The sequence below is a fragment of the Chelonoidis abingdonii genome, chromosome 14 (assembly GCF_003597395.2).
Source record: "Chelonoidis abingdonii isolate Lonesome George chromosome 14, CheloAbing_2.0, whole genome shotgun sequence".
Lineage (NCBI taxonomy): Eukaryota > Metazoa > Chordata > Testudines > Testudinidae > Chelonoidis > Chelonoidis abingdonii.
Window position 1 is genome coordinate 38527558 of NC_133782.1, and position 54360 is coordinate 38581917.

At 49.7% G+C, this 54360-nt stretch overlaps 1 protein-coding gene and 2 pseudogenes across 1 annotated transcript; 1 reads left to right on the top strand and 2 right to left on the bottom strand.

The window, feature by feature from the left end:
* Nucleotides 1-3267: 3267 nt before the first annotated feature.
* LOC116830410 (duodenase-1-like) lies at nt 3268-13099 on the top strand. The gene is made up of 5 exons (XM_075072110.1): nt 3268-3274; nt 6312-6459; nt 7005-7140; nt 7527-7722; nt 12909-13099. Exons 1-5 carry the CDS (start codon nt 3268-3270, stop codon nt 13097-13099), a joined length of 678 nt encoding a protein of 225 aa, XP_074928211.1.
* Nucleotides 13100-22659: 9560 nt separating this feature from the next.
* LOC116830413 (olfactory receptor 10G2-like) lies at nt 22660-33019 on the bottom strand (annotated as a pseudogene).
* A 20011-nt stretch (nt 33020-53030) lies between these two features.
* LOC116830409 (olfactory receptor 10G6-like) overlaps nt 53031-54360 on the bottom strand; it is a 6163-nt pseudogene continuing 4833 nt past the window's right edge.

Genomic DNA, 54360 nt, shown 5'->3' on the forward strand with positions numbered 1-54360 from the left:
AAAAAATTGTTGCATTGTGTTCTGTTGCTTGCTAATTTGTGTAGTCTTGGTTAAGTTAGATCATAAATAAGATTTTGCTGTGTTCTGTATAATTGTGGTTAAGTCTGTCTCCCCCCAAGCTCCCCAGTCACTTGTTGCAGTCTCTCTGCTGTTTAAACTTGCAGCCTGTCTGCTCTCTGTATCTCCCTGAGTTTAAATCTCCCTCTGCAGCACCTCTGCCTCCGGTCTCTACTCCACCATGTGCTCCTCTTCCCCCATCCCCCAACCTCATTCCTCTACCACTGCCTTTCTCTCTCTCTCTTTTTTTAATCTCTTTCCCCACGTGTTCACCCCACTCCTACTGCTGCCAAACCTCAATTGTATTACTGAAGTCTAGCATAAAACCCCATTGGTTACCCTTTTTCTCTCTGACACACCTCACATTTTACATTTACACCACTGTGACACATTTTTACCTAGAGTTGTTGGTTATTTAACACATTTTACCCATAACTGTTAGTTGGTTATATGCTGCTGTGACACACCCTTTACATAGAAATTGTTAGCTACCTGTTACGTTTATACTTCAGTGTTAATTGGTTACCAACTGTATTGAACCGCACTATTGAAACCCCCTATACTATTTACTAAAAGAAAACCCTCTCCAATTGTCTACCTTAACAAACCCCATACCCCTCACTATTGAATTTTCCCTGTTTTTGCATTTTCTTAATAAAGTTTATTTTGCACCCCACCAATGCAGTAGTTGTCCCCCAAGATCCCCTACCTTCTGGCAGGGTCACAAACTATCCCTATACAAAGCAAAGAGGGAAGGATAGTATGAGGCCAATATGGCTCCAACAGAAACTCTTTAATGTCATGAAAATTCATAAAGGGGAAATTTGAAAAATTGCTAAGGGGGAGTCCAAAAGACTAGGACTAGCATGTAGGACCAAAATTGGGAAGTCTAGGGCCCAAACTGAGTTTCACCTCTCCAGGGACCTAGCAAGGGACAGGTGAGAGGTTCCCAGAGGACTGGAGAAGGGAAAATATAGTACTTATCTTTCAAAAGAAGAACAAAGAGAATGCAAGGAATTGTAGACCAGTCAACCTAACATTCATACCTGGAAAGATTCTGGATCAAATTATTAAACAATCATTTAAGAAGCCCTTAGAGGATAATAGGGTTACAAGGAATAGCCAACATGGATTTGTCAAGAGGAAATCATGCAAATCAACCCAATGTCCTTCTTTAACATGGTTACTGGCTTGGAGGATGGGGGGGACACAGTAGACAAGATACATATTGATTTTAGTCAGGCTTTTGACACAATGTCACCAAACATTCTCATGAATAAATGAGGGAATCACTATAAGGTGCTGGGAGAAACTTTCAAAAGACTGTCCTCAAAAACTATCATTGGCTGTGTGTCAAACTGGGAGATTGATTCCAGTGAGGTCCCGTAGGGGTCAGTCTGGGTCTGGTACTTTGCAATCTTTTCATTAATGGCTTGGATGATGAAGTGCAGATGACACCAACCTGAGAGGGGCTGCAAACACTTTGGAGAACAACATTAGGTTTTGAAACATACTTGACAAATTAGAGATTTGGTCTGGAATCACCAACATGAAATTCAATACAGACATGTGCAAAGTACTTCACTTAGGAAGGAAAAATCAAGTGCATAGCTACAAAATGGAGAATAACTGGCTAGGTGGTAAAACTGCAAAAAGGATCTGGCAGGTATCAGACATTGAATATGAGTGAACAATGTGCTGCAGGTGTGAAAAGTGTTAGTCTTATTCTGGGGTGTCTTAATAGGAGTGTTGTATGTAAGACACGGAGGTAATTGTCCCACTCTACTTGGCACTGATGAGTAAATCCCGATGTGCAGAAAGAGTAGCAAATATGGCAGGCGACCAGCTTGGCTTAACAGAGAAATCTTTGGTGAGTTTAAACACCAAAAGGAAGCTTCCAGGAAGTGGAAACTTGGACAGATGACTAGGGAGGAGTATAAAAATATTGCTCGAGCATGCAGGGGTGTAATCAGGAAGGCCAAAGCACAAGTGGAGTTGCATCTTGCAAGGGATATGAAGGGTAACAAGGAGGGTTTCTACAGGTATGTCAGCAACAAGAAGAAGGTCAGGGAAAGTGTGGTGCCCTTATTGAATGGGGGAGGCAACCTAGTGACGAATGATGTAGAAAAAGCTGAAGTACTCAATGCTTTTTTTGCCTCGGTCTTCACAGTAAAGGTCAGCTCCCAAACTGCTGCACTGGGCAGCACAGTATGGAGAGGAGGTGAGCAGCCCTCAGTGGGGAAAGAACAGGTTAAGGACTATTTAGAAAATCTGGACAGGCTCAAGTACATAGGGGCAGATGCGCTGCATCTGAGGATGCTGAGGGAGTTCGCTGATATGATTGCAGAGCTATTGACCATTAATTTTGAAAACTTGTGGCGATCGGGGGAGGCCCTGGATGATTGGAAAAAGGCAAAAATAGTGCCTATATTTTAAAAAGGGAAGAAGGAGAATCCAGGAAACTACAGACCTCACCTCAGCCCCTGAAAAAATCATGGAGCAGGTCCTCAAGGAATCCATTTTGAAGCACTTGGAGGAGAGGAAGGTGATCAGGAACAGTCAACATTGATTCACCAAGGCCTAGTCATACCTGACCAACCAGATTTCCTTCTATGATGAGATAACTGGCTCTGTGTATATGGGGAAAGCAGTGGACATGATATATCTTGACTTTAGCAAAGTTTTTGATATGGTCTCCAACAGTATTCTTGCTAGAAAGTTAAAAAAAATGTGGATTGGATTAATGGACTATAAGGTGAATAGAAAGCTGGCTAGATCATTGGGCTCAACAGGTAGTGATCAATGGCTCTGTCAGGGTTCCCTCCCCGCTCTGAACTCTGGGGTACAGATGTGGGGACCCACATGAAAGATCCTCTAAGTTTATATTCCACCATCTTAGGTTAAAAACTTCCCCAAGGCACAAATTCCTTGTCCTTGGACAGTATTGCTGCCACCACCAAGTGATTTAAACAAGCATTCAGGGAGGGTCCACTTGGAGCCCTATTCTGCCCCCCCACCGCCCATATCCTCCCAAGCCCCTTCTTCCACTTTTCTGGGAGGCTTGAGAATAATCTACCAACCAAATAGGTAAACAAGGTGAGCACAGACCAGATCCTGGAGTTTTTTGGACACTAAAAACCAATCAGGTTCTTAAAAGCAGAACTTTATTATGAAGAAAAAAAGTAAAAGAAGCACCTTTGTAAAATCACAATGGAAGGTAATTTTACAGGATGACAAACAGATTTAAAACACAGAGGATTCCCCTCTAGACTCAACTTCAAAGTGACAAAACAGGAATAAACCTCCCTCTTAGCATAGGGAAATTTCACAAGCTAAAAGAAAAGATAATCGAATGCATTTCCTTGCTATTACTTACAATTTCTGTTATTTTAGATGTATCATTTCAGTAGGAGCTGGATTAGCTGCTTGGTCCCTCTCTTTGTCTCTCAAAGGAACGCACAGAGAGCACAAACAAAACCTTCCCCCGCCCCAGATTTGAAATGATCTTCTTTCCCCATTGGTCCTTCTGGTCAGGTGCCAACTAGGTTAATTGAACTGATTAACCCCTTACAGGTAAGTGATTCTGTACCTCTGGCCAAGAGGGATTTTACATTACTGCATACATAAAGGTTGTTATCCTTCTCTTTATATTTATGATAGGCTGAATGTCTAGTTGGCAGCTGGTATCAAGCAGAGTGTCCCAGGGGTTGGTCCTGGGCTGGTTTTGTTCAACATCTTCATTAATGATCTGGATGATGGGATGGATTGAACCCTCAGCAAGTTTGCGGATGAGACTAAGCGTGGGGGAGAGGTACATAAGCCGGAAAGGAGGAATATGGTCCAGAGTGAGCTAGGCAAATTGAAGGATTGGGCCAAAAGAAATCTGATGAGGTTCAACAAGGACAAGTGCATGCACTGTTACAGGCTGGGGACTGATTGGCAGAAAAGGACCTATGGATTGCAGGGGATGAGAAGCTGGATATGAGTCAACAGTGTGCCCTTGTTGGCAAGAAGGCTACCAGCATTTTGGGCTGCATTAGTAGGAACATTGCCAGCAGATCGACGGAAGTGATTATTCCCCTCTATTCGGCACTGGAGAGGCCACATCTGGAGTACTGTGTCCAGTTTTGGGCCCCACACTACAGAAAGGATGTGGACAAATTGGAGAAAGTACAGTGGAGAGTATGGAAATGATTGAGAGGCTGGGGCACATGACTTATGAGGTGAGGCTGTGGGAATTGAGCCTATTTAGTCTGCAGAAGAGAAGACTGAAGCGGGATTCAATAGTAGCCTTCAACTACCTGAAAGCTGATTCCAAAGAGGATGGAGCTGAACTGTTCTCAGTGGTGGCAGATGCCAGAATAAGGAGTAATGGTCTCAAGTTGCAGTGGGGGAGATCTAGATTAGAAATTAGGAAACCCTTTCACTAGGAGGGTGGTGAAGCACGGGAATGGGTTACCTAGGGAGGTGGTGGAATCTCCTTCCTTAGAGGTTTTTAAGGCCCACTTTGACAAATTCCTGGCTGTAATGATTTTGTTGGGGTTGGTCCTGCTTTGAGCGGGGGGTTGGACTAGATACCTCCTGAGGTCTCTTCCAACCCTGATATCCTATGATTCTGTGATTCTACTGTGTTGGGTTCTGGGTGCCACACTTTAGGAGAGATGTAGAGAAACTGGACAGGGTCCGGAGGACAGCCACAGAAATAATCAAAGGTTTAGAAAACCTGACCTAGGAGGAAAGGTGAAAAAAGCACAGTATGTTTAGTCTAGAGAAGAGAAGGCTAAGGGGAACCTGAAAATAGTTTTCCAGTATGTTAAGGGCTGTTCTAAGAAGTATGGGAGTCAATTGTTCTCCGTGTCCGCTGACGGGAGTACAACAAGTAATGGGTTTCATCTGCAGCAAGGGAGATTGTGGTTAGTAATAGGAAAAAAACTTTCTAATCCTAAATGGAGTTAATCTCTGGAATAGAATCCCATGGGAGGTTGTGGAATCCCCATCACTGAAGGTTTTTAGGTCCAGGTTGGACAAACACCTGTCAGGGATGGTCTAGGTTGACATGGTCCTGCCTACAAGAAGGGAATGGACCAGGTGACCTCTCAAGGTCCCTTCCAGGATAATATTTCTATGATTCTACGCTATGAAATGTCTTTTGAGATGAAATCCCCTGAGCTTTGTTCCCCTCTGCTGCCGCTATCTAGAGATCAGCTAGCCAGGGCCAGGCAGTTATGAAAAATTACACCGAGAAAACAAAGCTAGTCTTGAAAGTTTTCTAAGACCCAGGAGAAGAAGAAAATGACTCAACCCATTGGGATTGGAGAAATAACACATTTTCTGACAAAGATAGAGACATTTAATAGTTTTGCTGGTGCAGGCCAGAAGCTGTGCAGTGGGGGGTGGGCAGTATGCGACAACAAATCCCCCTCCCCCAGCTTTGCTATTTAGTTTATCTGAACCATGCTCACATGGACTGAGCATGCTGGATAGCACTGCTGAAACCTGCTGTCCTCATTCTGTACCCCCACTATGGGCAGGCCTGGGTCATCTCTGCCGGTGACCCTCAATCCCGACCTGCAGACCCACCATCCCAGTCCTGGACTCAGGCCCTCAGACAGCTCCATTTGTGCTCCCTAATGTCTGACTCAGAACTGTTTCCGTTCATGACACGACCGTGCATGGGGACGCACCTTTCACTGCCAGGGGAATGGGGAGATGTCCCTGCTCAGATGCTCGGCTTGTCAGTCAGGCCTCAGAGCTGACAGCCTGCTACAGATGGGAGGGTTTTACTCTCCAGGTCATGGCCATTGGGCATACAAAAAACCCATGGTAGCAATTCACTCAGAGGCAGAGTGAATTGATCCATAGGACAGACCAGAGAGGACACAGCCCCAGCTGTGCAGAGCCCGAGTTGATGAATGTCTGCAGATGTTGGGGTCCCGTCCCTTCTCCCTGCCATGTGGCTGGGTGTACATGCCCCACAACAGCCTAGCACCCACCTACGCATGGGGAACCTGAGCCTGAGGTTTTTTGTTCCCACCCAGCTGGGGCTGCAACCGCTCTGGGACCAGGCAAATGGGAAGTCCAGCCTGGGGGAGAGTTGAGCAGGGAGCAGAGTTCCAGGCATAGGGATCCCCCAAAGAGAGCATCACAGGATGTGGGATGAGGTTGTGGGGATTCCCCTTTGGGATGGGGAGCTCGGTCCCAGACTGGTCCAAGGAGATGATGTGGCTCTTTTTATGAACCTGGTCTCTCCCCAGGTGAGATCATTGGGGGCTGGGAAGCCAAGCTCCACTCCAGACCCTACATGGCCCATCTGGCTATACAACGCAAAGAGATAACCTATATCTGCCGAGGATTCCTGGTGTTGGAGAACTTCGTGCTGACAGCCACTCACTGCAATGGAGAGTAAGTGCCTCTGTTCTGGGGATGTCGGGGCAGGTCGGGCCTGAGCGGGTGATGGGGGAGTTGGAAGCTCTGGCACCATCGTGGGTTGCAGGGAAGGAGCAGTTAGCAGGACAAGCTGGGAGAGCAGATCCCAGGAGTCTGATCTGCTCAGGGAGCATCGGCGTGTTTCTAGGGGCCTCTGAAAAGCATGGTCCACATCCAATGTTGGGTAAATCAATGGGGCTACGGCCATTGACACCAGTTGGGGTCTGACCCATTGCCCAGATGGGACAGAGAGGGACTCAGACCCAGGACGGCTCTGCAGGGCTCCGGACATGGAGGAGCTGGGCATAGATCCGTCTGGATCTCGCTGGGAGGGGTCACCTGGCTAGAGGGGAGCTGAGTCCCAGGGGACAAGGGGAAGAAGGAGTCTGAGATCACTGCCTGAGCAACCCAGGCTGCCCTGTCCCCACAAGATCAGTACTTATGTCAGACCAACATGTGCTCATCCTCCACCTCAGTGCACTCCTGGCTCAATGCCCATGTATTGCTCTTGGCTTTTACAGCAAGATCATTGTGTCCCTGGGAGCCCATAATATTAAACAACAGGAACAGAGTCAACAGAACATCCCTGTGCGCTGCCGGATCCCCCATCCAAAATACAACAGAAAGACCCATAAGAATGACATCATATTGCTGCAGGTACCACCCCCATCCCATCATCCCACCCCCAGTGACCTCACACTGCTGCAGGTACCGCCCCCATTCCATCACTCCACCCCCTGTAACCAGGCACCGCCCCATCCTATCACCCTTCCCTCCAGTGATCTCACACTCCTGCAGGTACCCCCATCCCATCACCCCACCCCCACTGACCCCACACTGCTGCAGATACCACCCCCATCCCATCACCTGCCCCCAGTGACCTCACATTGCTGCAGGTACTGCCCCCATCCCATCACCCCACCCCCAGTGTCTCCATGGACATACATTGGCTGTAGTTTCTCTCTCCTGGGATTCTCTCTCTACACGTTATCAGCGCTGACCTTCATATTGATCCTGGTGCTTGTGTCCTCTTTCGTTTGTAGCTGAAGCACAAGGCAGAGCTCAATGAACAGGTCAGGCTCATCCCTCTCCCCCTGGCTCATCAGCGAGTGCAACCAGGGACCGTGTGCAGCGTCGCCGGCTGGGGCCGCACAAACGCACTCAGTGAGGTTCTCCCCAGGACGCTCCAGGAGGTGGATTTGAAGGTGCTGGACGATGAGGCCTGTCTAAAGTATCCTGGTGGGATATATCGTAACTATAACACCCGCACGATGATGTGTGTGGGGGACCCAAAGGAGCACAAAGCCTCTTTCAAGGTGAAACTCCCAAGCGCCCTTGATAAATCATTATTAACGAGGTTCCTGGTGTTGCAGTTGGGCCCACAAGCTAAGATCAGAGATCAGGTCCTGCTGGGCTAAGTGCTGTTCAGATCAATGGGAAAATATCTGATCTTCTCGCTGGGGCAGGGGGTGGACGGCATAGACCATTTGATAGCAGGGGGGTGTCACTAAAGTGTCCATCAGTGTTTGAAGAACAGAGGGAAATGCCTCACTGAGCTTTTCTCCATCTGTGGCTTGTTTTGTTTCACAGGGTGACTCTGCGGGCCCCTTGGTGTGTGGGGAAACAGCCCAGGGCGTCGTCTCTTGGGGGCCTGACAATGGGAGCCCCCCAAGGGTCTATGCAAAAGTCTCCACCTTCATCCCCTGGTTAAAGGCAATGATGAGGAGGCTGCAGCCCTGAGCCAAGCCGGGAATAGCTGTGGGGGCTGGAGCGATGTCGCTTCTGTCCTTTGGTGATGCTTTGCAGATCGGCTGAGCCCCCCCGCACCCGGATGCCCAGCCCATGAGCATCAAGGCACTGGGCCTAGGGGAGTTAGGAGCCAGGTTCAAGACCAGCTCCCATCGGCTCCCTTGGCAATCCCAACCCAGATCCTTAGGCTGCCTCTTCGTTAGGGAAACACCTGGGTTATTTCCCCTGGGGTAACAGACACTAGCCAAACCCTGGGGCTCTAATGCTTGTCAGCTGATCGAGTGACCGTTTATGGGGAATCTTCATTATTATCTGACCTGCTAACTCCTGTGAAAGCTGCAGCCTGCCCTGGCCTCAATGGACCTATCCCACGGGTTAGTTCATCGGGCTGGCCACTATCCGTTCCAAACACACCAGTTCCCAGCGCTGGCGAGGCCAGTGGGATGGGAATGCAGAGAATGCTGCACTGAACTGATTGCAGATCAATCCTCAGTGCTGATTGCCTCCTTCCCACCTTCTCTGCCCCACCCTGCTGCATGGCCTGCTGCATTTCGCTCCCTGCTCCATTGCCAGCAATGAATAAAAATGAAGTTACAAAAAAAAATAGTGTTTCAGGCACTGAGTGATAACCCGAGCTGTGAAACCCAGAGCAGCTGCTGCATCTGCCAAGGCCAGACAGGAGTTAACCCCACAGGGGAAGGCTGGGCTTGTGGTTAATATGCTAAGCTGGGACTTGGACACATCACATTTTTGACACTGAGTGCACGTCCCCTCCCCTTTTGTCCACTTGATCCTTCCTGACTAGCTGGTAATCATGGAAATTTAACTGTCCAGTCATGGGAATCATCCCACTAAGTTCCAGTCACACCTGCTACACCAAATTGATGCTCCTGGAGGAGCAATTCCAATTCCTCATGTTTGTTCCCCAAACTGATGTTCCACAAACCCCGCACCCTCCACAGCACCAATATAGAGAGTAATCAGACCCCATCTCAGCCTGTGTTTTAGGCTAATCCAGCCCAGCTCTGTCACTCTCCTCTCATCAGACATGCTCTGCGGTCCCCTGAGTGCCCTCAGGGGGAAGCCATGGCCAGCACATCCCTCAGCCCGTGCAGCCCCCGTTGGCCTGGAGCGGCGAACCGCGGCCGGTGGGAGCCACAATCAGCCAAACCTGCTGCAGATGCGGCAGGTAAACAAACCAGCCCAGCCCACCAGGGTGTTTACCCTGGAAAGCTGCATGCCTAAGGTTGCCAACCCCTGGTCTAAACAGACAAACTCCCCCTAGACTCACCCTGTGAGCCAGCCAATCAGGGACAATTGAGCAGGCGATTGGACTAGATACCTCCTGAGGTTCCTTCCAACCCCAATATTCTGTGATTCTATGACAAGCCCCTAGTCTCAAAATAACAGAACCATGCCCTGGATTAACCCTTTGTCTCTGGTGTTTTAGGGAAAAGCTGCCCTCTGCTGGGCAGAGAGACAATAGAAAGGAGTAACTTTATTAACTTCATTTTCCGTCCTCTTCCTTTGAAATGCTCCCCCCTCCTGGACAGAGACACACATGGATGTGAATCCCCCTGTGGTTGTCACTGTGGCTCTATTTTGTGTCTCTGTGTTAACAGTTCCCTTTTCACTGGGTTTAACACTCGGAGATGCCTCCCCCTGGACAATGGGGTTATCCCCAGAGTGGGCTTCCTGGGAATTGGCATGGCCAGCTATGTACACAGACACACTGCCACTAGCCTGTGGCAATCAGAGATCAGGCTTGGTTTAATCCTCAGGGTCTAATGCTCCTCCGAGGAAGGGGGCTATTTTCTGCCACTGGTGAGCTTTCTTTCTTATGTATCTCAATTTCTTTTTCTTATGCCTGTATTGTCTCCCTGGGGAATGCTTTCCCGTCGGCTAGTCTTGTGGGGAAAGGAAGCTATTTTTGATATAAAACCACCAGATTCAGGCAATGAGGGAAGGTGAAAAGGGGGAAATTCTATAATTTTCCAGGTGTTTCTTCAAGGTTCTTCCTTAAATTACTGACCCCTCTTCCCTTCCCTTTATTCTATCCCCATAGCTTCTGTTCTAGCCCATTCCAATATATTCTCTTTGATTCCATTCTGTTCTTATTACCCCTCGCCCGGTCTGTCCTACTTTCCTTTCTTCTCCACTCATAGCCTCTCTTCTAGTCTAATTTCTCCTTGTCACCTCTCTTCCTGCCCCTTCTCAGCCAGGGCTGTGTGAGGGGCTCACAGTACAGATGCACAGTCCTGTCTACCAAGTGGCTGCTGTTCCGGTATGGGGTGACCAGATGTCCCGATTTTATAGAGACAATCCTGATATTTGGGGCTTTTTCTTATACTGGCTCCTATTACCCCTCACCCAGGAACGGCGCCAGGGTTTCTGACGCCCTAGGTGGACGGCCATTTCGCCGCCCCTCACAGGTCCGGTGGACCTACCGCAGTCATGCCGGCGGACAGTCAGCTGCTGGAAAGGCTCCGGTGGAGCTGCCGCAGGCATGACTGCGGTAGGTCTGCCGGAGCCTTTAGACCAGCGCACCGTCCACCGAAATGACTGCGGCAGCTCCACCAGAGCCTTTCCAGCAGCAGACCATCCGCCGGCATGACTGTGGTAGGTCCACCAGACCCGCGTGCTGTGCCCCCAGCAAAATAGCACCCCCCAAAAATTCTGGCGCCCAAACCATTGCCTAGGTCACCTAAATGGTAGGACCGGCCCTGCCCTCACCCCCTGTCCTGATTTTTCACACTTGCTGTCTTGTTAACCTATTCAAGTACAAGAAGCTGCTTTTAGTTTTGGTTTCCAGGCTCATGGTGAAATTCGCCCGGGTGTCTCTGCGACTTCAGGACCGGAGCGCGGCGAACGGCGGCTGGCCCATGGGAGCTGGTGGTACCAGCGCACACCGGATTTGGTGCATGTGTAGGAGCAGTTGAGCTGGATGGGTTCTCTTTCAAGGGCAGCGACCTGGGACCGCTCCTGGGTCACCATGTATTGGGCCAAGGCACCTGTGGGGAGAAGGTTGAGTTTAGTCCACATTTTCTTACTCAGCAATAACAGGAAAATACATTAAGCTCTGTACTGACAAAGGAGAAAACAAGCAAATGAAAATCCACCCTTCCCCCTTTGCTGTTCTATCTGTCTGTCCATCCACTCTTCCCTCTCTGCTGTTCTATCTGTCTGTCCATCCATCCTTCCCTCTCTGCTGTTCTGTCTGTCTGTCCATCCACCCTTCCCTCTGTGCTGTCCTGTCCGTCCATCCATCCACCCTTTCCTCTGTGCTGTTCTGTCCATGCATCCATTCACCCTTCCCTTTCTGCTGTTCTGTCTGTCCGTCCATCCACCCTTCCCTCTGTGCTGTTCTGTCTGTCTGTCCATCCACCCTTCCTTCTGTGCTGTTTTGTCCATCCGTCCATCCACCCTTCCCTTTGTGCTGTTCTATCCATCCGTCCATCCACCCTTCCCTCTGTGCTGTTCTGTCTGTCCATCCATCCACTCTTCCTTCTGTGCTGTTCTGTCTGTCCATCCATCCACCCTTCCCTCTGTGCTGTTCTGTCCATCCGTCCATCCATCCTTCCCTCGGTGCTGTTCTGTCTGTCCTTCCATCCACCCTTCCCTCTGTGCTGTTCTGTCTGTCCATCCATCCATTCTTCCCTCTGTGCTGTCTGACCATCCATCCACCCACCCACCTTCCCTCTATGTTTTCTGTTCTTCTTTCCTTCCCTCTTCACTCTTGTGGTAAATGAAGGGGTGGGGGTAGCACCCTTGCGTAATTCCAACCAGTCAGTTAGCGATAGAATCCTCCTTTGCAGCTCTACCCAGTTGCCTTACCTGTAAAGGGTTAAAAGATGCTTAAAATGAGTTGGCATCTGACCAGGGGAACCAGTAGGGAAGCTTTACCCTTTCAAACTGGGACAAACTGCACGGGGTGAGGGTCTTTGCAGCAAATATGTTGTAAGCGGGGCCAGGTATGAAAATCATTAACACTCATACCTAGACTTTCTCCTTTGGAACTACAGGAATGTAAGTAACACTAGAAATGTTTAGACAGACACGATCAGGGGTAGCACTTTTTATTTTGGGTTGTGGATTCCTCTGTGCTAACCCCCAGGTGCTTTTGTTTGCTTTGTAAACTTTAAGCTTGACCCCAAGAAAGCCATTTTTGGTGCTTACCCTTGAAGTTGTTCATTTAATATCTAGCAATAACCTAATTTATCAAACATGTTTTCTTCCTTTTTTTCAATACAATTTACCTTTTTTAAGAACATGATTGGGTTTCTGTGTCTTAGGAGTAAAGATTTGTGCATCTGTTAATCAGCTGATACAACAACTGAGCTTCCCCTTTCTTTTGTTTTCTTTCTCGGCTGCCCTGAGGGAGGGGTGGAAAAGCTGAGGGGCCTCAGGAAAAACTTCCCAAGAGAGTTTTTTCCGGATTGAGAAAAGGCAGTTTTCACTTGGGTGGTGGCAGCATTACCAGCCTGGAGTGGCCAGTATTAATTTGTAGAGTCTTTGCAGGCCCCCGCCATTTGCACTCGTAGTGCCAGAGTGGGGAATCGGCCTTGACAACTCTGTCCATCCTTCCCTCTGCGCCCTCTGCCCACCTTTCCCTCGGTGTTGTCTGCCTGTCCATCCACCCACCTCCCTTCTGCACCATCTGCCCTTCCTTCTCGCAGCACTATCCTTCGGGGCACCCATCACCTTCCCCAACAGCCTGGAAATCCCAACCAATGGCCCCCTGCTCATTGCAGACCCTGAACACCTGGGGCCAGCACCAGCAGCCCAGCAGCCAGGCTCATTGTCAGGGACTTTGCTGCAGAAGGAAGCAGCAGCAGCTGCAGATGACTTTGAGGAGGGGAAACTGTGACACAGCTCTGCCTGAAGGGGTGGCTTTCAGGCTGGAAGGAAATCGGTACATTTCCGGGGTGGGGGGGAGGGGAGCAGGGAATGGATTTTTCGTCGTGTACTGGGCCAGATCCTCCACTAGTGTAAATTAATTGGCTTCCATCAGGGTCCTTGGCCCACTTCCCCAGCCGGACCAAAGTGGCCATAGTTCCACTGGAGACATGGGCAGATCCAGAACTGATGTAGATCAGTGGAGCTGCATTTACACCTGGGGCAGGTGGTCCCATTTCTCCCTGCTAAGGCTCGGTCCCTATAATTCATGGATTTCCCACACACGTTATGCTCTCTTGGTTTAAGGAATATCAATGTAATGCACACACACCGACATCAGAGTAGCCATACGGATGGTTATAAGCAGCAGGCCCGTGAGGGTGCAAGGCGAAAAATCAACCTGTCTCACTGTCAGGCAAAGAAATGTAACAAGAATAACAACACAAAAAAGATGAGGGGAAGTGAATGCAAACAGAATTTCAGTGACTCGCAGATTGATACAGCTGTAGGTGGTTAGACTGGAATAGTCACTAAGGGGCAGCAGAGGGTAAGGAATATAGAGAAGGGGCCTGGTTTTACCCTCAGATTTACCCTGAGACAGAGGCAGCTCTAGGCACCAGCAAAGCAAGCAGGTGCTTGGGGCAGCCCATTTGCAGGGGCGGCAGAGATCCAGCCTGGGAGCTGAGAACCAACAGGGGGCCCTGGGAGCTGTAGTTCCTTGGTTAGCTCCCTGCCTACAGAGCCAGCCCTGGAGCAGGGAAAGAACTACATTTCCAGCACCCTTGGCCGCTAGCAACAGGAAAGGGAGGGGAGGGAGTATGGTAGCTGAAACCTCATGCTGCAGCTTGCTGTGAATGGAGAGCTCACTGCTAGAGCGGTGTGGCACTGTGAATGGGGAACAAGTGTGCCTGAGAGTAGAAGGCTTTGCACCAGATATCCCCTTCAGAAGACATCCTCAGACTGGATAGGGATACTGGTGTGACCTCACCTTGCAGCCCCAAAGAAGGAAATGGGGGGACTAAATGGACAGTGCATCCCTCTATCTGAAGCCCCGCAAGGGAGGTACGTGGATCCCAATAGAATTTAAAATGAAAAGTAAGGAGGGGAGGCTCTACTAGAGACTTCAACAGCTTTAGATACAGTACCAGGCATGTAGGAGGATTTCCACTTCTGAGCCATGGAAGCAGAAATTGACTTTTCCTTTCCAGATTTAGCGAATATTCAGAAAGGAATCTAGCACCTGCCTTCCAGATTTGACACCTCAAAATTCAAGAGTGCTCAAGCTCAATTTGAGCAGCTGTTACTTCATTTCTCCCAAATCACATATATTGATCCACTGTAACTTGCTGTAGAAAAAGTAGGATAAAATTGAGCAAGAAATGCTTCCCAGTGGTATTAGGACTGGAATTGCTATTTTAATAGCCATTGCCTTTTTTGTTTGTTTATTTGTTTAAAAGGAAACAGGATATTGCATTGGCAATTCCCCATAGAAAGACAGAGTGGAACAAAAGAATAATAATAAAGGCACCTCAACTTTTCCTCATTCATGAGGACAGTCATAATATGCATCCAGATATACTCCAATCACACCAGCTGTAAATTGTTCCACTTTATTGCAGCTCTGTAACCATATGGAGAACAAATCCAGTCTGCGTCCTGTGCACATCCAAATCCCTGCTGAACGACCTGCCTGGGAGCGAGTTACCAGTGACTCAGGGCTGTGGCGAAGGAGGGTGCAGTGGTGGGGGGAAGAGCCAGGGCTGGGGCAGCAGAGGTACGGGTGAGGGGCAGAGCCCAGGGCTGGGGCAGTAGGGGGTGTATGGGTGAGGGGGAACAGGGGAGCCCGGCTGGGGCAGCATGGATGCGGGGGGGAGAGCCCAGGACAGGGTGGAAAGGGGGTGCGGTGGGGGGAGAACCCAGGGCTGGGGTGGCAGGAGGAGCAGGTGAGGGAGGAGAGCCCAGGGCATGGAGGAATCTGTTGGTCCCCTAGTGTCCCATCTCCAAAACAGGCTAGTGCCATACTGTGATTATTTCAGCAAGCACCGAAGGACCTAATATAGGATAGGTCCATCAATGGCTATTACCAGGATGGGCAAGGATGGTGTCCCTAGCCTCTGTTTGCCAGAAGCTGGGAATGGGCGACAGGGGATGGATCACTGGATGATTCCCTGTTCTGTTCATTCCCTCTGGGGCACCTGACATTGGCCACTGTCGGTAGATAGGATACTGGGCCAGGTGGACCATTGGTCTGACCCACTAAGGCCGTTATGCTCTTATGTTCTTATGCCTCTATAGGGAGCCTGATGGGTGCTTTAAAAACAGATAGTGACAAAGGCTCCCTACCCCCAAGAGATTACCTGTGCAGCCCAGAAAGGCAGACCAGAAGTGGGAGGGAAAACAGTCACACAGAAAGCAGAAAGGACATGTCCAAGTTCATACAGCCACTAGTGGCAGAGTCAAGGAGTCACCCTGAGACTGTTGATCCTTTAGGGAAGGGACTAGACTGTCTGTTTGGGCGCCTACACCCCCTCGGTGCTACTGCCAATAATGATAAAACCCTTCTACTATCTGCACTGAAGCGCTGTCCACCAGGCCAAGTTGTTTTTCTATGTTCTTGCAGAGAAAGGCAGGATGAGAAACAATAGCTGGGCATTACAGCCAGACAAATGTGAAATAAGTAGGCTTGGCAGAATTCAGTTTTAATAAATCCTATCCATGGTTATTTTTAAGCATTTTTTAAATTATTTTATCTATTTGTACAAAATTAGTAGTGGAAGGATCAACATCACATGAAAATATAAAAGGTCAATATCCTTAAATTAAACTATAGTAAGTTCTCAGGCAGAATTTTCCTTAGTTTTGCCTATTGGTACATTTCAGTTTTTATGGATAGAAATATTTTTTCATCGGTTTATGCGTGTGCATGGGGAAATTAACGTTTACCAACAGTTACCAATAAAAATCTGATCTTTCCAAGCTCAGAAATAAGACCTACAGTTTTGGTTTTTTTAACAGTGAGGGCGATTAACTACTGGAGTCAACTGTCAAGGGAAGTGATCGGTTTCCCATCTCTTGAAATCTTCAGATTCAGATTGGAGGCTCTTCAGGAAGATGTTTTAGCCATGAACGATTTCTTGAGATGAATACAGGGGCTACTGAGAGAAATTCTCCAGCCTGTGTGATACGGGCGATGAGACCAGATGATCTAAGGGTCCCTTCTGGCCTTAAACTCCCTGTTTCAGCAGGCGTCAGTCCCTATAAAAACAACAAGGAGTCTGGTGTTACCTTAAAGATTAACAGATTTATTTGGGCATAAACTTTCATGTGTAAAAACCCCACTTCTTCAGATGCATGGACTCCTCATTGGTTTTGTGGATTCAGACTAACACGCCTCCCCTCTGATAGTCAGTCCCTATAGTTCATCGTATAAAACTAAGCTGGGGGGAAGGAATTGCATCCTGGTGTTCAGCTTTGTCCAGAGCGGGTGGGGTGCTAATAGCAACCTCATGGTTAAAACACAAGGCCAGAGCCTGGGAAATCTAAGACGTGAGTCTCACTGTTATTAGTGGCCTGCTTTCTGGAGGCACAGCCTGGCTCCTGTCAGCAGTGTCCTTGTTCTCATTTAGCATCACCCCTCCCATTTTCTTTTATATGGGAGGCGCTGAGAGTATGGTGATAAGTAACAGCATAAATCCCTAAGGCAGTGGCTCTCCACCTTTCCAAACTACTGTCCCCCTTTCAGGAGTCTGATTTGTCTTGTGTACCCCCACGTTTCACCTCACTTAAAAACGACTTGCAGACATACAAACACGTGTTGCTGAAAAATGGCCGACTTTCTCATTGCAATATAAGCAGCGTTCTGACAGTTCAGTTGATGTACCCCCTGGAAGACCTCTGCGTTCCTTAGGGGGATGCGTACCTCTGGCTGAGAGCCACTGCCCCAAGGAAATAACCCAGATAGCTGCAGCAATAGTAAAAATGGACCATCTGTCGCCTCTCATAAGGTTCTTATTTTGTGTGAGACACTTTTTCCTTCTACACAGGACAGTTTTGTCTTTACAAAAAGTAGATAAGAACTTAAGAACGGCCAGACTGGGCCAGAACAAAGGTCCATCTTGCCAGTGTCCTGTCTTCCAACAGCAGCCAATGCCAGGTGCCCCGGAGGGAATGACTAGAACAGGTAATTTAGAATTAAGGGCCCAGAATAGACAAGGGCCGGATGACCAGTGGCTGGAAATCCATCATAGCACCATTGGAGTCAATGGGCCAGACCTGTAGCTGGGTGAATTGGTGTCGTTACGATAAACTCAGTGGTGCCAGATCTCCAGCTGGTGTAAATCAGAGTAGCCAAAATACAAATGCTGAGCCTCTGGCCTGCTGATGGCTGTGAAGCAGACAGATCCGCAAACCTGCCCAGCTGTAACTAGAGTTTTAAGGAGCTGTGCAGTGTGTTTTCCTGTTGCTTAGTCAAAATGTAGCCATGTAATTTCTGCTTCCCATTGCGGCTCATTAAAAAACTTGCAGTTCCTCTCTGCCATGACTTTTTAGTTGTTGCCTTTGCACCTTGCTTGCAAAGTGTGTAATCCCCAGGGCTGATTAGGGAGAGCTTTGAATTAAGGCCCCCACAGGGCTTGTTGGCTGCAGCATGAGAGGTTGGCAAACAGCAAGTGTATGTTTGGCAAGAGAAGGGAATTGTAGCTAAAGGAAACCTGGCTGTGTGCAGAGGAGGGCTAAGCCAAGGCCAAAAGTCCCTGGAGAACAATTATGTTATAAGAAGCAGAAACACATGTCTAATGCCAGATCCCCACCTGGGGTAAATCAGCCCGAGGCCGGTCGAGTTCAATGAGACTGGACTGATATATTCTGGCTAACGAAATGGACCCGTGGTCCATGGAGAATTTCTCAGCAACAGTCCCTGACAAATGGATGCTAAAGACAAGTACAGAGTGGCACATCACAGTTAAACACCCTGTGATGCAGATGGCTCATGGGTGGCCTGGAAATGGGATACGGGGCCTTCCCCTTCTTGGGGGCACCAGCTCCAATCCAGTCCTAGAGCAGGGGGATGGGCTGGCTCAGGTGGTGGTGGTGGGGGCAATGGGATATGGGGCTTCTCCCCTCTGGGGGCAGCTGGCTCTGATCTGGCCCAAGGTCAAAGGGACTGGCTGGTTCAAGGGGTTAGGAATAGGGTATGGAACCTTTCTCCATTAAGAGGTGCCACCCCAGCTCCAATCTGGCTCCAAGCCAGCAAATATGGGAATGGCATATGGGGCACTGGCTCCAGTCCACTAATGGCTGAGAGTCATTAGTGCGAAGGGGCTATTTGATTGGCTCAGTAAAAGTATCTGGCAGTGGCCCACCCCACTCCCAGGGCACATACCAAGTAGAAACACTGAGACGTCGGGCACCAGCTCCCAGCCCTGTTGTATTGCTTGTTGGAGATGGCAGGTGTCAAATGGGGAAGTGACTCTGAACTCCCTTCTCGCTCCCTGCTGGGGAACGGCTCTAAGTCCCAGTGTGCTGCAGGGAGCGAGGTGGAAGATTCAGCAGGGGGCGCTGTCCCCTCGCAGTCGGTGCTCACCTCAATGCCCCAGTGTGGTGCTAGGGGGTCATGATGCATCGGGAATTTCCGTCTCGGGTTAAGCTTGAAACCAACCGTTGGCTACTAGTGGCCTTGTCACTTTCCTTACAGCTGGTGTCCAACCCAAACTCAGACTCAGTTCGTCTCATTCTGCCTTCTTCTGTTCACTTTTTTGGTTTGAACTTGGTACAGGGCTCTTCTTCCTCTACTATAATGCACGATTACAGTGCACTGTAAAACAGCCACAGCGTCCCACCCCAGAGGTGGCTACCTTTCAGCAGTCATTGAGGCACCTCACAGGTGGGTTATTTAGCTAACATTTTCCAAGCAGTTTGAAGCCTTTATGTAGTGGGGTGGTCGCCCCGCTCCCTCCTTAAAGGGCCAGAACAGGAGAGGGCTGTGATTAGGGAAGCAGCCTCAGCTGGGGCCACGCCCCAAACAGAACACAGCTGGCCTGTATAAAAGGGTTGTAAGACAGGCGCTCTGAGACTCTCGCTCTGCCTTTAGACGGAGAAGGGCCTGGCTTCTGGGGAACGAACCTAAGGTGGAGCAGGGCTGGGGGAAGGCAACAGGAGCTGAGGAGCTCAGGCCTGGAAACACCCCCAGGCTGCCGGCCTAGTGTAAGGCCAAAAGGTACTGGGGTTGCAAAGGGCAGCCCATGAGTAGGCAGAGGGAGCAGGCCTGAACCCTCCTTGCCAGTGATGAGTGGCAATCATACTGCAGTCTGCCCCAGTGAACAGAGGCTAGATGGGGACTGGCAGTAGCCAGGACTGAGGCAAGGTGAGGATAGGGGGATGGGGGTTCCCTGGGAGGGGAGAGCCACCGAGACTGTGGAGGAACTGCAAGGGGCAGCACCCCAGTGGACAGGGGCACCGGGGTCCGGGAGGGACTCAGGGGCCCAACGAGGCAAGACAGGGGCCTGCAGAGGGCGCTCCAAGACTGTGAAAGAGCTAATTCCCAGGATGACAGCAGGAGGCGCCGCAGTGGTGAGTCCTCACCCCGTTACACTTTGGGTGAAAAATCCTCAGGATTGGCAATCAATCCAGCTACAATTAATCATTACAAAGGATCAGGCAACAACAGCAAATACTGTTTAAAGCACTGCACTGGCTTTCTATTGAAAAAAAGGATCAGTTTTTATTAACACTCAGCATCCAATAAATATAAGACAGGATTCCACAAGGAAAAAATGGGCTGCAGTCAATATTATAACTAGTTTCCAATACTCTTTATAAGAGTGAGATGAAATAAGGTAACTCGATCGATAGATTAGAGATTGTTTGCAGTGTTGTAGCCATGGTGGTCCCAGGATCTGAGCAAGAAAAAGTGGGTCAGAGAACACATTTCATTGGGACAACTCCTGTTGGTGGAGGGGCCAAGGTTTCAAGCTGGACAGAGCTCTTGCCCAGTTCTGGAGGAGGGAACTTGACTGTCACAGCTAAATACAAAGATCTTTGGCCCAGATCCTCCCATTGATTTCAATGATCTGGAGTTTTATTCTTGCTATTTTCCAGATGTAAGCAGAATCAGGATGAGCTCTACCCTGACATCCGGTGATGACTTATGGCAAGTGTGGAAAAGAATTTCAGGGGCTGATCTTGTTTGCATAGGCACACCCACCCCACCTAGCATAGCCCACAGCAGCCTAAAATGGTTACTTTGACAGCTGTGGGATCCCCAATCTCTGTGTTATTGGGGCCGGAGGAATAAAGTGTTGTTACCCTGATTATGTGAATGGAGGACTATGAACTGGTTTTATGACAGAGGATCTCACCATCAACTAAGTAGCACTTGCTAGACAAGGGAAATAGATTCCAAAACCCAGTGAATTGAGAGAGGCTGGGGACTGGTATGTGTATTTGTTGGTATGGGCCCCTTTTGAGGACCTGGAACACCAATTGCACCTCCTTTTCTCTCCACTGTTGAATAGCAGAGCTAATTTTGATTTTATTAGAAATCTAGCTAAAAGCTGCTGAAAGCTGAATTCACTTTAGGCCAATGGTGCACCAGCACTAGGACTCTCCTACTACAAGCTGAAATCAGTAAGAGCTGAAATCACTAAAAGAGCTAAACTTATTTAGCTGAATCCTCTGTTAACTAGTGGGGGAGCCTGAGGATATATCGCTAAGCAGCTGGCAGAGCGGAGCTGTTTACAGGATGGTTGGAGCAGACCACGGAATGTGGAGCAGAGCTGAGCAGTTTGTAGGACGGTTGGACCAGCCCACGGAACAGCAAGTGGAGTGGTTTGCAAGGACAGCTGGAGTGGCTCACAGGTCGGCTGGTGGAATGGAACTGTTCATGGTGAAAGCAGCAGCAGAACTCCACGGAGAGGCAGGGCAGTTGGCCTCGGACCACGTAAGCTGCCCATTAACACCCTGTGTTCCCCCGCACATTTCCACTCAGGCTGGGGTTGTAAAACTCTGCAGATAAACTTTTGAACTCTGGGGCAGCACTGACCAGGGACAAAGACTTTTGGGATGTTGAACTTTGGGGTGATTGGACTTAAGAGCCTAAGGGGAAAAGCACACTGCCAAACTTACTTGGTGGATCTTTTGCTCATGGTTTATGTTATGAATCCTGTTTGTGGTGTTTCCTCAATATGATGCCACATTGTTTCCCTCCTTTATTAAAAGGATTTTGCTACACTCAGGCTGCGTGCTTGCGAGTGGGGAAGTACTGCCTCCTAGAAGCAGCCGGGGGGTGGAATGTAATTGTCCCAGGTCACTGGGTGGGGGCTCGAGCCAGTTTTGCATTGTGTTATTGAAATGGAACCCCTGGACACTGAACCTGGCCCTTGTTGCTGCCAACTCAGAGGGGCAGAAAGGTTACACAGATACAAGTGAAATAACTAAAAGAATCAAACCCGGAGGCAGATAACACAGCTGCAGCAATAGTTAAAATGGTCAGATTGTCAATTCTCTTCAGGTCATATGTTGTAGAAGATACTTTATCATAAGGGGTTCCCATGTGTTCTAGGAGACCACTTGCAATGGAGCGGTCACTTAACATCTCTGCAGGCATAGGACAAAGGACATTTAATAGGCACCATATTATGTTACAAAATTGTTGTAATGAGCAAAAAGACTAGGGTCTCTGTTCGTTGGGATTCTCTCCAAGGCCAGTTCCACTTGGCTGATCCAGCTTTGGGAGAGCACTTCATCCAGTTCCCTGAAGAAACTCCCTTCTACTCCAGATCTCATCACTCAGGTCCCTTTATTTGGCACACAGCAAAGCTACGCTGAGTTGATCTGACTAACCTCACCCCATTGATGATGTGTCTGATCAACTCGCAAACCTGTCATGAATTTAGCCCCCCAACAAACCCAAGAGAGGCAGGAAAATGACATTAAATGAACAAAAAGTAGATTAATGCAGAATTCAGTGCAGCCACTCGCCCTGCACTGGGCAGCCTTCATTCTGCAATAACAGAGATTTGGGGTAGTTAATTTCTATGGCTGTGTCAATCCCAGCAGAGTGCTAGACACTAGACTAGTTCATCTCCGCGTACATTCGATGCAGCAGGGTGGACTGGCTGGATGGGTCAGTCAATGGTTTGAACTGTCTTGCTTTCTCCGAGGAGTTATGGCTCCAAAAAACAGCTGGTGGGGAGCCCCAGGGCTGTGATTGTAGCAGGCGATTAGATCCTCACTGGTTACACTGATGTTACAGGGAAACTCAGCTGAATCCTGCACTTGGAGAGTTCAGGAACTTGAGGCACCTCCTCATTGACTCCCTCACCTCAAAAAACTGCCACCATCAAGCTCAGACTGTGAACAATAGTCTAGGTCCTGACCGGAGAGCTTTTGCTAGCCTCAACCTACCAAAATGGCCAGATAGAAGAGAAATATTGGCTGGGGTACCATAAGGGTCTAAGAGGACCCTGCACCCACGGGAGGTGGGCATCTTGTGCCCTTAGGTTCCTTTGCAAGTCTCCAGGATTTGGGTCTGTCTTATGCATGCAGAGAAAGTGTTTGTCCACAAACTACTTTCCTCAAGGCCTTTCTCATCTCCTTGTTCCTCAGGGTGTATATAAAGGGGTTCAGCAGAGGGGTGACTACAGTATAGAATACAGCCACCGCCCCGTCGGATACTTGACTGGTAGAGGGATGCAGGTATATGAAGACTGGGGGCCCATAGTACAGGAGCACCAGGGTGAGGTGGGCGCTGCAGGTAGAGAGTGCCCACTGCTTCCCTTGGACCGTGCAGATCTTCAGGATGGCAGAAGCTATGTAGGCATAAGAAACGCAGATGAGCAGGAAGCAGCTGGCCCCCACTGCCTCAATGTTGGCCAGAATGACGACTTGGTTGGCGGCTGTGTCGGCGCAGGCCAGCTTCAGCATTGCGGGGATGTCGCAGACAAAGTATTCTACCTGGTTGGGGCCGCAGTAGGGCAGGCGAAAGGTGAGGAAGGCCTGGATGGCGGCATGGATTGAGCCGGTTAGCCAGGTGCCAGCTGCCAGCCACAGGCAGGTCTTTCTGTGTGTTAGAGATACACCCCCGGTGCAACGCCACAATGAATTATTAACGCTTCTACTATCCTGCCTAGAGGCGTGTCCCCAGCGCAAGTTGCTGTTATCTAATGTTCTTGCAGAAAAGGCAGGATGAAACATGCTTGGGCCTTTCACGCCAGACAAATTGAAATAGTGCTGAGATTGAGTTTTAAATAAATCCTATCCATGTATTTTTAGCATTTTTATTATTTTATCTATCTGTACAACAATCTCAGTTAGTGAAGGATTAACATACATGAAAATAAAAAGTCAACGTCCTATAAATTACACATAGTAAGTTCTCATGCAGATTCTTCACTTAGTTTAGCCTTTGGTACATTCAGTTAGTTTAGGATAGTAAAATATTTTCATCGGATTAGCTGGTGTGACATGGGAACATCTAACGTATTACACATATACCAATGAAAATTCTGAACTCTTTCCAAGCTCAAAAATAAGAGCCATACAGTTTTGTTCTTAACGTGGCCGATTAACTAACTGAGTCAAGGTCAAGAAGTGATCGGTAATTCCCATCTCTTGAAATCCTATCGATCAGATTAGAGGCTCTTCAGGAGATCTGTTTTAACCTGACGACTTCTTGAGAATAGAATACAGTGCGTACTAGAGAAATTCTCCAGCCTGGTGATAACGCTGCGATGAGACAGATATCTAAGTCCCTTCTGCCTTAAACTCCCTGTATTCAGAGCGTCAAATCCCTATCAAAACAACAGGAGTTGGTTTACCTTAAGTTAACGATTATTCTTGGCATAAACTTGCATGTGTAAAAACCCCACTTCTTTCAGACTGAACTGGACTTCCTCATGGTTGTGGTTCGACTAACGCTCCCCTGAATTACTAGTCACCATATTAGTATCACGTATAAAACTAAGCTGGGAGGGACAGGAAATTGCATCCTGGTGTTTCAGCTTTGTGCCAGACGGTGGGGGCAATACAACTCATGGTTAAACACAAGGCAGAGCTGGGAAGAATCTAAGACGTGAGTATCTTCACTGTTAATTAGGGCCTGCTTCTGGAGGCCACAGCCTGGCTCCTGATCAGCAGTGTCCTTTCGTTCTCATTAGCATCACCCTCCATTTTTATAGGAGAGCGCTGAGATACTAGGTGATAAATAAACAGCATAAATCCCTATCAGTGCTCTCCACCTTTTCCAAGACTATGTCCCCCTTTCATGAGTTGATTTGTCTTTGTACCCACGTTTCACTTACTTTAAAAACGACTTAGCGAATACAACCGTGTTGCTGAAAATGGACCGACTTTCTCATTGAATATAAGCCAGCGTTCTTGACAGTCTTCGTTGATACCACCTGGAAGACCTCTGCGTTCTGGATGGACCTCTGCTTGAGATGCCATCCCCACTAGAACAACCCAGAAGCTGCACATAGTAAATGGCATCTGTCGCCTCTATGTCTTATTTTGTGAGTTAGAGACAACTGTCCTTCTAACAGGACAGTTTGCTTAGTACAAAAAGTAGATAGCAACTAGAATGGCAACTAGGCCAGCACAAAGTCCATCTGCATGGTCCTGTCTACTTCCAAAGCATCATGCCATGCCCGGAGAATGACAGTGACACGTTAATTAGAATTAGGGCCCAGAAGAGGACAAGGGCCGTGACCAGTGGCTGGAAATCGATCATAGGCCACCTATTGGAGTTCAATCGTCACCTGTAGCTGGTGAATTGGTGCGTTACATATAAACTCAGTGTGCCAGATCTAAGCTGTTGTAAAATCAGAAGTTAGCACAAACAATGCAGCCCTGGCCTGTGATGTGTGAGACATGACAGATCGCAAACCTTGCGTAGCTTAACTAGAGTTATTACTAGAGCTGTGACAGTGCTGTATCCTAGTTGCTATGCCAATATGGTAGCCATGTATGTGCTTCCCATTGCTGTCCTCATTATAAAAACTTACATTCCTCCTGCGCCATGACTTTTCGTGTTGCTGCACCTTCTTGCACAAGTGTGTATTCCAGGGCTATTGGAGAGCTGAATTAAGCCCCCACAGGCTTGTTGTCTGCAGCATTGAGAGGTTGGCAAAACACGAGAGATGTATTTGTTGGCAGAAGGAGAGTTGTTGTAGCTAAAGGAGAACCTGGCTTGCTGGCAGTAGGAGCTAAAGCCAGTGCCAAAAAACCCTGGAGGAACAATATGTTTAAGAAGCAGAAACACATGTCATGCCAGATCCCCACCTGGGGTAAATCAGTCCCGAGCCGGTCGAGTTCAATGAGACTGGACTGATGTAGTATCTGGCTAACGAAATGGCCCCGGGTCTCATGTAGAATTTCTCAGCAACGTCCCTGACCAAATGGATCTAAAACAGTACAGGTGGGCACATCCACAGTTAAACACCCTTGATGCAGATGGCTCATGGGTGCTGGAATGGACTACGGCGCCTTCTCCCCTTCTGGGGGCACCAGCTCCATCCAGTCCTAGAGCAGGGGATGGGCTGGCTCAGTGGTGGTGTGTGTGGGGCAATGGAATATGGGCTTTCCCCTCTGCGGGAGCAGCTGCGCTCTGATCTGTGCCCAGGTCAAAGGATGGCTGTTTCAACGGGGTTAGGAATGAGGTTGAACCCTGCCATCTTCAAGAGTGCCACCCCACTCCAATCTGGCTCCAAGCCGCAATCATGGAATGGCATATGGGCTCACTGCTACCAGTCCACTTAATGGCTGAGAATCTTATGCGAAGGGCTTATTTGATTAGGCTCACGTTAAGTATCTGGGCACGTAGGCCCGCCCACTCCCAGGGCATACCAAGTAGAAACACTGAGGACTCCGGCACAGCTCCCAGTCCCTTTGTATTGCTGTTGGAGATGCAGGTATCAAATTGAGGAAGTGCTCTGACACTCCCTTCTCGCTCCCTGTGGGACGGCTCTAAGATCCCAGTGTGCTGCAGGACGCCGTGAGTGGTAAGATTCGCAGGGCGCTGTCCCCCGTCAGTCGGTGCTCACTCAATTGTCCCCGCTGTGGTGTGAAGGGTCAATGATGCATCGGGAATTCCGTCTCGTGTTAGCTTAGAACAACCGTTGGCTAACTATGGCCTGTTCACTTTTCCTTACACTCTGGTGTCCACACCAAACCAGACTCAGTTCGTCTCATTCTGCCTTCTTCTCGTTCACTTTTTTGGTTATGAACTTGTACCAGGCTCTTCTTCCTCTTACTATAATCCACTTACGTGCCACTGTAAAACAGAAAAAACACACAGCGCCACCCCAGAGGTGACGCTACTTTCAGCAGTCATTGTCACCTCACAGGTGGGCTTATGAGCTAACATTTTCAAGCAGTTTTGAAGCCTTTATTAGTGGGGTAGGCGCCCGCTCCCTCCTTAAAGGCCAGAACAGGAGAGGCTGGCATTAGGGAAGCAGCCTCAGGCTGGAGCCGCACACCCCAAACAGACCACTGCGCCTGTATAAAAGGCTTGTAGAAGGCGCCTCTGAGCACTCTCGCTCTTCGCCTTTAGACGAGAAGGGCCTTGTGCTTCCTGGGGAACGAAGCCTACAGGTGGAGCAGAGCTGGGGAAGGCAACAGGAGTGAGGCTCTGCCTGAACAACACCCCCGGCGCGAGTCCATAGTGTAAGGCCAAAAGACTGGGGTTGCGGGGGGGTGAACGACCCATGTAGCTAGGAGCGGAGCATGCCTAGAACCCTCCTGCCTGATGATGTGGCCATATCTGACTGCAGTCTGCCCAGTGACAACAGGTAATGGGGACTTGGCATAGCCAGGACCTGAGGGCAAAGGTGGGATGAGGGGCAGGGGGTTCCCTGGGGAGCGAGGCACCGAGCATTATGGAGGAACTGGCGAGGGCAGCACCCCTGGAAGGGGCACCGGGGGTCCGGGAGGACTCGGGAGCCAACGAGCAACAGGGGCCTGCAGCGGGCGCCTCCAAGACTGTGAATAGAGCTATTCCGTGATGACAGCAGGAGCGGCGCGCCAGTTGGTATCCTCACCCCGTACACTTTGGGAAAATCTCGAATGGCAATCCAAGTCCAGCTAACAATTAATTCACAAAGGATCAGGCAAACAACAGCAAATACTGTTAAAGCACTGCCACTGGCTTTCTATTGGAAAAAAGAGATCGTTTTTTATTACACCTCCAGCATCACATAATTATAGAGACAGGATTCCACAAGGAAAAAATGGGCTGCAGTCAATATCTTAACTATAGTTATCCATACTCTTTATAAGAGTGAGATGAATAAGTAATATCGATCGATAGATTAGAGATTGTTTTGCCAGTGTTGTAGCCATGGTGTCCCCAGGACTCTGAAGCAAGAAAAAGTGGCGTTCAGGAAACATTTCATTGGGACAACTCCTGTTGGGGTAGGGCAATAGGTGGTCAAGGCTGTAGACATGAGCTCGGATTTCCAGATTCTCTAGAGAGCGGATCAAAGTCGGCTGCATTGACTGTCACTCTCTTACAGATTACAAAGGATCCTTTGGCCCAGATTCCTCCCATTGATTATCAATGATCTGGGAGTTTTATTATTGCATGTTTCCACGATAGTAAGCACGAATCAGATGAGCTCTATCCTGACATCCGGTGATGACTTTATGGCAAGTTGCGAAAGGAATTTCGGGGCTGATCTTGTTTGCATATGGCAACCCACCCCACCTAGCATAGTCCACAGCGCCTAAAATGGTTACTTTGACAGCTGTGGGATCCCCAATCTCTGTTTATATGGGCGGAGAATAAAGTTTTGTTACCCTGATTATGTGAATGGAGGACTATGAACTTGGCTTTTATGACAGAGGACTCTCACCAGCACATAATGCTGAGCACTTTGTAGACAAGGGGAATAGATTCCAAACCCAGTGAATTGAGAGAGGCTGCGGGAATGGGTCATGTTGTATTTGTTGGTATGGCCCTTTTGAGGACCGGAACACCAATTGCACTCCTTTTTTCTCCTCACTGTGAATAGCAGAGCTAATTTTGATTTTATTAGAAATCTAGCTAAAGCTGCTGAAAGCTGAATTCACTTTAGGCCAATGGTGCACCAGCACTAGACTCTCTACTACAAGCTGAAATCAGTAAGAGCTGAAATCAACTAAAAAGCTAAACTTATTTAGCTGAATCCTCTGTTAACTAGTGGGGGAGCCTGAGGAATTATCGCTAAGCAGCTGGCAGAGCGGAGCTGTTTAAGATGGTTGGAGCAGACACGGAAGTGGAGCAGAGCTGAGCAGTTTGTAGGACGGTTGGCAGCCCCACGGAACAGCAAGTGAGTGGTTTGCAAGGACAGCGGATGGCTCACAGGTCGGCTGGTGGATGGAACTGTTCATGGGAAAGCAGCAGCAGAACTCCACGGAGAGGGGAGCAGTCGGCCTCGGACCACGTAAGGTGCCCATTAACACCCTGTGTTCCCCCCCTTTTACCCAGGCTGGGGGTAAAACTCTGCAGATAAACTTTGAACTCTGGGCGCTTGACCAGGAAAAAGACTTTTGGGTGTTGACTTTGGGGTGATTAGCTTAAGAACCTAAGGGAAAAGGACTTGCCAAACTTACTTGGTGGGTTTTGCTCATGGTTTATGTATGAATCTGTTGTTGGTGTTTCCTCAATATGATGCCACATGTTCCCTCCTTTATTAAAAGGATTTTGCTACACTCAGGCTGCGTGCTTGCGAGTGGGGAAGTATGCCTCCTAGAAGCAGCCGGGGGGTGAATTTAATGTCCCAGGTCACTGGGTGGGGGCTCGAGCCAGTTTTGCATTGTGTTATGAAATGGAACCCTGGACACTGAACCTGGCCCTTGTTGCTGCCAACTCAGAGGGCAGAAGGTTACACAGATACAATGAAATAATAAAAGAATCAAACCCGGAGGCAGATAACACAGCTGCAGCAATAGTTAAAATGGTCAGACTGTCACTTCTCTTCAGGTCATATGTTGTAGAAGATACTTTATCATAAGGGTTCCCATGTGTTCTAGGAGACCACTGCAATGGAGCGGTCACTTAACATCTCTGCAGGCATAGACAAAGGACATTTAGTAGGCACCATATTATGATTACAAAATTGTTGTAATGAGCAAAAAAGACTAGGTCTCTGTCGTTGGGATTCTCTCCAAGGCCGTTCCACTTGGCTGATCCAGCTTTGGGAGAGCACTTCATCCAATTCCCTGAAGAAAACCCTTCTACTCCAGATCTCATCACTCAGGTCCCTTTATTTGGCACACAGAAGCTACGCTGAGTTGATCTGACTAACCTCACCCATATGATGTGTCTATCAACTCGCAAACCTGTCATGAATTTAGCCCCCAACAACCCAGGAGAGCAGGAAAATGACAATTAAATGAAACAAAGTAGAATAATGCAGAATTCAGTGCAGCCACTCGCCCTGCACTGGGCAGCCTTCATTCTGCAATAACAGAGATTTGGGGTAGTTAATTCTATGGCTGTGTCAATCCCAGCAGAGTGCTAGACACTAGACTAGTTCATCTCCGCGTACATTCGATGCAGCAGGTGGACTGGCTGGATGGGTCATCAATGGTTTGAACTGTCTTGCTTTCTCCGAGAGTTATGGCTCCAAAAAACGCTGTGGGGACCCCAGGGCTGTGTATTGTAGCAGGCGATTAGATCCTCACTGGTTACACTGATGTTACAGGAAACTCAGCTGATCCGCACTTGGAGAGTTCAGGAACCAGGCACCTCCTCATTGACTCCCTCACCTCAAAAACTGCCACCATCAAACGCGACTGTGAACAATAATCTAGGTCCTGACCGGAGAGCTTTTGCTAGCCTCAACCTACCAAAATGGCCAGATAGAAGAGAATATTGGCTGGTACCATAAGGGTCTAAGAGGACCCTGCACCCAGGAGGTGGGCACTCTGTGCCCTTAGGTTCCTTTGCAAGTCTCCAGGATTTGGGTCTGTCTTATGCATGCAGAGAAAGTGTTGTCCACAAACTACTTTCCTCAAGGCCTTTCTCATCTCCTTGTTCTCAGGGTGTATATAAAGGGGTTCAGCAGAGGGGTGACTACAGTATAGATACAGCCACCCCCCGTCGGATACTTGACTGGTAGAGGGATGCAGTATATGAAGACTGGGGCCATAGTACAGGAGCACCAGGGTGAGGGGCGCTGCAGGTAGATGCCCACTGCTTCCCTTGACCGTGCAGATCTTCGGATGGCAGAAGCTATGTAGCATAGAAACGCACGATGACAGGAAGCAGCTGGCCCACTGCCAATTCCAGAATGACGATTGTTGGCGGCTGTTCTGTGTCGGCGCCAGCTCAGCATTGGGCATGTGTTCGCAGACAAAGTATCTACCTGGTTGCCGCAGTAGGGCAGGCGAAAGTGAGGAAGCCTGGATGGCGGATGGATTGAGCCGGTTAGCCGGTGCCAGCTGCCAGCCACAGGCATGTCTTTCTGCTCATCACCACGCTGTAGCGAAGGGCTGGCAAATGGCCAGAAGCGGTCATGGCATTACCGTATAGAGGAAGCACTCCGTGCTGCCCAGGAAATGGAAGGTGTAGAGCTGCACCACGCAGCCGCCGAAGGAGATGGTCCTGCCACTGGTCCACCAAGCCAGCCAGGATCTTGGGCACAGTGACGGAGGGAGGCAGGTATCAAGGAAGGAGAGGTGGCCAAGGAAGCAGTACATGGGCAGGGCATGAGTCGAGAATCGCAGAGCACAGTCAGCAGGTGAGGCATTGCCCACAGGGTGAGCAGTAGAGGAGGAGGAAGAGGAGGAAGAAGAGAGAGGGAACTCCCTGGTGTTCGGGAGTCCCTCCAGGATGAATTCTGTCACCGGCGTTTGTTTCCTGGCTTCATCTGCTTCCCTGTGCAGAGCAAAGTAGCTAGAGCAGAGTTATCCCAATATGTTGTGTGTTTCTCTCTGTCTTTTATACACAACAGAGTTCAGCGGAGGTAGCATGACACCATAACACAGAGGTCTTTTCACTCTAGTGTCCACCAGACCTCATCGCAAGCCAAAGCACAGTGATTATTCTCCCCTCCGCTATCTATCTAGACTCATGACTGTTACATTTAAAAGTCTGAGCTCTCACAGCATTTTTCCTCACATAACTCTGTTTTCCAGCCTGTGTGGCGAGGCACAGAACAGCTCAAAGTCACACAGAAGCGCACATCAGAGCAGAGGATTAATTCAGGTGTCTCAGATCCATGGCTAGTGACTTCACTGCTGACCTTCCTTCTCTATCTTGTGTCTCTCTCTTATCACCTGTGAACAATGTCCTGCTAGTGTAGGTTGATAAATAGCCAGCGGTGACTGAACTCCCGGAGCTGCAGAGCCCGAGCGGGAGGGAGGATCTGGGGGTACACGGGGCCCATGCTCACATGCATCTACTGCAGGATTGCCCCTCGGGGCACCGCCGCAGCCAGGGCAGCGCGCACCTCGCTCCCTCCCCAGGTTCTGATGGCTCAACTGGCTTGCCACTGACCGCCCTAGTATAGCCCTCTAACAGGGGCAGGGATCTGGAGCTGCCGGCTGGCATCCGTCACAGCGCCGGGCCCAGCAGCGGGGCACTCGGATGATGTCTGTGTGTCTCGGCCGAAGTGTAGCTCGCTTCCCTCCTGCCGCTCCATCCACCCCCACTGCTCAGCACTCCACTGGAGTCTCACCAGCATGGTGGTGGTAGAGGGGAGTTCTGGGGGGCAGTCAGGGAGCAGGGAAAGGATGGATGGGGGAGTTCTGGGATCTGTCAGGGTGGGAGTGGTGGATGGGGCTGGGAATCCGGCAGGTTGTGTCTAGGGCAGTTTCATAAGGTGGGGCAGTCAGGGACAGGTAGTGGGGTAGGGTCATAGGAGGGCAGTTGGGGGGCAGGAGGGTGGAGAGCGCAGTGCTCTCCCACTAGCAGTGTCACTGCACCTTTGCAGGGCTGCTGCCCCCCTGCTCTGCGCCAACTCCTCCATGGCTGGGGCTCGCAGGCCCGCAAGCAGGACGCTCTGGCTCTCTGGTGCCCCCAAAGGTGGCTCCTCTGCCGAGCTGCTGCACCAGCCAAGCCCGGCAAAGCCAGAGAGCGGACTCAGGGCAGGGGCCACCAGGGTGGGGTTGGAGGGCTCGGAGGGGGCTGTGCACCCTCCAGGGGAGTTCAGGGGGGCGAGGAGGGGACCTTGTCTGGGGAGCAGCTGGGTCGGCTGGCCCCTGGGGTCTATAAAAGCTCATGGGGATTTGTCCCTCAATGAACCAATGGGCAAGGTAGAAGTTTCACAAGGTGGCAAAATATCCTGCACCGGCCCTGCCCCAGGGGGTGCATGCACCCCAAGTTAAGAACCACTGCACTAAACTGATAAGATCTGCATTTTAATTTAATTTTAAATGAAGCTTCTTAAACATTTTTAAAACTTGTTTACTTTACATACAGCAATAGTTTAAGACTTCTAGAGAGAGGACCTTCTAAAATGTTAAAATGTATTATCGGCACGCGGAACCTTCAATTTGAGTGAATAACGAAGACTCAGCACAGCACTTCTGAAAGGCTGCCCACCCCTGGTCTATTGCATGATTCCAGTTCCAATTACAAAATTTGTCCACGGAAAGTCACATCCAGCGTGCTGCACAGATGACAGCCAGCATGAACTCGGGATCTGTATAAAGCAGGAGTGGTGTACCCTCTCCTGATCCGGGAATGAGCTGATCCTGAACTGGGAGAGGTTAGGGAGAAAAGACCCACTAGAGGCAGATGAACTCTTAGCTGCCCTCGTGTGGGTTTCTTGTACCGTGTGTCCTAGGAACAGCTGCTAGCAGAGCCTCAGATCAGAGCCTGGGCTGGATGGACCTTGGGTTAACCTGCTCTGGCAGTCCCTCTGTCCCTAAGAAAAGCCACTCCCCAGCTCAGAGCTCACCACATTCTCATGGTACCGGATGAGGAACAGCCCTTCATTTCTCCTTTTGCAAAGTGCCTGAGTCAGCCAAGTATTTGAAAGATATTTTCACCTTGGGTACACTGCTCACCACGCTCGTGGGAGCTATTTCTGAGCCAAATCCAGGCGAAGCCTCGCCCAGGGCTCCGTTCCCAGACCCTGTCAGCAGGGGAGAAGGGCATCCCATCGGGATTCTTCATCGAGTGTCTGACGTTCACTACCCAGGGCTGGTTGCTCCTAGCTAGATGGAGATCATTTTAACATGCCTCTGCAGTTCCAAGATCCCAGGGCTTTACTGGGCGAATCTGCATCGAGCATGATCTTGTGGTGAAAAGCGGCAGGCCAGGCATGTGTGTGTGTGTGGAGGGGGGGGGGTCAGGTGGATGGGCGAGGGCAGCAGGCAAGCTAAGACTTAGGAAAGCCATTGCTAGTGTATCAGTGGGTAACCCTTCATAGTGTAAATCCCCGAGTTAATTGGAGTCAATGTGGCCAGATCCTAATCGGTGTAAATCAGCCACTGCTCCACTGGATCATCGCGCACCTCTGAATGAAGGCAGCTACACAACTGGCCGATGTGAATACCCACAGATAAATAGTTCTTGCCAATTTACCATATGGGGGTCTGGAAGGAATTTCCCCCCAGGCAGTGACCGTGAGGTTTTCTGGCCTTCCTCTGCAATGTGGTGGTGGTGGTGGGAGTCGGGTGCAGTGACTTGCCAGGCCACTTGGATATGTCTCACTAAATCAACCCCCTCAGTGCAAGGGAACCCCAGGCCAATGGCTCATCTCGGTCTCTCCTGTTCTCAGCCTGTGGATGTAAGGCCTTGGTGTCCCTTCATTGTCTGATTCAGTGGGAGGCTGCTTAGTGGGTTTGGTGGCTGTGAGATACAGATGGGCAGACTGGCTGTGCTGATGGTCCCATCTGGCCATAAACTCTATGGCATTCTACAAAAAGTCCAGAAGCCTCCATTGTATGTCCTTCTGCCTGCACCACATGTGACTGCAGGGTTGTAAGAGACCTGTGTGTGTGTGTATGATGTGAGTGTGATGAGAGAGAGGAGAGAGAGAGATTCGGTTCCAAGTTGTTTCAATGTTCCCCTAAAACTCTAACGAGCCCCTACGATAAAAGAGGGGAATAGCACCCTGTGTAACTCCCCAACCAGTCAGTTAGCTAAAAAGTCCTTTCATAGTGCTGTTCTGTAATTGCCTTACCTGTAAAGGATTTAGAGATGCTTAAAATGAATTGGCGCTTGATCAGGGGAACCCAATAGGGAGACTTTCTCTTTTCATTGGGAAAAACTGCTGGGTGTAGACAAGGCAGCAACATGCTATAAGCTTTGGGCCAGGTATAAATCATCAGCATCATACCTAGAATTACTCATGTGAAACCACAGCTCTGTAAGTGGATCAGGAATGTCTAGCTAGACGTGATTCAATTTAATTCTTCATTTTGGGCTTGTGGATTCCTTTGTGCTAACCCTGGGTGCACTTATTTTGCTTGTAACCTTTAAAGTGGACCCCAAGAAATTCATTTTTGGTGTTCAATCCCTAACAGGCTGTTTTTGCAGTGTGTTTCTTTCTTTCATTAAAATTTACCTTTTTTAAGAACTTGATGAGATTTCTGTGTGTCTTAGGCCTAGTCTCCACTGTGAGTTTAGGTCAAATTTAGCAGTGTTAAATCGAATTAACCCTGCACGTCCACACAATGAAGCCATTTTGTCAACCTAAAGGGCTCTTAAAATCGATTTCTGTACTCCTCCCCGACGAGCGGAGTATCGTGTGAAATCGTACTTGTCATTTTCAAATTAGTTAGTGTGGCTTCGTTCGATACTATTGGCCTCTGGGAGCTATCCCACAGTGCACCATTGTGACTGCTCTGGATAGCAATCTGAACTGGGATGCACTGGCCAGTAGATAGTAACCCAACACACAGAGTTCAGCGGAGTAGCATGACACCATAACACAGAGGTCTTTTCACTCTAGTGTCCCACCAGCACCTCATCGCAAGCCAAAGCACAGTGATTATTCATCCCCTCCGCTATCTATCTAGACCTCATGACTGTTACATTTAAAAGTCTGAGCCTCTCACAAGCATTTTTTCCTCACAATAACTCTGTTTTCCAGCCTGTGTGGCGAGGCACAGAACAGCTCAAAGTCACACAGGAAGCGCACATCAGAGCAGGAGATTTAAATTCAGGTGTCTCAGATCCATGGCTAGTGACTTCACTGCTGGACCTTCCTTCCTCTCATCTTGTCTCCTCTCATATCACCTGTGAACAATGTCCTGCTAGTGTAGGTAGATAAATAGCCAGCGGTGACTGACACTCCCGGGAGCTGCAGAGCCCGAGCGCAGAGAGGGAGGATCTGGGGGGTACACGGGGCCCATCGCTCACATGCATCTACTGCAGGATCAGCCCCCGGGGGGCACCAGGCCGCAGCCAGGGCAGGCGCGCACCTCGGCTTCCCCCCATCACACTCAGGTTCTGTGGCTCCCGAAAGTGTGAGCTGCCGCTTCCCCTCCTGCCGCTCCCATCCACCCCCACTGCCTCAGCACTCCACATGGAGTCTCACCAGCATGGGCCTGGTAAGGGGAGTTCTGGGGGGGCAGTCAGGGAGCAGGGGAAAGGATGGATGGGTTGGGAGTTCTGGGAGTCCTGTCAGGGGGTGGAGAGTGGTTGGATGGGGCGTGGGAATCCGCAGGGGTGTGTCTGGGGGCAGGGATTTTCATAAAGGTGGGGCAGTCAGGGGACAGGTAGTGGGTAGGGTCATAGGAGGGCAGTTGGGGGGCAGGAGGGGTGGGAGAGCGCAGTGCTCCCCACTAGCAGTGTCACTGCCACCTTTGCAGGGCTGCTGCCCCCCTGCTCTGCGCCAACTCCTCCATGGCTGGGGCTCGCAGGCACCGCAAGCAGGACGCTCTGGCTCTCTGGTGCCCCCAAAAGGTGGCTCCTCCCTGCCGAGCTGCTGCACCAGCCCAAGCCCGGCAAAGCCAGAGAGCGGACTCAGGGCAGGGGCCACCAGGGTGGGGTTGAGAGGGCTCGGAGGGGGGCTGTGCACCCTCCAGGGGAGTTCAGGGGGCGAGGAGGGGTAAACCTGGTCTGGGGAGCAGCTGGGTACGGCTGGCCCCTGGGGTCTATAAAACCTCATTGGGGATTTGTCCCTCAATGAACCAATGGGCAAGGTAGAAGTTTCACATAGGTGGCAAAATATCCTTGCACCGGCCCTGCCCCAGGGGGTGCATGCACCCCAAGTTAAGAACCACTGCACTAAACTGATAAGATCTGCATTTTAATTTAATTTTAAATGAAGCTTCTTAAACATTTTTAAAAACTTGTTTGTTTACATACAGCAATAGTTTAGGCTTCTAGAGAGAGAGACCTTCTAAAAACATTAAAATGTATTATCTGCCCTTCTGAAAGGCTGCCCACCCCTGGTCTATTGCATGATTCCAGTTCCAATTACAAAACTTGTCCACACAGGAAAGTCAACATCCAGAGTGCTGCACAGATGACAGCCAGCATGAACTCAGGGGATTTGTATAAAGCAGGAAGGGTGGTTGAGCTGATTCCTGAATTCTGGGAGAGGGTTAGGGAGAAAAGACCCACTAGAGGCAGATGAACTCTTAGCTGCCCTCTGGGGGTTTCTTGTACGGTTGTTAGGAAACAGCGCTAGCAGAGCCTCAGATAGAGCCTGGGCTGGATGGCCCCTTGGGTTAACTGCTCTGGCAGTCCCTCTGTCTCACAAGAAAGCCACTCCCCAGCTCAGAGCACTCACCATTCTCACTGGTACGGATGAGGAAACAGCTTCATTGTCTCCGCTGTTGCAAAGTGCCTAGATTCAGCCAAGTATTTGAAAGATATTTCACCTTTGGTACACTGCTCACCACGCTCGTGGGAGCTAATTTCTGAGCCAAATCCAGGCGAAGCCCTCGCCACGGGCTCCCGTCCCAGACCCTGTCAGCAGGGGGAGAGGGCATCCCATCGGGATTCTTCATGGTGCCTGACGGTTCACCACAGAGGCTGCGTTGCTCTAGCTAGATGGAGATCATTTAACATGCCTCGGGCAGCTCCCAAGATCCCAGGAGCTTTACTGGGACGAATCTGCATCGAGCATGATCTGTGGTGAAAAGCCGCAGGCAGGCAGCACTGTGTGTGTGTGTGAGGGGGGGGTCAGGGTTGGACGAGGGGCAGCAGGCAAGCTAAGACTAGGAAGCCCATTGCTAGTGTTCAGTGGGTAACCCTTCATAGTGTAAATCCAGAGTAATTGGAGTCAATGTGGCCAGATCCTAATCGTGTAAATCAGCCATGCTCCACTGGAGTCATCGCGGCACCTCTGAATAGAGCAGCTCACAACTGGCCGATGTGAATACCCACAGATAATAGTTCTGCCAATTTACCATATGGGGCTGGGAGGAATTTCCCCCCAGGCAGTGACCGTGAGGTTTTCTGGCCTTCCTCTGCAAGTGCTGGTGGTGGTGGTGGGAGTCGGGTGCAGTGACTTGCCAGGGCCACTTGGTATGTCTCACTAAATCAAACCCCTCAGTATGCAAGGGAACCCCCAGGCATGGCTCATCTCGGTCTCTCCTCGTTCTCAGCCTGTGGATGTAAGGCCTTGGTGTCTTATGTGCTGATTCAGTGGGAGGCTGCTTAGTGGGTTTGGTGGCTGTGAGATACAGATGGGCAACTGGCTGTCTGATGGTCCCATCTGGCCATAAACTCTATGGCATTCTACAAAAAGTCCAGAAGCCTCCATTGTATGTCCTTTGCCTGCACCACATGTGACTGCAGGGTTAATAGAGACGTGTGTGTGTGTATGTGTGAGTGTGAGTTAGAGAGAGAGAGAGAGAGAGAGATTCGGTTCCAAGTTGTTTCAATTTCCCCATAAACTCTAACGAGCCCCTACGATAAAAGAGGGGGAATAGCACCCTTGTGTAACTCCCAACCAGTCAGTTAGCTAAAAAGTCCTTTTCAGTAGCTGTTCTGTAATGCCTTACCTGTAAAGGATTTAGAGAGCTTAAAATGAATGGGGCTTGACAGGGGAACCAATAGGGACAGTTTCTCTTTTCAAATTGGGAAAAACTGCTGGGTGTAGACAAGGCAGCAACATGCTATAAAGCTTTGGGCCAGGTATAAAATCATCAGCATCATACCTAGAAATTACTCATGTGAAACCACAGCTCTGTAAGTGGATCAGGAATGTCTAGCTAGACGTGATTCAATTTAATTCTCTTTTGGGCTTGTGGATCCTTTGTGCTAACCCTGGGTGCACTTATTTGCTTGTAACCTTTAAAGTGGACCCCAAGAAATTCATTTTTGGTGTTCAACTCCTAACAGGCTGTTTCCAGATGTGTTTTCTTTCTTTTTTCATTAATTACCTTTTTTAAGAACTTGATGAGATTTCTGTGTCTTAGGCCTAGTCTCCACTGTGAGTTTAGGTCAATTTAGCAGTGTTAAATCGAATTAACCCTGCACTCCGGCGTAAGAGACACTCCGGACGCTCATTCGACCAACCCGCTTTCCGGTATACCTTTAATACTTGCGCCACGCTCGACCTCAACCCGGAGTAATCTGTAGTCCCACCCCCTCTCTTCTAAATCGACACCTAACTTCTGGTTTTCTTTTTCAGGCTTTCGTGGTTCTGGATTAAGTATTTACTCTTTTTACAACAGAGGGGGCCACATTTACCGTCCTCCCTTCTTTTTTCTCCCACTAAGTCTTCCTGGAGAGAGCTGTAATCCGCACAGGGACTTTCATACTCGCCACCCCTAGAGCTACTATGAAAGCAAATGCCCTGGCTCTGTACCACAAACAAGAGGAAGCCAATTTATGAGTCAAACCATAGCCTTATAGGGTCTCTATTCAAAATAATATATTCTTACTCAATAGAAAAAGACAATAACAATGTCTCTATCAACCGTGTTACAAACATAAACAGGTCATTCGCCTCGTGATTCTTGCAGAGCTGAGACAAGCGTACCTGAAAGCCAAAGAATCAAATGTATACTCGGGGGGAGGGACGACTGATGACTGTAGCTATCCCACAGTTCCTGCACTCTCCAAAAACCATTTGAATTCTGGACTGAGCTCCCAATGCCTGAAGAGTCAAAAACATTCTCACGGGTGGTTCAGGGGATATGTTGTCAGTTCCTCCCTACCCACCCCCAAGGAAAGCAAAGGGGAAAAAATTGTTTATCACCTCTTTTTTTCAAAGTCACCATACGTCGACTGGATGCTGCTGGCAGACACGGTTCTGCAGCGCTACACAGCAGCATCTCTTTCCCTTGCCTTGCGGACAGCAGATGGAACAGTATGACTGGTATCCATCCTTGTCGTCTCGTGGGTGTTCCTGGCTGGCCTCGGTGAGGTTGGTTGGGGCGCCTGGGCAAAAAGGGAATGCCTCCAGCTCATTCTCTTCTTTAAGTTTTGTCTAATGGAGATTCAGTCCTGCCTGGAATATCACGTCAGCTGGAAGCTTCTGCCTCAGGCTGCTCTCCCAGTCGGCAACACCGTTCAGTCGCGCCTACCCCTTGCTACCAGGGCTCACAATCAGATACTTAGAACTCTACATTTTGCTTCAAATAAAAAATTAAGCTGCAGTTTAGAATTGTTCCCCAACATACATATCCTGGGACATTCTGTATTTTACCAATGTCAGCCAAAGGCCCACACACAAATGGAGATTCAATTATGCCTGTGCTTCTATCCTAGTGCTTATCACAGATTCACATTTTCTGCTATAGGCTGAGAAAGTGCAGAATGGTGGTTCACTCTGCTTTGCTGTAAGCAACCGCCTCCCCTCCCAGCCTTGATCTCTGCTTTCAGAGACAATAAAGTCAGTGTTGTTTCAAAATCATGCATTCTTTATTACTTCATCTCACCAATGGGGGGATAACTGCCACGGTAGCCCAGGAGGGGTGGTGGAGGAGGGAAGCAATAGGTGGGCTTGTTGCAGGGCTGTTATAAATCATAGTCCCAATTCTGAACCTTAGCATCCAAAAGTGTGGTGCCTGCATGAACTCCAAGCTTAATTACCAGCTTGGATCTGATAGCGCTGCCACCAGACAGGAATTACAGTGCCTGCCTCACTCTGGTCTCCCCAAAAACCTTCCCTGGGGGACCCCAAGACTCAGATGCCCTGAGTCTACAACAAAGGGAAACAACCACTTCCCTTCCTGCTCTTTATCTCCTCCCAGGGTTTTCCCGCTTCAATTCCTTGAAACACAAACCCAGAGAGATCAAGTTTCTTTCACCCTCACTCAGAGTCCCTGCAAATGCAAGCTTTGCAACTCTAACACCAAGAGAGTTTCCCTTCCCCCCTCTTTCCTTCCTCCCACCAATTCCCTGGTGAGTTCCAACTAGGAAAAATCCAACAAGTCTTAAAAGAAAACTTGATATAAAAAGAAAGAAAAAGACATAAAAATATTCTCTGTATCAAGATGACAATATACAGGGTCAATTGCTGCCCAAAACACTTACCAAAAAAAACAAACATGGTAAAAACAAATAACACAAAAAAAACCAATAAAAACAATCTAAAAAAGCCCCTAAACATCGGTTGCATCATCTAACCTTTCGTACTCCTTATCTATGGAAAGAGAAGATTAGAGAAGCCTGGAGTAGCAGACACTCTCGATAGCCGAGAGAACACACAGAACAAGAGATACAACAAAAGGACACCACGCCCAAGTCCCCTCCCCTGAGCTTGAGAAAATCAGCGGTTCCTGACTGGTCCTCTGGTCAGAGTGTTTGTTCCCTTTGTAATCCCTTTACAGGTAAAATAGAAACAATTACTCCTTATGCAATCTGTGTTATGACAAGGGATACCCTAGAGTGCATGCAGCTCAATCAATTTCTGGCAGGAGTTTCTGGGCCGTGACCAGAGCAGGCCCGTTGCCTCTCTGCTTCTTTCGGTAGGCTTGCCTGCAAACTAGCAGGAACTGACGCTGATAGGCAAAAACTTAAAGAAGAGAAGAACTGAGGGAGCAGTTACCCATTCGTCCAGCGCCCCCGACCTGACCTCTCGAGCGAGGCTCAGCCAGGAGCACCATGACAGACAGTGGGTACAAGTATGACTGGACTGCCTTTGTAAACTGCAAGCAGCAGATGGTACTGTATGGCTGTAAACCATCCTTTCAGCTAACTTGCAAAGGCAAGGAGATGCGCGTGTACGCATGCAGGGCCGCGTCGTAGCACATCCAGAAACCATTACGGTGACAGTGAAAAGAGGCTATGGCGTATTGACCTATGAACGTTTACCCATAAAACCATGACAATTTTGACCCATCAGGTGGATCACACCAGACTATGGGAGCGGATACATGGGCAAATGGGATAGCACCCACTCAATAGGGGATTAGGCGTACCCGCCATCAGCTGCAATGCTCCCGGAAAGTCAACGTAGCCGCAGTAACCATGGATGCACATCCCGCGGAATAATAGTGCTGTGTTGCCGCAGTGCACTCAACTTTATACAGATCGTGTTTCCAAAATCGATATTCAGGTAAGAACAGCAATAACCCGACAGGTACGGACTATGATGCTCCGTTACAAGAGGTAACAGTTTGGTGGCACTGTTTAATACAGACTGAATTAGCAACAGCTGAAACTTCCTCTTTACTTTTGTTATATTTCTCGCTGCCCTAGGGGAGGGTGTGGAAAAAACCAGGACCTAAAAAAAAATCTCACCATGTAGTTTTTTCCTGATTGGATGTAGCAGCTCGCACAAACCTGGCGGCAGCAGCGCCCTCACTTCAGTTGCCATGCAGGAATTAACTCATTCACACGAGCACTTCTGCTGCCGGTGTCTCTCCTGCCTGCAGGGCCCCGTGTCCCTCCCAGACACCAAGTGCCCACTGTCACACTCAGAGGTTTTGCCCCCAGTGTAAACCTCCCACAACTCTCGGTCTCCCCTCCCAGAGCATACCTCCACCCTCTAAACCACCGTGCTCAGTGGCTACTGCTAGTTCGTCACCTAGCCCCTGCTTACTGGGCAGATTCAGTCTGTAAGGCCACCATCACTGGCAAAGGGTTGGACCAAGCTGCCTCTGCCTATCCCCAGCTGCAGCGCTGCGCCCAGGACCCTGCATAGGCTTAACCAGCTCAGCCTGAAGTAGATGCCAGGCTGGAGCCCCCAGCCCTCTGCCTTTCCCAGCCCTGCTCTGCATCACGGCCCTCTCTTCCCAGGCAGCAGGCCGCTTCTCTCCTTCAACGCCTGGAGAGTGAACTCCCATGCCTTCTGGCCTGCAGCCTTTTACAGGCCAGCCTGGCCCTGAGGCTCCTCCCAGGCTTTTCTCACTGCTCTCAACCCCAGCCCTCTCCAAAGGGCTGGCTTAACCCTTTCAGGGCCGGAGTGGGGTTGGACTGCCCTGCTACACAGAATGGCGAATAGCCACTGGGGATGGCAGCATTACCAGACCGGGAGCGGCCAGTCTTAATTTGGAGTCCTTGGGACCCCACCTTTTCAATTCAAAGTGCCAGAGTGGGAAATCAGCTGTGACAACCCCATCGTCTTTCCCTGGCGGATGGCTTGTTGTGTACACAACAGGCTGGAGAGACTCCCGCTCCTTGCCTGGGAAGGAGATGGGATAGTAGTACCAGATCATATAAAGCAAAAGACAGAGTTCATAACCACCCGTCTGTATTCACACCATCGCTTGCCATTTGAGTCAGACCACGACAAGCTTACATACAGACCATAGCGACTCTAGGCACCAGCAAAGCAAGGCATGTTTTGGGGCAGCCACTTGCAGGGCGGCAAGAGACCAGCAAATGGGAGCTTAGACCAACAGGGGGCCCTGGGAGCTGTAGTTCCTTGTTAGCTCCTCGTCCATGGAGCCAGCCCTGGAGCGGAAAGAGCTAACATTCCAGCATTCCCTGGCCAATACCAAAGGAAGGAAGGTGGAGACCTCTAGAGCGCAGCCCTGTGAATGGAGAGCTCTACCTTGAAGGGTGGGATCCAATAGTTTACATTCAAAAAAAGGGAACTCACGGAAGAAGGGAGGGTAGCCCCCCATACTCTACCATTCTCCAATGCCCCCCAGAAAACCTCAACCATCCAACCCCCCCTGCTCTCTGATCACCCTCTCCCCGGGATCACCTGCCACCTACACCCCCCCCAGGAACCTACACTCATTTTAAGCCTACCTTCTCCATTGTCCCCAAGTACCCTCCTAAGAGCCCCCAACTTCCTCCTAGAATCCACCCTACCTCTCCCTGAAAACTCTGAGACTCCCCATGCCTATCCAACCACCTGCCCTGATCTGCCCGTCCGAACCCGCCCTAACCACCTGACAATCAACCCGCTTCCATCCCCCGACTGCCCTCCACCACTCCGCCGAACCTCGCCCCTCCTGACTAAACCTCCCACCCTCTCCAACCCTCCAGCCCACGCTTACGTGACCACTTAGACCACGTGTCTTGCTCCGCACGCTGCCTGTGCTCCCCCGTGGACCCACAGCCCCACTGCCCACAGAACCTGCCTTCAGAATTTGAACACTCAAATCAGGAATGCTCAAGCTCAAGTTTGGGAACGTTACTGATCATTCTCCCATTAATATAACTGATCCACTGTAACTTGCTGAGAAAAAGTAGAAATTGAACAAGTATGCTTGCCCAGTGGTTATTAGGACCGGAAATGGCTTTTTCAAATAGCCATTGCCTTTTGTTTGTTTATATTGTTTAAAAGGAAGAGAGGGATATGCAATTGGCAATTCCGCATAGAAAGAAAAAGTGTTGACAAAAGAATAATAAAGGCACCTCAACTTCCTATTGATGAGGACAGGCTTATAACTGCATCCACAGATATCCTCCAAGTCACACAACTGTTAATTATTCCAACTGTAACGCAGTTCTGTAACCGTTTGGGAACAATCCTGTCTGTGTTCTGTGCACATCGAAAATTCCTGAGCTGAATGACCCTCTGGAGTGAGTTACCAAGTGACGCAGGGCTGCGGCGAAGGAAGGAGTGCAGGTGTAGGGGGAAGCCCAGGCTGAGCAGCAGGAGATGTGTGTGTGGGGTCGGTGGTGGGGGAAAGGGCAAGCCCCAGAGCTGGGGCAGCAAGGGTGAGTGGGGGGGAGGAAAGCCCAGGGCTGGGCAGCAAGGGGGTGTGGCAAGGACCACAGGCCCTGGGAAAGGGGGCACGCCAAAAAATATTTTGCTTGGGGCGGCAAAAAAACCTTAGAGCCGAGCCCTAGTACAATACTTTTACGGTATAATGTTTTGCACAAGGATATTGTGTGCAACCAGTTGATTCAATTGCCCATGGGAGGGGCGCATTTTTTTGTCCTTAGCTTTCTTTGCAAGTCTCCCAGGATTTAGGTCTGTCTATAAATGCAGAGAAAGTGTTTGCCACAAACTACTTTCCTCAAGGCCTTTCATCTCCTTGTTCCTCAGGGTGTATATAAAGGGGTTCAGCAGAGGGTGACTACAGTAATAGAATACAAGCACCGCCCGTCCGGATGATTGACTGAGAAGAGGGGTGCAGGTATATGAAGACTGGAGGCCCATAGTACATCAGCACCAGAGTGAGGTGGCGCTGCAGGTGGAGAAACGCCTGCTGTTTCCCTTCGACCGTGCGGATCTTCAGGATGGCAGAGGCATGCGGGCATAAGAACACAGATGAGCAGAAGCAGCCGCCACCACCGCCCAAATGCTGGCCAAATGACGACTTGGTTGGCGCTGGTCGGCGCAGGCCAGCTTCAGCATGGCGGGGATGTGCAGACAAAGTATTCCACGGTTGGGGCCGCAGTAGGGCATGCGAAAGGTGAGGAAGGCCTGATGCGGCATGGTTGAGCGGTTAGCCCAGCTGCCAGCTGCCAGCCACAGGCAGGTCTTTCGGCTCAATCACCACAGCTGTAGCGCAGGGGCTGGCAGATGGCCAGGAAGCGGTCATAGGCCATTACCGTATAGAGGAAGCACTCCGTGCTGCACAGGAAATGGAAGGTGTAGAAGCTGACCACGCAGCCGCTGAAGGAGATGGCCTGCCACTGGCCCCACCAAGCCCGCCAGAATGCTTGGCACAGTGACAGAGGAGAGGCAGGTATCAAGGAAGGAGAGGTGGCCAAGGAAGCAGTACATGGGCAGGGCGCGGAGATGAGAATCGCAGAGCACAGTCAGCAGGGTGAGGGCGTTGCCCAGCAGGGTGAGCAGGTAGAGGAGGAGGAAGAAGAGGAAGAAGAGAGAGGGAAGCTCCCTGGTGTTCGGGAGTCCCTCCAGGATGAATTCTGTCACCGGCGTTTCGTTTCCTGGCTTCATCTGCTTCCCCCTGTGCAGAGCAACAGTAGCAAGAGCAGAAGTTATCCCAATATGTGTGTGTTTCTCTCTGTCTCACACACACACAGAGTTCAGCGGAGTAGCATGACACCATAACACAGAGGTCTTTTCTCTCTAGTGTCCCACTTGCCCCTCATCGCAAGCCAAAGCACAGTAATTATTCATCCCCTCCAGTATCTATCTAGACCTCATGACTGTTACATTTAAAAGTCTGAGCCTCTCACGTTCATATTTTCCTCACAGTACCTCTGTTTTCCAGCCTGTGAGGCGAGGCACAGAACAGCTCAAAGTCACACAGGAAGCCCACATCAGAGCAGGAGATTTAAACTCAGGTGTCTCAGAGCCATGGCTAGTGACTTCATTGCTGGACCTTCCTTCCTCTCATCTTGTCTCCTCTCACATCATCTGTAAACAGTGTCCTGCTAGTGTAGGTAGATAAATAGCCAGCGGTGGCTCGCACTCGTGGGAGCTGCAGAGCCCGCGCGTGGCGAGGGAGGATCTGGGGGGTACACTGGGCCCATCACCCGCATGCATTCACTGCAGGATCCCCCCCCCCGGGGGGGCACCAGGCCGTAGCCAGGGCAGGCGAGCCTCCTGGATCCCCCCTCATCGCACTCAGGTTCTGTGGCTCCAGGAAGTGTGAGCCACCTCTGCCCCTCCTGCTGCTCCCCCCCGTCCCACTGCCTCAGCGCTCCACATCGAGTTTTGCTTCCACGTGGAGCCAGAGTCTCACCAGCATGGGCCCGGTCAGGGGAGTCTTGCATGGCAGTCAGGGAGCAGGGGGAGGGTTGGATGGGTTGGGAGTTCTGGGGGTCCTGTCAGGGGATGGGGAGTGGCTGGATGGGGCGTGGGAGTCCCTGGGGGTCTGTCTGGGTGCAGGGGTGTTCCTAAGGGTTGGGGCAGTCAGGGGACAGGTAGGGGGTAAGGTCTTAGGAGGGCAGTTGTTGGGGGGTCTTAGGAGGGGGTAGTCAGGGGACAAGGAGCAGGGAGGCTGAGGTAGGGAGTGAGGTTCTGGGGGGCAGTTAGAGGCAGGGGTTCCAGGAGGGGGTAATGAGGGGACAAGGAGCAGTGGGGGGTTGGGGGTTCTGACCTGGGCAATCGGGGTGGGAAGTGGGAGGGCGTTGATGGGGACTGGGGCAGGGCTCTTGAAATATGGTAAGCCTAGGTGAGGGGGGAGCCAGGGGGCGCATGGGGGCTGGCGCCCACATACATCCACTGCAGCCTACAGGCGCCCCCAGGGAGGCGCCGGGGCACAGCCTGGGCAGGAGGAGTGGGAGGGCGCAGCTGCTCCCCACTAGCCGTGTCACTGCCGCCTTTGCAGGGCTGTTGCTTCCCACACTGCGCAAGCTCCTTCATGACTGGGGTTTGCTGCCACATATCCTTGCACCGGCCCTGCCCCAGGGGGTGCATGCGCCCCAAGTTAAGAACCACTGCACTAAACTGATAAGATCTGCATTTTAATTTAAATTTTAAATGAAGCTTCTTAACATTTTAAAAAACTTGTTTACTTTACATACAGCAATAGTTTAGACTTCTAGACGAGAGAGACCTTCTAAAATGTTAAAATGTATTATCGGCAGGCGGAACCTTCAATTAAGAGTGAATAAACGAAGACTCAGCACAGCACTCTGAAAGGCTGCCCACCCCTGTCTATTTGCATGATTCCAGTTCCAATTACAAAATTTGTCCACACAGGAAAGTCTACATCCAGCGTGCTGCACAGATGACAGCCCAGCATGAACTCAGGGGATCTGTATAAAGCAGGAAGGTGGTACCCTCTCCTGATCCGGGAATGAGCTGATCCTGAACTGGGAGAGGTTAGGGAGAAAAGACCCACTAGAGGCAGATGAACTCTTAGCTGCCCTCTGGGGGTTTCTTGTACCGTGTGTCCTAGCGGAAACAGCTGCTAGCAGAGCCTCAGATCAGAGCCTGGGCTGGATGGACCTTGGTTATTGGGTAACCTGCTCTGGCAGTCCCTCTGTCCCTAAAGAAAAGCCACTCCCCAGCTCAGATGCACTCACCATTCTCATGGTACCAGGATGAGGAACAGCCACTTCATTGTCTCCACTGTTGCAAAGTGCCTGAGTCAGCCAAGTATTTGAAAGATATTTTCACCTTGGTACAGCTGCTCACATCAACGCTCGTGGGAGCTAATTTTCTGAGCCAAATCCAGGCGAAGCCTCGCCCCAGGGCTCCCCGTTCCCAGACCCTGTCAGCAGGGGAGAGAGGGCATCCCATCGGGATTCTTCATCGAGTGTCTGACGGTTCACTACCCAGGGCTGCGTTGCTCCTAGCTAGATGGAGATCATTTTTAACATGCCTCTGGCAGCTCCAAGATCCCAGGAGCTTTACTGGGACGAATCTGCATCGAGCATGATCTTGTGGTGAAAAGCCGGGCAGGCCAGGCAGTGTGTGTGTGTGTGTGAGGGGGGGGGGGTCAGGGTTGGGACTGAGGGGCAGCAGGCAAGCTAAGACTTAAGGAAGCCATTGCTAGTGTAATCAGTGGGTAACCCTTCATAGTGTAAATCCCCGAGTTAATGGAGTCAATGTGGCCAGATCCTAATCTGGTGTAAATCAGCCACTGCTCCACTGGAGTCATCGCAGCACCTCTGAATGAGAGCAAGCTACACAACTGGCCGATGTGAATACCCACAGATAAATAGTTCTTGCCAATTTACCATATGGGGGTCTGGAAGGAATTTCCCCCCAGGCAGTGACCGTGAGGTTTTCTGGCCTTCCCTCTGCAATGGTGGTGGTGGTGGTGGTGGGAGTCGGGTGCAGTGACTTGCCAGGGCCACTTGGATATGTCTCACTAAATCAAAAACCCCCATCAGTGCAGGGAACCCCCAGGCCATGGCTCATCTCGGTCTCTCCTGTTCTCAGCCTGTGGATGTAAGGCCTTGGTGTCCCTTCATGTGCTGATTCAGTGGGAGGCTGCTTAGTGGGTTTGGTGGCGCTGTGAGATACAGATGGGCAGACTGGCTGTGCTGATGGTCCCATCTGGCCATAAACTCTATGGCATTCTACAAAAAGTCCAGAAGCCTCCATTGTATGTCCCTTCTGCCCTGCACCACATGTGACTGCAGGGTTGTAATAGAGACGTGTGTGTGTGTATGTGTGAGTGTGAGAGAGAGAGAGAGAGAGAGATTCGGTTCCAAGTTGTTTCAATGTCCCCATAAACTCTAACGAGCCCCTACGATAAAAGAGGGGGAATAGCACCCTTGTGTAACTCCCCAACCAGTCAGTTAGCTAAAAAGTCCTTTTCAGTAGCTGTTCTGTAATTGCCTTACCTGTAAAGGATTTAGAGATGCTTAAAATGAATTGGCGCTTGATCAGGGGAACCAATAGGGAAGCTTTCTCTTTTCAAATTGGGAAAAAACTGCTGGGTGTAGACAAGGCAGCAACATGCTATAAGCTTTGGGCCAGGTATAAAAATCATCAGCATCATACCTAGAAATTACTCATGTGAAACCACAGCTCTGTAAGTGGATCAGGAATGTCTAGCTAGATACCGTGATTCAATTTAATTCTTCATTTTGGGCTTGTGGATCCTTTGTGCTAACCCTGGGTGCACTTATTTTTGCTTGTAACCTTTAAAGTGGACCCCAAGAAATTCATTTTTTGGTGTTCTAAATCCCTAACAGGCTGTTTCCAGATGTGTTTTCTTTTCTTTTTTCATTAAATTTACCTTTTTTTAAGAACTTGATGAGATTTCTGTGTCTTAGGCCTAGTCTCCACTGTGAGTTTAGGTTCAATTGTAGCCAGTGTTAAATCGAATTAAACCCCTGCGAGGGGGCCACATTTACCGTCCTCCCTTCTTTTTTCTCCCACTAAGTCTTCCTGGAGAGAGCTGTAATCCGCACAGGGACTTTCATACTCGCCACCCCTAGAGCTACTATGAAAGCAAATGCCCTGGCTCTGTACCACAAACAAGAGGAAGCCAATTTATGAGTCAAACCATAGCCTTATAGGGTCTCTATTCAAAATAATATATTCTTACTCAATAGAAAAAGACAATAACAATGTCTCTATCAACCGTGTTACAAACATAAACAGGTCATTCGCCTTACACGAAAGACACAATAGCGGTCTGAGTATCGTTTGAAAATCGTACAAATATAAGCCTTATTCAAAGTCAGTAATACTATAACATTTAAGGATTAGATGCTGGCTCAGTCTCGATACTCCAAATCGGCCGGCCAATCCTTAAGGCCAGCCACAGCGTTCTCACACAGTGCCAACCAATATAGATGACTACCGACTCAGAAGATAGACAAATCATGCAACTGAGTGATTGTGCACTGTGCCTAGTCTACTTTGTACTCCACAACCCCGTAGTACGGGAATACCGTGAAAAGCGAGATTAAAAAGCTTGCTCACGAAAAACTTGTTAAATATTTTAATATGTCCTCGGAGCCGCCGATCAGGAGCCTCCACAGCGACCATCGCTAAGCTAGTCAGCCGAGACGACAGAAGCAGACACAGGCAAAGGACAGACATTAACCAACAAGAGACTCAACCATTCCCGCATGGATCATACGAACACTGCGGAAGTCTGGGATGTTTCTTTCTAAAATTTGTTTACTTCCTTGTAATGGGGAGATGAGAGTCTTCCGTTTCTACTCTGGTAGGAGAACTCCGTTCCAGAAATAGAGCATTTTCCATTTGTTAAAACTATCGCCGCGAATATTTGAAAAAAATCCCATAAAGGCACGGGTCGAAAGATGAATGTGGAAACACAGGCACAACAGGGACTCCCCACAGGCTAAGTGCTGTCCGTGTAGAACTTGCGGAATCTGCTAGAACATAGCGTGATTGAAATCTCTAAGAAAGAACATAAAGTAAATATTGTTCGCTCATCCTTCTTTAGTGCGGGAGGACTTATAAACCATGATTGTTCGCAGATTTGTAAATACGGCAGTTTGGGGACGACTTGAAAAAAGACACCACAGTAGCAAAATCAACCAGAGTTCAATGTTCCAGTAATTTCCTGGCTGATATGCCATTCTCTCTGATGAGAGAAGAATACCAGTTCTTTTGAAGTAATGTTGGTGAAGCTTGCGTTAAGATACATTCGCCATAGTCCTGAGATAGGGTCTACAAACCACTTGAAATCTTGAGGGGCTAGGTCTGGCAGCCATCGGTTTTTTTCGTTCTCTCAGATTTAGTAATGAGTTATAACGAAGCCAATGATTTTCTATCAGGGTAAGTAAAAGACGACTGTACGTGCGTCCTCCACCTCATTTACCCTATTCCGGCGGCAGACCCCAATGAAAGTATGCTAGAAATATGCTTATGTGTAATATATTTCAAAATTGTAATGTCCATCACCACGCTTTCTTTTTCTATGTTCACAAACTGCAGACTCTAATAGTTCTTTCATATTCTAACTGGGATGATCAGCTGGTGCTATGAAGGATGCAGCGGTTATTAAGTTCGGGCCTGCCAGCCGACCATGATAGACATCCACAGAGGAGGCAGGACGATCCAAGGGCTCTGTTGGTCACATTCTTTGATCCGCCTGTTCCGCCTTGCGAGTAGTTGCGCTAGACCGGCCACAAGCAACGTCCATGCACTGTATACGCGGCACATGCGCACGCTCGTCCCGTGGGTTCGTTCCTGGCTGTGCCTGAGTGAGCGTTGGTCTGAGGCTCTATAGGCTTCTTCGTTCTGGGCCAAAAGGGGAATGACTCCAGGGCATTTCTCTTCTTTAAGTTCTTGTTCATAAAATGGAGGAATTTCAGGTCCTGTATTCTAGTCTGTGTCCAGCTGTTTTTGTTACCCAAAAGTTGCGAGCCGTTCTTAAACACCGTGCAGTCGCTCCTACGCGGTCCTTGCTAACCAGGCTGTATCAATCGATTAATATCTTGTAGGTAACTTCACTACCAATCTCTAATACAACCATTTTGCTCAGCCAAATAAAAAAAATTAAGTACCAGCATTGAGGGTCAGCCAGTTGGCGCACTGTTCCCGCAGCATATATGGGCTATTATGGCGCTGGGACATTCTGGTTCTTTTATCATTTGTGTATTCTTTACCCCTATATCGTCAGCTCAAGGGCCTGGGTCCCAGCTCTACCAACACCCTCAACAAAGTATCAATATGACAGATTCAGGTCCTGCCGTGCTCCTCATCTATTCATCTTTGTTCCTAAGTTGCGTTATTGTCACACGCGAATTTCCATTGTTACCACTAAGTTATAGCCACCTAAAGGTCGCGAAGTAGGTAATGCAGCTATTGAATAAGTGTTTGTTTGCTTCTTGCCTTTCTGTGACCCAATGCGTTGCAGAGGTGGTTACTCTACTTCGCTGTAAGCCACCACCCTGTACATCGGCTGCCACCAGTGCACCTCACCTAATTTTTTCTACCTGATGCAATGCATCCTGTTATCCTCACACCTATTTGAACCATCTGAACCTATCAAAGGCAAGTAACAGTTCACGTGTTGTCTTTCAAAGTATCATAGCATTCTTTTATACTCCATCATGGACTACGAAATCACAATGTGGAGGATACCAGACCTGCGCCGAGTAGCTCCAGGAGGGGTTGGTGATGAGTAGGATAAAGACAAGGTGGCTTGAAATTGGGCAAGGGAGAGCAAACCCCTCTAGAATGGGCATGACAGCTCCCTCATTGTGCTGCGTATGAATAGATCTGGGTGCTCAAATAGAGGCCATAGCAGTTCCATTTTGGCCTTCACTTCTATTAGTAGTTTTATCAACCTGTACCATAATCATATTTACCTGAATGGCAGGTACTGACATCTGTGTGAAAATGAGGCAAAACTTAAAGAAGAGAATGAGCCACTAGGCCGGGATGCTATTCTCCACATTTTCTAGTCCATTGTGCTCACTACTTTGACCGATCTTAACCCACCTACAAAGCCAGGCACAGCCCAGGAGCACCCACGTCAGCAGCAGATGGGACAGTATGACTGGTAACTGTCTTGGTAACTTGCAAGGTCCACAGATGCAGTACTGTAATGGCTGTACCATCTTTGCTTAATTGCAAAGGCAAGAGATGCGCTGAGATGGTAGTGCTGCAGCTCTACCTAACGGCCGTGTCCTAGTCTAGTCAGCCATCCAGGATGAACAATATCAAGTGACAGTGACCAAAAAAATGGTGAACGGTTTGTCATGGTGCCGGAAGCTATGGTACGTCCCTGCCAGGCAAATTTCAGGGAAAGGCACGAAAAGATTGTCTGCCGTCGCATAGACCACACATAGTGGAGGGAGCCTTGGTGACGAGTATAGGATCCATAAACTCACTCCACAACAATTCTTTTGGCCTCCTATCATGGCATTAGGGATCTCAACCCATGAATTCCACATGCTTGGAAGTCGGGGGGCAACTACTGGAAACGTTGGGATCAGCTACCACCAGGACAGTGCGAGAAGGCTTATGCTGGAGTCAAGGCACTTAACCACAACAGTGGCAATTGATAATGGAGGACTTCTATGAAGGGATAAATGCTCGGAATCAAGCTTACCTCACTCAGTAGCAATGCTCTCTTCCATACCCATGAGTACAGGGGCAGAAAATAGAAAATATCTGAACTTTCATGATCATTATCTACTCAAGCCCCACTGAGCCTTCCTGTCTCCCCTCACCGTAATACGAGCGCAGTAACAGGGAAAGTCGAGAGGCAGAACAGGGGAGTCCTGACTTCTGTCTCCAAGTCCCTCTCTCCCTGGCCAGTTCTCAGGCAGTTCCTGCTGAAAGCTGAATAATCATAGCTCAGGGCCTGGCAGTTTCCTGCCCCCCCAGTCTCATCAGGGCATCTTTCATCTCCTTGTTCCTCAGTGTGTAGATGAGGGGGTTGAGGAGCGGGGTCACCGTGGTGTAGAATACAGCGACCACACCATCCAGTGTGTGCCAAGATCCTGGCCTCAGGTAGATGAAGAGCCTAGGCACATAATAGGTCACCACCACGCTGACATGAGCTACGCAGGTGGAGAAGGCCCGGTGCCTGCCCTGGGCCAAGCGAATCCTCAGGATGGCTGAGACAATGTACACATAGGACATTAGGATGAGAAGGAAGCAGGTGAGGGCCAGGAAGCCAATGTCCACAAATGTCACCAGCTCATTGAGTGCCGTGTCCCCGCAGGCCAGCTTCAGCACAGCTCAGATATCACACAGGATGTATCCTACCCTGTTCTGTTGGCCATAGGGCTGCTGGAAGGTCAGCATGGTCTCTATGGTGGAGTGCAGAGAGCCCCCTAACCAGGTCACTACTGCCAGGCACAGGCAGGATCTGTGGTTCATAATCACGCTGTAGTGCAGTGGTTTGCAGATGGCCAGGAAGCGGTCGTAGGCCATAATCGTGTAGAGGAAGCACTCAGTGCAGCCAAGGAAGTGGAAGAAGAAGAGCTGGGCCATGCAACCCTGGAAGGAGATGGCCCCTCCACCTGGCACAAAGCCGGCCACCATCTTGGGAACCACGAGTGAGGAGACCGTCATGTCCAGGAAGGACAAGTAGCAGAGGAACCAGTACATGGGCTTGTGCAGCTGGCGCTTCCGTGCCAGCACGAGCAATATAAGCGGGTTCCCGCACAGCGTCAAGAGGTAGATGATGAGGAAGAAAAGGAACAAGGGAATCCGCAGCTCTGGGGGATATGGGAGTCCCACAAAGATGAAATGGGTCAGGTGAGACCATTTCACACACCCCACTCGGTCTGTGTCCCTGAAGGTGAAACCGGGGTTTTAATGATTAATGAGCAGAGAAGCAATGGATGATCTTTGCTGGGGCATTTGGGATAAGAGTCACTCCTGTGCCAGGGGAAGAATCGAGCCCAGAAGCCCAGACTCCCAATCTCTCCCTCTATGCTCTACCCCACTAGACCCTGCGCAGCGCCAAGAGCTGGGACCTTAACTCTGCAGTCTTGGCAACCAGCCGCACCGGGAAGATGTCACAGAAGAAATAGTCCACCACATTGGACCCACAGTAGGGCAGCGTGAAGGTCAGGCTGGTGAGGATGGTGGCGTGAAAGGAGCTGGTGATCCAGGTGCCAGCAGCCAGGAGGGCGCACACCCTCTGATTCATGATGGGCAGGTACTGCAGTGGGTG

Excerpts from the sequence above, each read along its gene's own strand:
- LOC116830410 (XM_075072110.1), top strand. Across the intron at positions 7,141-7,526 it reads ATGACATCATATTGCTGCAG|CTGAAGCACAAGGCAGAGCT; the intron begins GTACCACCCCCA and ends TTTCGTTTGTAG. Across the intron at positions 7,723-12,908 it reads GGCCTGTCTAAAGTATCCTG|CACTATCCTTCGGGGCACCC; the intron begins GTGGGATATATC and ends TCCTTCTCGCAG.